This window comes from Elephas maximus, chromosome 18 (assembly GCF_024166365.1).
Source record: "Elephas maximus indicus isolate mEleMax1 chromosome 18, mEleMax1 primary haplotype, whole genome shotgun sequence".
In the NCBI taxonomy this organism is placed as follows: Eukaryota; Metazoa; Chordata; class Mammalia; order Proboscidea; family Elephantidae; genus Elephas; species Elephas maximus.
Genome location: NC_064836.1, coordinates 15387679 through 15459767, shown reverse-complemented (window position 1 = coordinate 15459767; position 72089 = coordinate 15387679). Strand labels below are relative to the sequence as shown.

At 43.4% G+C, this 72089-nt stretch overlaps 2 protein-coding genes across 10 annotated transcripts in view; both read left to right on the top strand.

The window, feature by feature from the left end:
* The first annotated feature begins 26550 nt into the window (after positions 1-26550).
* Positions 26551-57299, top strand: PM20D1 (peptidase M20 domain containing 1). Of its 7 annotated transcripts, XR_007513838.1 has the most exons (14): positions 26552-26932; positions 29295-29381; positions 30859-31091; positions 31524-31610; positions 32130-32263; positions 32538-32657; positions 33461-33536; positions 33991-34052; positions 34305-34383; positions 38281-38352; positions 46211-46379; positions 49237-49336; positions 50989-54358; positions 56633-57299. XR_007513838.1 is itself a non-coding variant. In XM_049858181.1 (13 exons), exons 1-13 carry the CDS (start codon positions 26761-26763, stop codon positions 51110-51112), a joined length of 1503 nt encoding a protein of 500 aa, XP_049714138.1. In that variant the 5' UTR covers positions 26551-26760; the 3' UTR covers positions 51113-54735. The 7 variants fall into 7 exon arrangements, 6 of the variants coding, with proteins under 6 accessions (XP_049714138.1, XP_049714137.1, XP_049714139.1 ...); XM_049858181.1 differs by lacking the exon at positions 56633-57299 and having other exon boundaries at positions 26551-26932; positions 30871-31091; positions 50989-54735; XM_049858180.1 differs by lacking the exon at positions 56633-57299 and having other exon boundaries at positions 26551-26932; positions 30859-31085; positions 50989-54735.
* Positions 57300-69607: 12308 nt separating this feature from the next.
* SLC41A1 (solute carrier family 41 member 1) overlaps positions 69608-72089 on the top strand; it is a 24214-nt gene continuing 21732 nt past the window's right edge. For 2 of the 3 annotated variants that reach the window (XR_007513808.1, XM_049858034.1), the window contains exon 1: positions 70160-70569. The gene's annotated coding sequence lies outside the window, so the exon portion shown is untranslated. Of the gene's footprint in view, positions 69714-70159; positions 70570-72089 lie in introns of those variants that run through there. The other variant, XM_049858035.1, reaches the window with a different exon arrangement.

Below are 72089 nucleotides of genomic sequence, written 5' to 3'. Positions count from 1 at the left end.
ATTGAAGGATTCTATGGACAAAATACTGAACAACCCAGGAAGTGTTACAGGAGAAGGAAGGAATACACAGAGTCACTGTACCAAAGAGAATTGGTCATATTCAATCATTTCAAGAGGCAGCATGTGATCAAGAAATGATGGTCTTGAAGGAAGAAACCCAAGCTGCACTGAAGGTGTTGGCAAAAAACAAGGCTCCAGGAATTGATGGAATACCAACTGAGACATTTCAACAAATGGATGCAGTGCTGGAAGCACTCACTCATCTATGCCAAGAAATTTGGAAGATGGCTACCTGGCCAAATAACTGGAAAAGACGCATACATGTGCCCATTCCAAAGAAAGGTGATCCAAAGGAATGTGAAAATTATCAAACAGTATCATTAGTATCTGACGCCAAGTAAAATGTTGCTGAAGATAATTCAAAAGCAGTTGCGGCACTACATTAACAGGGAACTGCCAGAAATTCAGGCCGCCAGATTGAGGAGAGGATGTGCAACGAGAGATACCATTGCTGACGTCAGATGGACCCTGGCTGAAAGCAGAGAATACCAGAAAGATGTTTACCTGTGTTTTATTGACTGTGCAAAGGCATTCGACTGTGTGGATCATACCAAATTATGGATAACGTTGTGGAAAATGGGAATTCCAGAACACTTACCTTTGCTCATGTGGAACATAGACCAAGAGGCAGTTGTTTAAATTCAGGAAAGGTGTGTTTCCTTTCACTATAATTATTCAATCTGTATGCTGAGCAAATAATCCAAGAAGCTGAACTATATGAAGAAAAATTGGCATCAGGATTGGAGGAAGACTCATTAACAGTCTGCATTATGCAGATGACACAACCTTGCTTGCTGAAAGCAAAGAGGACTTGAAACACAGCCTTCGGCATGGATTGCACCTCAACATAATGAAAACAAAAATCCTCACAACTGGACCAGTAAGCAACATCACAATAAACGGAGAAAAGATTGAAATTGTCAAGGATTTCAGTTTACTTGGATCCACAATCAATGCCCGTGAAAGCAGCAGTCAAGAAATCAAACAATGTATTGCATTGGGCAAATCTGCTGCAAAAGACCTCTTTAAAGTGTTCAAAAGCAAAGATGTCACTTTACAGACTCAGGTGCGCCTGACCCAAGCCATAGTATTTTCAATCGCCTCATGTGCATATGAAAGCTGGGCAATGAATAAGGAAGACTGAAGAAGAATTGATGCCTTAAAACTATGGTGTTGGCAAAGAATGTTGAATATACCACAGACTGTCAGAGAAACAAATAAATGTCTTGGAAGAAGTACAGCCAGGATGGCCCTTAAAAGCGAGGCTGGCGAGACCTCGTCTCATGTACCTTGGACAGGTTATCAGGAGGGATCAGTCCCTGGAGAACATCACGCTTGGTAAAGTAGAGGGTCAGTGAGAAAGAGGAAGCCCCTCAATGACATGGATTGACACAATGGCTGCAACGATGGGCTCAAACATAGCAACAATTGTAAGGATGGCTCAGGACCTGGCAGTGTTTCGTTCTGTTGTATACAGGGTCTCTACGAGTCGGAAATGACTCAATGGCACCTCACAACAACAATCTAGAACATTTCCACAACCTGTCTGTCTTTTATAAAACTGACATTTTCAGAGACTATGGTTCACTTCCTCTTTTTAATATTCCTCATTTTGTATTTGTCTGATGTTTCCTCATGATTAGATGGGAGTTTTACATTCTCTGCCAGAACACTGCATAGGTAATGCTCTGTCCTTTTCTGGATATCATATCTGGAAGCACATGATGTCCATCCGTCCCTCATAGGCCATGATGTCCGTCTGTCCCTCATAGGTGAATTCGTTTTGATTGCTTAGTCAGGGTATCGCCCAATGTCTCCACTGTATAATTATTGAGATATTTTCTCCCTTGCCATTAATAAGCAGCCTCTGAGAAGATACTTTAAGACCATGCAAATATTCAGCTCCTCATTAACATTTCTCCCTAGATTAAGCATCCATTGATGATTTTTGTCTGACCCTGTCATTACTATAATGACAGCAAGATGATGATTTTTCGGACTTTAACACACCCTCCATATTCATCAGTCTTTGGTATTCTGCTGTATACAAGAGTCCTGCCTACTCCTCCACTCACCTTACAATCTCTCAGGTATGTATATGTTTATGTGCCTGTTTATGTGACATATATATGTATGTGCGTGTATATTTGTATGTGCGGATAATAAGTGTGTATGTGTGCATACATGCGTGTATTTCCTAACTCAGACTACTGAAGGTTCCACGAATTCCTCAGCAGCAACAAGTACACTTAGCACCCAAACTTTGGCCTCTTATATTATTTTCCACTAGAATAAACCAGAAAGGGCTGATTCCAGGGCTGGGTCAGAGTAGGTACAAGATGAGCCTGGAACAACTTGTGCTAGAAAGCAAAGAATTGCTTAAATAAATAAATAATAAGGACATGTCACATGTCAAAGGAATCAGATTGAAGGGACTTCTACTAGACAAACCTAGGAAGTAAGTACAATAATTAATTTTAAACCATTAAAAACAAGAATTGAATCCATACCAATGATAGATAATTGTAGAGGTTTTACCTTATTTTTTAATATCTGATAGGATTAGTCCTCACCGTTCTTGTCGTTACTAGGAGCTGTTGAGTTGATTTGGACTCATAGCAACTCCATGTGACAGGGTAGAACTTCTCCATAGGGTTTTCTAGGCTGTAATCTTTATGGGATCAGATCAGCAGGTCTTTCTCCCGCCGAGCCACTGGGTGAGTTCAAACTGCCAACCTTCTGGTTAGCAGCTGAGCGCTTACCCATTGCACCACCAGGGCTCCTAGTCCTTACCTAGAGCACCTTTACGATACAGTCTTCTTACTCAAGGGCATGGTATTCCAACACGGTTTTCCTTTCTAGTTAAGTCTTTTTTCCTGAGAATCTCAGTATTTTCTTTTAGACATCTTACACATTACTCAAATTTATTCCTAGTTTTTTGTTGTTGTTGTTATCTTGTTTATTGCCATTCTATATGGAATTTTTTCTTCTATTCTATTTTCTAACTGATTCTTGTTTGTATATATAAAGGTCATTAATTTCTATATATTAATTTTGTATCAAGTTTACTTACTAAATTCTTTTATAATACTAATGGTTTTATAATAGTTTTTCAGTTGATTATTTTAGATCATCAGATATACATCTTAATATACAAATAATTATAATTATACCTTGTTTTAAATGTTTATGCCTTGAATTGCTTTCTCTTGTCTAATTGCACCGACTGGTACCTGCAAAACAATGTTGAATAGTGATAATAGTGGACTTCCTTATCTTGTTCCTGACTTTAATGAAAATGTTTCTAGTTTTTTCCCGTTCAGTATGATTCTGGTTTGGGCACTGAAAAAATGTATTTTATCAGTTTAAGAGTTTTATCAAGAGTGGATGTAGAACTACTCAACAATAAAGAGAAATGAAGCCCTGGTACATGTCACAACACGGATGAACCTTGAAAACATCATGCTGAGTGAAATAAGTCAGTTACAAAAGGATAAATATTGTAAAATCTCACTTATGTGAAATAAGAAAATACACAGAAACCAAAGATTATTAGTGGTTTGTTTTTTTTTTTTAGCAGGGGTGGGAGGAAGGGGAAAGGGGGAAGTTTTTGCTTAGGAGGCCTTGAGGTTATGTTCGTGGTGGTGGGATGATTTGGAAAAGGATAGCAAGAATGGTTATACAACTTGAAGAATGAAAATAATGTTACTGAATTGCATATGAAGAAATTGTTGAGATGGCATATGTTTTATTATATGTATTTTCACCACAATGAAATTTAAAAAATAATAATAATAATGGATATAGAAAGATCGACTTCTACCATCACAGTTTGAAGAGCTCCACTGATAACACTCCCTGGTGAAATTAGTGGTTTTTTTTTTTTTTTTTAATGTAAAGCCTCCGGAAATGTTTCTAAGGGCAAACAGCAATAAAGAAATATCTATTGAAGAAAATCTATGAAAATTCAAATAGAAAGGAGAAAATTTGTGGTATTAAGCCAGGACTGCTCTGTCTTCTCCCTTTCCCAGCTCAGTGAAGTGTAGACTCTACTCCAGATTGGTGCAGCCAAGAACACAGGAGCCCCCTCATCCCCAATTCTCAGTCAGAAGGCTTTCTTCGAAGGAGGAGCAGGACTTCAGTGTTTCCCATCCTGCCCCCAGCTATTACTGAGGTTAAGTCTTGGGCAAGTGCACTTGATAGGTGGAAGCTCCCTTCTACCCAACCCCCACTGATAAAACAGGGGCTCTACTTTCAGCACTGCATACGGACAATACTGGGGCCCTGACTGCCCTTGTCCTGGCTTGTGAGGTGGTGGTTTCACATCAGAAGAGACAAGCTGAAAGGACCTCAGGTTGCTGCACCTTACCCTCTACCAAGGACTCAGCTTCCAGAGTGGAAGTGGCACTCAGAGAAACTTACCATTGTCTCCACCCCCACATCCAGAGCCCTGGCTCAGAGATTTTACCAGGGGGCAGAAGCAGGCCATGAAACAGATATCTCCTAATCTCTTCCAAAAAAAAAAAAAATTTTTTTTTTTTTTTCTTCCCAAAGGAGCTGACTTCACTTGCAACAGAGCATGGAGGAGCCTAAGGGCACTCTTAAGAACAGTGGAGGCTATGGTGAAAGAAAGTCGGGAGGAGATTTGTGGATTTAATGAAGATACAGCCAAGACTTAGGCCTTCTAGTTTGCAGGAGAGAACTAGGCCATAAGATACCTGGGAGGAGCCCTTCTGGGGTCAGAACAAAGATCAAACACTGACTGACCTTAGAAATTATTATTTTAAAGGAGTTACAATTTGACTGGATTAGTTTGTAGAACAATTTATAACCCAGGACATTGCTGAGAATAATAGAACAATCAGTGGACCAATTAGCAACTAGTGGAGTTTAACCGCTGGATGTGGTTAGGGAAAGAGAGGACAACAGCCCTATCAAAACCCCTGTCATCCCAGGATGACTGTGGCATTCACAGAACTGCACCTCCCTGAGGAGCAACACCAGAGTCTCAACACTGAGCACTTCACTAAAATAATCCATCCAGTCACTAAAAAATGAACAAATGAGTAATAATAAGCCATATGGGCAGAGAGGAGAGGGTGGTGGGGAACCAGTACCCACAGTTGCCACAATATAGTATCTAAAACGTCCAATTTCCAACAAAAAAGTTATGAGGCATGCAAAGAAATAGGAAAGTATGACTCATACACTGGCGGGGGGTGGGGGGGGAGGAAGCAACGGAAGCTTCTGTGAGAGAGACCAGAAGTCAGATTTAACAGAAAAATAATTCAAAATAACCATTATAAATATGTTCACAGAACTACAGGAAAGCATGATTAAAGGAGTAAAGGAAGGTATAATGATAATGTCACATCAAATAGAGAATAGTGAGTTCCTTGGTTTAGGAGTTTGGGGTCATGGTTTCATAGGACATCCCAGTTAATTGGCCTAGTAACATGCTGAGTGCTTTGTTCTACCTCCTGGTTTGTTGCATAGTGGCTGGGGTCTTAAAAACTTGCAAGCAGTCATCCAGAGCACAACAGTTGGTCTTTGTTCACCTGGAGTGGCAGAGGAGGAGGGAGAGTCAGGAATGGGAGGAGAAAGTGGAGTGTGTAATAAGTTGCCTCCCTGAAAGACTGCCTCCTTTGCCATGGGACAAGAGGAGGTGGACGGTGCCTGGCTACCATAACTGAGCATTTTGATGAGGGATTCTGTGGAGGAGTCCTGATTTGGGGGGGCGGGGTTTAAATACAGAACAGAACTTCAAGCTCTCATGGAGCTCAGACTTTCTGGATTCATGGAGGCTGGATGAACCCCCAAAATTATTGCCCTGGGATAATCTTTAAACCTTGAGCCAAAAATATCCCCTGAAGTCTTCTTAAAATCAAACAATAGTTTAGCAAAACTAGTGAAAGGAGTCTGCTTTCAGTATTATGCTCTTTTGGGATCTATCTATAAGGGATCAAATTGACAACAGCAACTTGAGGGGTTAGATGGAAACGTGGGGGGGCAGTGAGTTTATGTTAATGGGAAAGGGACAACTCAGAGAAGGAGACCGAGAATGGTTGCACAACTCATGAAATGTGATGATGTCACTGAATTGTACGCGTAGAAACTTGATCCAGTGTATGTTTTTGCTGTGTATATTCTCAACAACAAACAAATTATTTTTAAAAGATCATAATAGCCAATAAAAATAACGGTTGTTAAAAAAAAATAGACAATAGTAATAGTTATTCAAAACTCAATGTAATACAACATATCAGTAAAATAAAAAACAAAAGTCTCACGATCATCTCAGTAGGCACAGAAGAAGCATTTGACAGAATCCAACACCGTTTTATGATTAAAAAATATATATATACAGCCAGGTAAACTAAGGATAAAAAGAAACTTTCTTAACCTGATAAAGGGCATCCATGAAAAACTTAATGGTAAAAGACGGGATGTTTTCCCCTAAGATCAAGAACGAGACAAGAATGCCTGCACTTGACCCTTCTATTAACATTTTATTGGAGATTCTAGCCAGGACAATTAGTCCAGAAAAAGAAAATAAAGACAACTAGATTGGAAAGAAAGAAGCAAAATTATTTCTATTCACAGATAGCATGATCTTGTATATAGAAAATCCTAATGAATTCACTAAAAAACTATTAGAACTAAAAAACAAGTTCAGCAAAGTTGCAGGGTACAAAATCAATACACAAAAATCTACTGTATTTCCATATAATTGCAACAAAAAATCTAAAAATGAAATTTTAAAAAGTTACATTTACAATAGCATCAAAAAGAATAAAACACTTAGGAATAATTTAACAGTAGAAGTATAAATCTTATAGTCTGAAAACTACAAAACACTGTTGAAAAATTAAAGAAGATCTAAATAAATGAGAAAATATGTATAAACAAAATGTGGCATATCCACACAATGTCCTCCTCTGTTTCCCTTTCTTCTCCTCCTCTGCCATAGAAACAAAAACATAATTCACTATGTCCAAGCCCTTCACTCTACAGATGGGAAGATGGAGGCTAACAGAGAAAGGATTTGGCCAACAGTATACAGAGGGTCCCAAGAGCAACATTCATTTTCAGAATCCCTTGAGGACTGAAGTTAAAAATAAAAAACAAAAAAAGATCATTGGTTGCCACAGGCTCAGTAGGGCAGGGAAGGATGAATAGGTGGAACACAGGGCATTTTTAGGGCAGTGAAACTACTCTGTATCATGCTGTAATAGTGGACACATGGCATCATGCATTTGTCAAAACCCATAGAATGGCACAACATAAAGAGTAACCCTTATGTTAACGATGAACTTTAGTTAATAATAATGTGTCAGCATTGGTTCATTAATGACACCAAATGCATTCATGCTAATGCCGGGTGTTAATAACAGGAGAAAGAGTGTGCAGGGGACAGAAGGGGTATTTGTGAACTGTATACTTTCTGCACACTTTTTCTGTAAACCCAAAAGTGCTCCAAAAAAAAATAAAGTCCAGGCTTCCAGCCAACATGGTGCAATAGATGGAAGTACCAAGCTGTCCCTTCACAGCAAACACCCAAAAAACTAAGTAAAGAGAGATAAACATTAATCTTTGAATCCTAAGTGTCAAACGAAGAGATAAAGAACTCAGCCAAGCACCAAATGGAATAAGAAACTGACAGAGAAAAGGTAGTGAGGAGAGATATGTTTGGAAGACCCCTATCAGCCAACACAGCACAGATTTGCCATCTTGGACTCCTGTCAGAGATCAACAGAGAGTACAGGAAAGCAGCTTCATGGAGCTCCCAGCAGGAGATGGAACACCCAGTAACCAGCAATATATGCTTCCCCACCCCCCATCCTTCTCTCCCTGCTGCTCAACCTCCCCTGACTCATAGCTGGCTGCACACACTCTGCCAGCCAAGAAATGCAGGGTCTGTGCCAATTGGATTCGCCCTGCCAACATCAAAGATCAGCAGACAGGGTGTACGGAAAAGCAGCTTACAGGAGCTCCCAGCAGGAGACAGAGCACCCAGTAACCGCCCCCCATCTTGTTCCCCCTGCTGCTTAGCCTTCTCTGCTTTCTGTGGCCACAGTCTCTCGGCCGAAAGGCACTGGCTTCAGCCCCTTGCCACTTGGAGTTGCCCCGCCCACACTGGACAACTCCCCGAGTGCCATTTGTTTGTTGCTGGTATTACTTTTTTTTGCTTCTTTTGGTTTCTTCCATGCCTCTGCTCAACTGGGGAACAGTTTCCCTGGCCAATCCCCACGCTGGTAGGATCCCTCGGTTTTTGTTTTGTTTTTTCACTTTTGCTTTGTTTCATTTGCTTGTTTGTTTTCTCCTTCTTTTTGAGGCTTGGGAGCTCCTTATAGTCAGGTTGTACTGGGTGGCTTAGGAGACACTTCCCTGTTCTGCACAGCCACACCAGTGGGATCCCTGGGGGCCTCTCTCTCTCTCTTTTTTTTTTTCTTTTTGTCTTTCTTCATTTCTCAGTTTCTTGTCTCTCTATACGTACCTTCTTTTCCTGTCTCCTGAATACCTGGCACTGTGTGGCATCTCTGCCCCTTCTAGCCAGGCTGTACTACCCAGCCTGGGAACCACTTCCCCCATCTTCATAGCCACACGAGTGGGATCCCTGGAGGTTTTTCTTTTATTTTTTCTAATTTTTATTTACTTTTTTCTTTTTATCTCTCTCTCTCTCTTCTTTTTCCTTTTGTTTTTCTCCATTTCTCAGATTCCCATCTTTCCACTGTAATGGCAAGCTCCCTTAGCACTTTTTTGTTTGTTTGTTTTTAGCTCCTGTTTCTCTCTCCTCTCTCTCCTCTTTCCCATGCCCATATTAGCTCCACACATCATAACCTCCCCCCTCCTACCTACCTATCTGCACTGCGAGCCGAACATCACACCCCCAAGTAGCACAGGCACAGCCTGCCAGAACCTACCCTGCACTGATTCCCAGTCCACCCTGTTGGTCTTAGTACATGCCACGAACAATGTATCCTTGCCCCTCCCCTTCAGCTGGACCTGCCCTGCTGCACCATAGCTGAGCAACCGGACCTGCCCATTGAACAAGGAGGTGAAAAGCATCATGCCAACAGATGAGCAAATGCCAAAGAACGTACAGACCACCTGCTACGAGATAACCAAATAAAACAAAAAAAGTAGGGCGAAACACACATAGCTACAATCAATAAATGAAGAAAATAACTACTGAATGCCCTGAAGACAGCAGACAATATCAAAACACATGAAAAAAATAATAAAAGGACAGATGGTTCCAGTAGGCGTCCAAAATAAGACACCAGATAACTTTCCAGTAGAAGAAAAGGCACTAGCATTACCTGATAGGAAGTTCAAATCTCTGATATTCAGAGCTATCCAAGAGATGAGCCAAAAAGCAGACAAAAATGAGGAAAAAATAGACAAATTCAAGGAAAATACAGACAAAACAATGGAAGAATTCAGGAAAATAATACAGGAACAAATGCCAAAATAAATTCACAACTAGAAATCATACAAAAACAATTAGAAATCCAAAAGACAAACAAAAGGAGGCGGAGCCAAGATAGTGGAATAGACAGATGCTTCCAGCGAGCCCTCTTACAACAAAGGCCCCCCCAAAAAGTGGAACAGGTATATTTATGACAAGATAGGAGCCTTGAACATCAAAGGCAAGGTTATAAAATGGGCTGAGGGGCAGGGGGAGGAAGAGACGGTACAGAAGCAGAGAGGAGTTACCGGACCTGAGTCTCCGGGAACCCTCAGGCATCATTCCCAGAAGTGGCTGCTGCGGGCTGCTACTAGCGTTTGGCCACAGTTTCCTCAGGGAGAAACAGCCAGACACACAGCCTACTCACACCTTCGAAATCAGAGAAAAATGGTGCTTTTGACAAAAGCTAAGTATTTGTGTATGTTTTACCATGCTCCCCACACCCAAGCCAGCTTCAGGGGCTCTTGATTTCCCTGGGCCTGAGATAGGCCCTGTTGAGCACCTAGAGCCATCCTCCAGGCCCTGAAGAAGGAATAAATTTGCAACTGGGGAGAAAGATAATTTCCCAGCTCCACTAACTGGGGGAGCTCAGGACAGAAGCGGATCCTGTCCAGGCATAAACGGTCCATGGACTTTGGGTGCCTTTCCACTCTGCATTGGACCTGTGTGGGCCTATTTCAGGAGAATAGGCCCTTGTTGGCAGACCACAACTGTTTCAGCTGTGCGGTGGAGAGGCGGGTGTTTAATGTTTGACACCGCTTTGCCTATTAAACAGTGTCCTAACCTCCCCACGTGAGGGTGGTAAGGACTGGTGGCTCTATTCAGGTCACCCAGCTGCCCACAACAGGGGTCCAAGGATAACTGCTACATCCCAGTCTTTATAACCAAAAATATTAGGTGCCCATGGTCAAAATGCAGAACACACCCACCTGCATGCTTTAGGGAAGAGGGACACACTTTCGTCAGAGACACTTCGGGGATGATTCTCAGCCCTCTGCTTTGTTCAGAGCATGAACCCCTGCTGCAACCAGATACTGGTACCTACATCAATCACCCCTAACCCTCTAAAACTGTAGGACAGAGCCTCTACCACACACTTGATGATCAGCTACCTGGACACCTGAGGTGAATTCATACAAGAAAAGTGAATGGACTCCTAGACTGAAATACCTGATAACAGCTCTAGCCATCTGGGGACAAGACGTCAGAGCTCCAAAGTCTAAAATAATCAAGTTAAATCATAAGCAACCCATTTGGGCATATCAAAAAAACAAGAAGCTAGGATACAGTAAAACCCAACAAGAGCAAACATAAACTAATACAATAACTTATAGATGGCTCGGAGACAACAGTCAAAATAAAATCACATAAAGAAACAGACCATGATCGCCTTAACAAGCTCTCAAAGCAAAGAATGAAGGGATCTTAGAGACGAAAGTGCCTTCCTGGAATTACCAGAGGCAGAATTCAAAAGATTAATATACAGAACCTTTCAAGACATCAGGAAGGAAATGAGACAATATGCAGAAAAAGCCAAGGAACACACAGATAAAACAATTGAAGAAATTAAAATTCAGGAACATGATGAAAAATAGAATGAACTGGAAAAATCCATAGACAGACAGCAATCAGAAATTCAGAAGATTAACAATAAAATTACAGAAGCAGACAACTCAATAGAAAGTCAGAGGAGCAGAATTGAGCAAGTGGAAGGCAGAATTTCTGAACTTGAAGATAAATCACTTGGCACTAATATATTTGAAGAAAAATCAGATAAAAGAATTTTAAAAACTTAAGAATCATGTGGGACGCTATCAACAGAAATAACCTACGAGTGATTGGAGTACCAGAACAGGGAGGGATAACAGAAAATACAGAGAAAATTGTTAAAGATTTGTTGGCAGAAAACTTCCCTGATATTGTGAAAGATGAGAAGATATCTATCCAAGATGCTCATCGAACTCCACATAAGGTAGATATTAAAAGAAAGTCACCAAGACATACTATAATCAAGCTTGCCAAAACCAAAGATAAAGAGAGAATTATAAGAGCAGCGAGGGATAAACGAAAAGTCACCTACAAAGGAGCACCAATATGAATAAGCATGGACTACTCGGCAGAAACCATGCAGGTAAGAAGGCAATAGGATGACATATTTAAAAAATTGAAGGAAAAAAATTGCCCGCCAAGAATCATATATCCAGCAAAACTGTCTCTTAAATATGAAGGTGCAATTAAGACATTTCCAGATAAACACAAGTTTAGGAAATTCATAAAAACCAAACCAAAACTACAAGAAATACTAAAGAGAGTTCTTTGGTTGGAAAATCAATAACATCAGGTATCAACCCAAGACTAGATCACTGGGCAGAGCAATCAGATGTCAAACCAGACAGGGAAATCACAAAAACAAATCAAGATAAGAAAAAACTCTCAAAACAGGGAAACCGCAATGTTATTATGTAAAAGAAGACATTAAAACAATAAAGAAGGACTAGGAATGCAGTCATCGATCTTTCATATGGAAAGGAAGACAAGATGATACAAAGAAACAAAAGATAAGTTTAAATTTAGAAAAATAGGACTAAATATTAAGGTAACCACAAAGGAGACAAACTATCTTACACATCCAAATAAAACACAAGAAAAAAATAGAGACTCAGCAGAAGTAAAATCAACAACAACAAATATGAGGAAAGGACAATATATAATCTACTCAGCACAAAAATTTAAGTAAGAAAAAGAAGCTGTCAACAACACACAAAAAAAAGACATCAAAATGATAGCACTAAATTCATACCTATCCATAATTACACTGACTGTAAATGGACTAAATGCACCAATAAAGAGACAGAGAGTGGCAGAATGCATTAAAAAACAAGATCCGTCTATATGCTAGCTAGAAGAGACACACCATAGACTTAGAGACACAAACAAACTAAAAATCAAAAGGATGGGAAAAAATATAGCAAGCAAAGAACAATCAAAAAAGAGCAGGAACGGCAATATTAATTTCTGACAAAATACACTTTAAAGTTAAATCCATCATAAAGGATAAGGAAGGATACTATACAATGATTAAAGGGACAATACACCAAGAAGATATAGCCGTATTAAATATTTATGCACTCAATGACAGGGCTGCAAGATACACAAAACAAACTCTGTCAGCATTGAAAAGTGAGATAGACAGCTCCACAATAAGAGTAGGAGACTTCAACACACCACTTTTGATGAAGAACAGGACATCCAGAAAGAAGCTCAATAAAGACACGCAAGATCTAAATGCCACAAACAACCAATTTGACATCATAGACGTATACAGAACACTCCACCCAACAGCAACCAAGTATACTTTCTTTTCTAGTGCACATGGAACATTCTCTAGAATAGACCACATATTAGGTCATAAAGCAAGCCTTAGCAGAATCCAAGACACTGAAATATTACAAAGCATGTTCTCTGATCATAAGGCCATAAAAGTAAAAATCAATAACAGAAAAAGCAGGGAAGAGAAATCAAACAACTTGGAAACCGAACAATACCCTGCTCAAAAAAGACTGGATTATAGAAGACATTAAGGATGGAATAAAGAAACTCACAGAATCCAATGAGAATGAAAATACTTCCTATCAGAACCTTTGGGACACAACGAAAGCAGTGATCAGAGGTCAATTTATATCAAAAAATGCACACGTCCAAAAAGAAGAAAGGGCCAAAATCAAAGAACTACCCCTACAACTTGAACAAATGGAAAGAGAGCAACAAAAGAAACCCTCAGGCATCAGAAGAAAACGAATAATAAAAATTAGAGCTGAACTAAATGAAATAGAAAACAGAAAAACAATTGAAAGAATTAACAAGACCAAAAGCTGGTTCTTTGAAAAAATCAACAAAATTGATAAACCACTGGCAAAATAACAAAAGAAAAACAGGAGAGGAAGCAGATAACCTGAATAACAAATGAGATGGGCGATATTACAACAGACCCAACTGAAATTAAAAGAATTTTATCAGATTACTGTGAAAAATTGTACTCTAACAAATTTGAAAACCTAGAAGAAATGGATGAATTCCTAGAAACACGCTACCTACCTAAACTAACACAAACAGAGGTAGAACAACTAAATAGATCCATAACAAAAGAAGAGATTGAAAAGGTAATCAAAAAACACCCAACCAAAGGAAAAAAAAAAAAAAGCCCTGGCCCAGACAGCTTCACTGCAGAGTTCCACCAAACTTCCAGAGAAAACTTAACACCACTACTACCAAAAAGGTATTTCAGAGCATAGAAAAGGAAGGAATACTCCCAAACGCATTCTATGAAGCCACCACATCCCTGATACCAAAACCAGGTAAAGACACCACACACACAAAAAAATTACAAACCTATGTCCCTCATGAACTTAGATGGAAAAATCCTCAACAAAATTCTAGCCAATAGAATTCAACGACATAACAACAACAACAAAAAAAATTCACCATGACCAAGTGGGATTCATACCAGGTATGCAGGGATGGTTCAACATTAGAAAAACAATTAATGTAATCCACCACGTAAATAAAACAAAAGATAAGAATCACGTGATTTTTTCAATGGATGCAGAAAAGGAATTTGACAAAGTTCAATGCCCATTCGTGATAAAAACTCTCAGCAAATAGGAATAGAAGGAAAATTCCTCAACATAATAAAGGGCATTTACACAAAGCCAACAGCCAACATCACCTTAAATGGAGAGAGCCTGAAAACATTCCCATTGAGATCGGGATCCAGACAAGGATGCCCTTCATCACTGCTCTTATTCAACATTGTGCTGGAGGTCCTAGCCAGAGCAATTAGGCTAGATAAAGAAATAAAGGGCATCCAGATTGGCAAGGAAGAAGTAAAAGTATCTCTATTTGCAGATGACATGATCTTATATACAGAAAACCCTAAAGAATCCTCAAGAAAACTACTGAAACTAATAGAAGAGTTCAGCAGAGTATCGGAATACAAGATAAACATACAAAACTCAGTTGGATTCCTCTACACCAACAAAAAGAACATCGAAGAGGAAATCACCAAGTCATTGCCATTTATAGTAGCCCCCAAGAAGATAAAATACTTAGGAATAAATCTTACCGGAGACGTAAAAGACTTACACAAAGAAAACTACAATACGCTTCTGCAAGAAACCAAGAGAGACTTACATAAGTGGAAAAACGTACCTTGCCCATGGATAGGAAGACTTAACATTATAAAAATGTCTCTTCTGCCAAAAGCGACCTATACATTTAATGCAATTTCGATCCAAACCCAAACGACATTCTTTAATGAGATGGAGAAAAAAATCACCAACTTCATATGGAAGGGAAAGAGGCTCCGGATAAGTAAAGCATTATCAAAAAAGAACAAAGTGCGAGGCCTCACTCTACCTAATTTTAGAAACTATTATACCACCACAGTAGTCAAAACACCCTGGTACTGGTACAACAACAGATACATAGACCAGTGGAACAGAATTGACAAGCCACACATAAATTCATCCACATACGACCAGTTGATATTTGTCGAAGGCCCCAAATCAGTTAAATGGGGAAAAGACAGCCTTTTTAAGGAATGGTGCTGGCATAACTGGATATCCCCCTGCAAAAAAATGAAACAAGATCCATACCATACACACAAAAACGAGCTCAAAATGGATCAAAGACCTAAATATAAAATCTAAAACGATAAAGATCTTGGAAGAAAAAATAGGAGCCCTAATACATGGCATAAACAGTATACAAAACATTATAAAGAATGTAGAAGAAAAACTAGATAACTGGGAGCTCCTAAAAATCAAACACCTATGCTCATCCAAAGACTTCACCAAAAGAGTAAAAAGGCTACCTATAGACTGGGAAAAAGTTTTTGGCTATGATATTTCTGATCAGCGTCTGATCTCTAAAAACTGCATGATACTCTAAAAGCTCAACTACAGAAAGACAAATAACCCAATTAAAAAATGGGCAAAAGATATGAATAGACACTTCACTAAAGAAGACATTCAGGTAACTAACAGATACATGAGGAAATGTTCACAATCATTAGCCATTAGAGAAATGCAGATCAAAACTACAATGAGATTTCATCTCACTCCAACAAGGCTGGCATTAATCCAAAAAAGACAAAATAATAAATGTTGGAGAGGCTGTGGAGCACAATGTTAAATAGAGATGGTGATAAAGAGCATCCTTGTCTTGTTCCTATTATCAGGCGCAATGTTTTCAGCTTCTCTCTGTTAAGAATGATGTCGGCTGTTGGTTTTGTATAGATACCCTTTATCATGTTGAGTAATTTTCTTTCTACACCTATTTTATTGAGAGTTTTGGTTTTTTTTTTAACCAGAAATGGGTGTTGGACTTTATTGAATGCTTTTTCTGCATCAATTGAGATGATCATGTGATTTTGTTCTTTGTTTTATTTATGCGGTGGATTACGCTGATTGATTTTCTAATCTTGAACCATGCTTGCATACATGGTATGAATCCCACTTGCTTTGGGTGTGTTATTTTTTTTTTAATGATGCTGAATTCTATTGGCTAGAATTTTGTTGAGAATTTTGCATCTATATTCGTTAGAGATATTAGCCTGTAATTTTCTCTTTTTTTTTTTTTTTGTGGTGTCTTTGCCTTGTTTTGGTATCAGGGTTATGCTGGCTTCATTGAACGAATTTGGAAGTATCCTTTTCTCTTCTTTTCTATGTCCAAATAGTTTGAATAGTACTGATCTCTGAATATTTGGCAGAATTCTTCAGTGAAGCCATCTGTGCCAGGGCTTTTTTGGGGAGTTTTTTGTTTTTGTTTTTTTACCTTTTCACCTCTTCTCTTGTTATGGGTCTGAATGGTTTGTTGATTTTGTTGATCCTTTCAAAGAACCAACTTCTGGTGTTATTAGTACTTTCTATTGTTTTTCTATTCTCTATTTCTTTTATTTCTGCTCTGATCTTTATTATTTCCTTTCTTCTGGTGGCCATGTGCTCCTTTTGCTTTTCTCTTTCTATTTGTTCAAGTTGTATAGCTAATATTTTGATTTTGTCCCTTTTTTCTTTTTTGATTTGTGTGTCTATTGCTATAAATTGACCTCTAAGCACTGCCTTTGCTTTGCCTCAAAGGTTTTGGTATGATGTATTTTCATTCTCATTTGATTCTGGGAATTTTTTTTATTCCATCTTCAGCTTCTTCTATTTACCCAGTGGTTTTTAAGCAAGGTGTTATTCAGTTTCCATGTATCTGATTTTTTTTTTTTTTTACTCTTCATGTTATTAATTTCTAGTTTTATGATGTTGTGATCAGAGAAGATGCTTCGTATTATCTCAGAGTTTTGGATTTTGTTGAGAATTGCTTCGTGGCCTAAGATTTGGTCTATTCTGGAGAACAATCCATGTACGTTGGAAAAGAATGTGTACTTTGTTGTTGTTGGATGGAGTGTTCTGTATATGGCTGTGAGGTCAAGTTAGTTGATTGTGGCCTTTAAATCTTCTGTATTTTTGTTGAGTTTCTTTCTAGATGTTCTATCGTTTACCGAGAGTGGTGTGTTGAAGTCTCCTACTATTATCATGGAACTGTCAATTTCCCTTTTCAGTGCTGTTAGAGTTTGTTTTATGTATTTTGGAGCCCTGTCATTGAGTGTGAAGATATTTATTATGGGTATGTCCTCATGGTGGATTATCCCTTTAATCATTATATAATGTCCTTCCTTGACTTTTATGGTTGGTTTTATTTTAAAGTTTATTTTATCTGAGATTAGTATTGCTACTCCTGCTTCTTTTTTTTTTTTTTTTTTGGTTCCTGTTTGCTATATATTTTTTTCATCCTTTGATTTTTAATATATTTATCTCTTTATTTCTAAGGTGTGTCTCTTGTAGACAGCATATTGATGGGTCCTGTTTTTTTATCCATTCTGTCACTCTCTGTCTCTTTATGGGTGCATTTAAACTATTTACGTTCAATGTGATTATTGATAGGTGTGAGTTTATTGCTGTCATTTTGTAGTGCTTTTTTTTTGTGGTGCTGACGTTTTCTTTGTTCCTCATACTCTGCTGGGCTGATTTCCTTTTGTTGGTGGACTTTTGTTAATTTGTTTCATTTTTATAGATTTTGTGTTTACTGAGACTTTATGTTTTTATTCTCTATTTTGATGAGTAGGTTTGTTAACTTTCTTTGTGGTTACCTTGAAATTTACCCCATCTTCCTAAGTTTAAACCAGTCTTTTATTACTTGATATTGCCTTGACTTCCTTTCCATTTGGAAGTTTAATACCTACACTCTTTTATTGTTCTGATGTTGTTGGCATTATAGATTGTGCTCTCTGGTTCCCTGTTGTAAATCTTTTAGTTTTATTTTGTCCTTGAGAGTTCATCACCTAGGTTGGTGTCTGACTGATGCTGTCCTGTGTCCCAGATTCAGGTTGTTGTCTGATGTTGTTCTCTAACCAAAGGACTCCCTTTAATAATTCTTGTAAATTTGGTTTGGTTTTTACATATTCCCTTAATTTCTGTTTATCTGGAAATGTCCTAATTTTGTGGTCATATTTAAGTGAGAGTTTTGCAGGATATATTATTCCTGGTTGGCAAATTAATGCCAATTTTTATCAAACTCTTCAAAAACATTGACGAGTCAGAAACAATTCTGTCTTAGTTATCTAGAGCTGCTATAACAGAAATATCACAAGTGGATAGCTTTAACAAACAGCAATTTATTTTGTCACAGTTTAGGAGGCTTGAAGTCTGAATTCAGAGCACCAGCTTTAGGGGAAGGCATTCTCTCTGTGTTGGCTCTGGGAGAAGGCCCTTCTCTCTTCAGCTTCTATTCCTTGGCTCCTTGGTAATCTTCATGTGGCATGGCATCTACCTTCCCCCATCTCTGCTTGCTTGCTTCATCCTTTGCTCAATCTGCTCTTTTTATATCTCAAAAGAGATTGGTTTAAGACACACTCTACGCTAATACTGCCTCATTAACATAACAAAGCCAACCTATTTCCAAATGGGATTGTAACCACTAGTAGAGGGGTTAGGATTTACAATACATATTTTGGGGGACACAATTCAATCCATGACATTCCAGCCTTTGGCCCTCAAAAATGTATGTTCTTCCCACATCCAAAACACATTCACCCCGTCACTTTATCCCAAAAGTCTTAAAGCAACCCTAAATCCAAAATGTCATCTTCTGAATGACGTATATCAAATATGGGTAAGACTTTAGCCATATTCTATCCTGGGGCAAAATTCATCTTCACCTGTGAACCTGTGAAATCTAGAACACAAATTATCTGCTTCCAAAGCACAATCATGGAACAGGTACAAGGTAGACATTTCCACTATAAATGGGACAAGTTGGAGGGCAAGAAGGGATGACAGGCACTAAGCAAGTTCAAAACTGAGCAGAACGAACTACATTAACTCTCAAAACTTGAAAATAATCCTTGTTCTCTGAAAGCATCTGAGCAATGGCCCCGCCCTCCAGACTCTGGGTGTTGGCCACACTGGATTCTGGGTGGAGGCCCCTCCGCCCTGGGCTCCAGGCCTACTGGGATGGCAACTGTGCTTTGGGCAGCTCCATTCTCCTTGTCCATCTGAGTGGCATCCTCATACCCTTGGCTTCCACCCTCCACCCCAGGCTCTGTTATTTTGCCCCTTAGGCATGGCAGCCCCACCCCCGGAGGTTTGGGTGGTGGCCCCATCCTCTTGGCCAAACCAAATGGCAGCCCCACACTCTGGAATGAGTTGGTACAGATCTGACTTTTTGAAACCTAGGATACTATGGCTCCACTCTTTGAGACCTAGGAGACCAAGGCTCCACTTTTTGAAACCGAGTCAGCCCTGCTTCCCATGCTCCTGTCCGACAGTTCTGCTGATCTACAAACTTCTCTGGGGATGGTCCTTTCCTGTTCTTGGAGGACAACAGATATAGGCCCTCTGGCTTGTTTCCTACCTGCAGAATTCCAAGAGGCAGACAGCTTTCTTTCCTTTTGTCCCTTCTCTGTCCCCTTCAGTCTAAGCTGATGGGTTTTCTGCCGTGGTAGTTGGTTAGATCCATCAGTCTCAGGCCTAATCTCTTTAACAAAAGATGGTGTAGCCATGTCCTTGGTGAAAATTCTAGAACACACATCCTCAGTTTGTACAACAGAATTATCCAAATCTTTAAGTTTTGTTTTCATTTTACACAGTTCATTTTTGAGTCCATTTCTTTCCTCTCGCATTTTACTATAAGCAGCAAGGAGAACCTACACTGCCCCTTTAAGATCTTGCTTAGAAATCTCCTCAGCCAAATATCCAAGTTCATTACTTAAAAGGTCTACCTTCCACCAAATGTTTGAACATAATTTAGACAAGTTCTTTACTACTGAAATAAAAGCATCACCCTTCCTCCATTGTAGGAAACCCTGGTGGTGTAGTGGTTAAGTGCTACAGCTGCTAACCAAAGGGTCAGCGGTTCAAATTCGCCAGGCACTCCTCGGAAACTCTATGGGGCAGTTCTACTCTGTCCTATAGGGTCGCTATGAGTCGGAATCGACTTGATGGCACTGGCTTTGGTTTTTGGGTTTTCCTCCATTGTTTAATCACATGTTCATTGTTTTCTTCTAAACCCCACCAGAATCACATTTAACATCCACAGGTCTAGCAACATTCTGTTGATGGTGCCATATGTGTTCTCTAAGACGATAGACACTTTCTCTATGGCTCTCCTCACTTCCCCTTCTGAGCCCTCACCAGAATTGCTTTGATGTCCATAATACTACCAACAGTCTCTTCAAGGCAATATAGGCTTTTACTGTTAGGCAGCTTAAAACTCTTCCAGCCTCCACCCAATACACAATTTCAAAACCACTTCCACATTGTAGGTAATTCGTTAGAGCAGCACTCCCACTTCTGCAGTACTAAATTCTGTCTTAGTTATCAAGTGTCCCTATTATAGAAATACCACAAGTGAGTGGCTTTAACAGAGGGCAATTTATTTTCTCTCAGTTTAGGAGACTAGAATTCTGAATTCAGGTTGTCAGCTTTAGTGGGAGGCTTTCTCTCTCTCGGCTCTGGGGGAGGTCCTTGTCTCTTCAGCTTCTATTCCTTGACTCTTGGTCATCTTCATGTGGCATGGCATCTATCTTCCCCCATCTCTGCTTGCTTGGCTTCATCCCTTGCTCAATCTGCTCTTTTTATATCTCAAACGAGTTTGGGCAAAAGATATGAATAGACACTCCACTAAAGAAGACATTCAGGTAGCTAGCAGATATATGAGGAAATGTTCACAATCATTAGCCATTAGAGAAATGCAGATCAAAACTACAATGAGATTTCATCTCACTCCAACAAGGCTGGCATTAATCCAAAACACACAAAATAATAAATGTTGGAGAGGCTCTAGAGAGATTGGAACACTTATACACTGCTGGTGGGAATGTCAAATGGTACAACAACTTTGGAAATCGGTTTGGCGCTTCCTTAAAAAGTTAGAAATAGAACTACCATACGATCCAGCAATCCCACTCCTTGGAATATATCCTAAAGAAATAAGAGCCTTTACACAAACAGATATATGCACACCCATGTTTGCTACAGCACTGTTTACAATAGCAAAGAGATGGACACAACCAAGGTGCCCATCAACGGATGAATGGATAAATAAATTATGGTATATTCACACAATGGAATACTATGCATCGATAAAGAACAGTGAGCAATCTGTGAAACATTTCATAACATGGAGGAACCTGGAAGGCATTATGCTGAGTGAAATTAATCAGTTGCAAAAGGACAAATATTGTATAAGACCACTATTATAAGAACTTGAGAAATAGTTTAAACTGAGAAGAAAACATTCTTTTGTGGTTACGAGGCGGGGAGAGAGGGTGGGATTGGGGTATTCACTAATTAGATAGCAGATAAGAACTACTTTAGGTGAAGGGAAAGACAAGACACAATACAGGGGAGGTCAGCACAATCAGACTAAACCAAAAGCAAAGAAGTTTCCTCAATAAACTGAATGCTTTGAAGGCCAGCGTTGCAGGGGCAGGGGTCTGGGGACCATGGTTTCAGGGGACATCTAAGTCAACTGGCATAATAAAATCTATTAACAAAACATCCTGCATCCCACTTTGAAGAGTGGCGTCTGGGGTCTTAAACACTACCAAGCAGCCATCTAAAATGCATCAATTGGTCTCAACCCACCTGAATCAAAGGAGAATGAAGAACACCAAGGACACAAGGTGATTACGAGCCCAAGAGACACAAAGGGCCACATGAACCAGCGACTACATCATCCTGAGACCAGAAGAACTAGATGGTGCCTGGCTACAACTGATGACTGCCCTGACAGGGAACACAACAGAGAACCCCTGAGGGGGCAGGAGAGCAGTGGGATGCAGACCCCAAATTCTTATAAGACCAGGCTTAATAGTCTGACTGAGACTGGAAGGACCCCGGTGGTCATGGCCCCCAGACCTTCTGTTGGCCCAGGACAGGAACCATTCCTGAAGCCAACTCTCCAGACATGGATTGGACTGGACAATGGGTTGGAGAGGGATGCTGGTGAGGAGTGAGCTTCTTGGATCAGGTGGACACTTGAGACTATGCTGGTATCTCCTGCCTGGAGGGGAATGAGAGGGTGGAGGGGGTTAGAAGCTGCCGAAAAGGACACAGAAAGAGAGAGTGGAGGGAGAGAGCAGGGTGTCTCATTAGGGGGAGAGTAATTTGGAGTGTGTAGCAAGGTGTATATGGGTTTTTGTGTGAGAGACTGATTTGATTTGTAAACTTTCATTTAAAGCACAATAAAAATTATTTTAAAAAAAAGGATAAAATACTTAGGAATAAATTTAACTAAGGAAGTGCAAGTTTTGTACACTGGAAACTAAAAAAATAGCTGAGAGAAATAAAAAAAGACCCAAATAAATGGAAAGACATCCCATATTCATGGATGGATTGTAAGAGTTAATATTGCTAAGGTAGCAATATTATACAAAGGCAGCTACAGACTCAATACAATCCCTACTAAAATCCCAGTGGGCTGTGTTTGTTTTGTTTTCCCAAGAAATAGAAAAAACTCATGTCATTTCAAGGGACTCTGAATAGTCAAACAATATTGAAAAAGAACAAAGTTGGGTTACTCACAGTTCCCAATTTCAAAAACTTACTACAAAACAGTGTGGTAGTAGCATAAGTATATAGACGAATGGAACAGAACTGAGAACCTAGAATTAAACCCTCACATGTATTATCAACTGATTTTCAATAAGGGTGCCAAGACCATGCACGAGAAAGAACAGTCTCTTCAACAAATGATGGCGAGAAAACTGGATATCCACTTACAAAAGAAAGAAGTTGAGCTCTTACTTGCAACATACACAAAAATTAACTCAAGATGGATTAAAGACCTAAATTTAAGAGCTAAAATTATAAAACTCTTAAAAGAAAACAAAGGGACAACTGTACATATCCCTGGATTTGGTAATGCTTTCTTAGATATGACACCAAAAGCATAAGCAACAAAAGAAAAAAATAGATAAATTGGACTTAATGAAAATTAAAAATTTTGTGCATCATAGAACACTATCAAGAGAGTGAAATGACAGCCCACATACTGGAAGACAATATTTGTAAATCACATGTCGATATGTATTTAATACCCAGACTATATCAAGAACTCCTTTCACTCAACAACAAAAAGACAAACCATCCAATTAAAAAATGGGCACGCACTTGAATAGATACTTCTCTAAGGAAGATATACGAATAGCTAAGAAGTACATGAAAAGATCCTTAACATCATTAGTCATCAGGGAAATGCAAATCAAAACCCAAGATACCACTTCATACCTACTAGGATGACTATAATTTTTTAAAAAATGGAAATTAACAAATGTTGGAGAGAATGTGGAGAAATTGGAACCCAATGGAATATTATTCAGCCATAAAAAGGAATGAAGTTCTAATATATGCTATAACATGGATGAACCTTTAAAACGTAATGCTAAATGAAATAAGCCAGACATAAAAGGGCAAATATTCTATGATTCACTTATATGAAATACAGGTAATCCCTGCCTCATGATGTATTTGAGTTAAAAAGAACCACATGTAAAGTCATCTTTTTTTTTTTTTTTTTTGGCACATCTTATCGTTAGTAATATGTACTGTACTACATACAATGTTGTAGCACATAAAAGGACCACACAGACAACTCTCACTAATTTTCAGACTAGAAACACAGTCTCCATTCCCAGGGATAATTGGGATGATCCAGAACCTTCCACAGGAGAGCTATTACCACAACTGACAAAATGCCAAATTCATCCATTTTTTTATGAGCATGTATTTTTTTATATGTGCATTAAAATATATCTGTAAGTTGATACGTAATGTTTCCAACCCCCAAAGACAAATAAAGATTGGATTTATAGATACTGATAATAAAAGACAATAATAATGAAAATTTAAGAATAAAAACGAGGTATTTGACTTATGTCAGAACCGACTTAAGACAGTGTCATCTGAACAGAGCTTCGTTGTAAGTCAGGGACTACCTGTGTCTAGAACTGGCAAATTCATAGCAACAGAAAGTAGATTAGAGGTTACCAGTTGCTGGGGGAGGAGGGAACAAGGAGCTATTGCTTAATGGGTATACAGAGCTTCTACGGGGGATAATGAAGAAATTTTGGGAATACCTAGTGGTGATGGCTGCACAACATTGTGAATGTAATTAACTACACTAAAGTGTACATTAAAAACAGCTAAAATGGTAAATTTTATGTTATGTGTATTTTATCACAATAAAAAAAATTTTAAGGCAAGTTGCAGAAGACTACAGATGGCATGATATTTTTACAAAGGCAAGCAAAACCAAGCTCTCTCTTTCCCTCTCTATCTCTCCCTCCCTCTTTCTATATATAGATATATGTATATATATATACATATATATGTATATATTCAAGCATATGTGATCTATGTGAACTATTTAAAACACGCACATAGGCACACACCACACGATTTCAGATAGTGGCTACCTCGGGCAGGGAGTCTCCACATATAGGAACTTTACTGATAATGTGGAGAGGGGTGTTCACAGGTGTTTGTTTTATTATTTGCTTTACATATACACAGCACATATCCTTTTGTATGTATCCAATATTACATGATAAGAGAATTTAAAGAATTGTAAGGCTAGGGAAATGGTTTTTGATATATGTTAAAGCAGAATATAGAACTTTGCATACAGCATGCATCTGTCTCATTTTAAAATAGACAAACACTTCAGATGTGAATATTTGTGTGCATAGAAAAAAGACTGAATGACACATCAAATACTATGAATGAAAATCTCTGGATATTGGTGTGGTGGTTAAGGTTCTGTGTCACCTTGACTGGGCCATGATTCTCAGTGGTTTGGCAGGTTTGGCAGTTATGCAATGATGTAATGATGTAGTTTGGCAGTTATTTAATGATGAAATTTGGCAGTTATGTAATGATGTAGTCATCCTCAGTGATGTGATCTAAGATAATCAGCCAATCGGTTGCAAGGGGAGTTTCCACAGGGGTGTGGCCTGCATCCAATATATATGGACATTCTGACAAAGCTCACTTGCTTATTCTGGATCCTAAATCCAGCTTGTTACCATCTGACCTCTGGTTCTAGGGACCTGAGCCAGCAGCCTGCCATCTTACCTGACAATGTGGATTCATCAGCCTCTGCAACCTGTGAGCCAGTAGCCTGTCATCCTACCTGCTAATACTGGGTTTGTCACCTTCTGAGCTACGTGAGTCAGGAGAAGCCTCTAGCCTGATGCCTGACCCACAGTCTTGGGACTTGCCAGCCTCTACAACAATGTGAGCCATTTCCTTGAGATAAATAAATATATATAAATATACATATATTCACACTTTACTGGCTTTTCTTCTCTAGAGAACCCAGCCTAAGATAATTGGGATGACATAAATTATTGTTTTCTTCATACTTTCCTGTTATTTTCAAATGACTCGCAGTGCACAAATGTTTATTAATTTTATACTCATAAAAATTCTTATTTTATACTCTTATTAAAAATTCTGTCAATATTTGCAATTTTAAAAATTCGTTTCAACTCTATTAAACTGGCTAGTAAATACAAGGATGCCCATTATATTATTCTTTACACATTTCTATATGTGTGAAGTAATTTATAATGGTTTTTTTTTTTTTTTTTAGTAAATATTGAAAAGTAACTACATGATTGTAGGTTTTGGGTTTTATTTTTTGTTTTTAAGAAGGATTAGTGAAAAGGCTAGAGCAAACCGCTCCCTCTCTGAACCTTGACAAACACTGGGATTGTGTCTGCAGCTTTGGTCACAAGTAGCTGTCTGGTACTACTGACCGTATAACACTTGCTGAACTTTCTGGAAAATCCTAAAATGTGATAGTACTGCCAGATGAAATTGCCTCAAAGGATCTGGAAGAAACAGTTTCTTCTGGCTCCAAGAAATCTAATTTTATATTTGCTTTGTAAGAGAGATTTTTTTTCCCCAAAAAATAAACCTCTACTCTGAATGGTTATGAAATTTCAGTTTGTTGAATGTTTATTAATGCATCAAAATTCTCTTTATTTTACAGTAATTCTTCTACACGTTCTTAAGTCACTGTATTTGGCTAGAGTTGCAAAAATACAATGTTAACCTTAATATCAAAAACATTTACAGGAAAATTCCAAAACAGGAGCAAACCCTCTGAGGTGGTGCTTCAAAGCAGTATCTACAGACAGAACGCTATTGTTTCAATTTCAGATGAAATCAAGCCAGGGGCCAGGAAAGCCCAACGGAATCTAGGGAATGGTGGTCAACTTCTAAGCTTCCGAAAAAGCAATAAGTAGAATGAGCTCTAATAAGCTTCACTCATTTCATTTTTCTTTAACTTGATTTATTGTTTTTTATATATATACATAGCAAGCGATTTACCAGGATCTCAAAGCAGATCGCGTGCGGACGAGACCTGCACCTCGGCTGGGGATCTGCTTGACCTTTGCTCTGACAGCGTTCCGCTCCAGGGGAAAAATGCCCACAACACCCCAAAGGTCTTTCGGGGACAGGACCCCAGCCAAGCAGAGGCTGGCCAGTCTGGCGATGGGGTGGGCCTAACGCAGAACGCCGGACTTGGAGCGGTGACCGGACCCGGAAGGCGGAGTGGTCTGGGCTTTAGTACCAACCTCCAGCCGCAGGCTAGCGCGGGCGCGGGAGGGAAGCATGGCGCGGAGGTGCGTGTACCTGCTGGCCCTGGGAGGTGTGCTGTTGCTAGGCATCGCCACCTTCTCCAGATCCAAGGGCCTGCGGGGCAAGGAGCCTCAGGGGGCGGCGTCGCGAATCTCTTCTCAGTTCAGCGAAGAGGAGCGCGTGGACATGAAAGAGGCGCTGAAAGGTGAACGTGGGTCCCCTTCGCCCACCATTGCGCAGATGCGTGTTCCTGCCTCCCCGGGTCAACCCGTGATTCCTCCCTCCCTCCGCAGAGGGTCCACTACTCAGGCTCGAGCTCAGCAAACCACCCCAGGCCAGCCGTGGCCCCGGTTCCAAAACCTCGTGCTTGGCTGGGGGACGCCACTCTCCCCCGGACCTGGCTCCGGGGGACTCTGGGCGCTCCCTGCGTAGCCCCTCTCGGTATGGCTGTCGCCCACCCTACCCCCTGCTTACCTGCCTCGATTATTACGGTTGGTTTTATCTGTAGGGCACTTGTAACTTTGGAAAATGTTCAAGTCTGTTAAATCTCTGTAGTATTTTAAGGCTAAATGATCTTAGTCTTGTCTAAGGGAAATTGAGAGAGGGAAGTGGAGTCTCAGATCAGTTAAATGATCTTCCCCCCCAGGCCCCCACAGCAAAAAAGTGAGCACCGGGTGACAGTATCTACTGCCTGTAGGAGCCATTGCTGACCTTTTGGAAACTCTACAGGGCAGTTGTACTCTGTCTTATAGGGTGGCTATGAGTCGGAATCGACTGGAGGGCAGTGGGTTTTTAGTGGGTAGGAGCCACTGTGCTCCATCTGGCTCTAAGAAGGGTGTGTTGGGTAGGGAGAGAGGGGTGATCCTAGGGTGTAGGGTATTCCTAATTCCTCCTGGTTGGACAGCTCTCCACTAGACCTCTAAACAAGACTAAAAACTCATTCACCTTCTGAATCTGCGTTTAACCGGAGGAAAGAGGGAAGTTTCTGTTGAGTTCTAGAGCCTGTGAGATAATAGGATCCTTCCTCAACACTGGGAGTAGCTTCAGTATTTTTCCTCTGTTTTCCTAATGGATAAGAGAAACTGCCAGGTAAACATGCGCAGACAAATGCCAGGACCCAAAGCTAACTCCTGTGATTGAATATAAAGTGTGCATGAGCTGTCCCAGAGGCAGGCGGGGCTCTCCCAAAAGCATAGGATAAATATTCCTCTGAAAGGTGTTGGGCTGCAGCTCACCAGAACGTCTTGGCATGGAAGAAAACAAAAACAAGACCAGAATCTAGAGTAGGGGCGTTATAGCAACATGGCTTGGAACTCTTGAGTTGCGATCTTGGGTCTGCCTCTAGAACTTCAGCTTCCCCATCTATATGGTGGGCTGTGATGTAGAGTTGATCTTAGCAAATCTGAGTATAGAATTAAGTTTGCCTTTAAGAGCCTCTCCTTCAACGTCAAGCTGTCCAGGTGCATTTTGTCCCACTGTGTTGTTGGAGGAACCCTGAAGGCACTGTGGTCAAGAGCTTGGCTGCCAATATTGGGTTTGTCAGCCTGTGAGCTACACAAGTCAAGAGAAGCCTCCAGCCTGATGCCTGACCCATGGCATCAGCAGTTCAAATCCACCAGCTGCTCCTTGGAGACCCTATGGGGTGGTTCGATTCTGTCCTATAGGGCCGCTGTGAGTTGGAATCGACTCGACAGCAGTGGATTTGGTTTGGTTTTGGTGTTCTCGGATGGCTATCATCTTAGTCATCTAGTGCTGCTATAACAGAAATACCACAAGTGGATGGCTTTAACAAAGAGAAGTTTATTCTCTCACAGTCCGGTAGGCTAGAAGTCCGCATTCAGGACACCATCTCCAGGGGAAGGCTTTCTCTCTCTGTTGGCTCTGGACGAAGGTCCTTGTCATCAGTCTTCCCTCGGTCTGGGATCATCTCAGCGCAGGAACCTCAGATCCAAAGAACGCACTCATTGATGAAGGTACCCAAGACAGCGGATTCCTGGAGAATGATGGAATTGGAAATCAGCGAAGGGAACGGTGGTTTCAGAGGCAAAGAGTGAAACCTTAGGAGGATATTTCATCTTTGCTCTGACTACCCAGGGCCAAGGTCCAAGTCTACTTCCTCCAAGTCTTGGACATTATTTTTCTTTAAGAATCATATTAGCCTGAGCCAAACCAGGAGAAACCAAAACCAAACCCATTGCCGTCGAGTCAATTCCAACTGATAGAGACCCTATAGGACAAAGTAGAGCTGCCCCATAGGGTTTCCAAGAAGCAGCTGGTGGATTCAAACTGCTGACCTTTTGGTTAGCAGCCGAAATGCCTAACCACAACAGTTTAAATCCCAGCACTGCTGCTTGTTGTTGAACAATCTCGAGCAGCTTATTTAACTTCTCTAAGCTTGTTTCCTCATCAAATTAGGAAAAACAACAATGCCTACCTTTCAGGAATGCTATGCCCTCTGCAGTGAGATAATGAATGTGAAGGAGCTCTTTACACAGCAGAACACTGCAGAAAAACCAGTGGCTGTTACCATCTTTAATTTTCCATCTCTGACTGTCTGACTCTGACAGGTGCCATCCAGATCCCAACAGTGTCATTCACCTCCGAGGACTACAATACGACAGCCCTGGCTGAGTTTGGAGAATACATTTATAAAGGTAATATATGGTCCACCACAAACTGGGAGCAAGAGGTGGTAGGCGCAGCACTGGAAACATGGTTCTTTTAAAGAAGTTTATTTTGTGACTGAGCCAGAGAACCACCTAATTCCCGTGGGCCTCTTTGAGTTTTGTACGTCATGGAGAAGTACAGGAGGGAGAACCTAGGCGTTAGCATGGAGACAGAGTGAACCCTAGAGATGCCCCCTTTGAAGAATTGAGGTGCATAGCTATTGGGTCAGAGTTTGAACACTCCCAATCTTTGCCCTGTATATGCGTCAGTCAATAAATGTATGATCACAAAGGTAGAAGGGACTCCTTCTACGTGTACAAGGTTCCAGAACTCTGCCCCATGCTTCTCCCATCCTTACCTCTGTATACACACGCTCCACCCACCTAGGCCCTACTCCAGATTCATCAGTAACAGCCAACGTTCTGAGCTGTCACATCAGTCTTCTCCCCTCGCCCCCAGCACCCATAGAGTACAGAGCTGAGGAAAGCTGGGTCAGGGGTAAAAGGCGTCTTGGAACCGCTCACCACTCCTTGAAGAGTAGTGAAGCCATCTTCCTAAATCAAATAAAAACCAGCCTCTCCAAAGTGGGAGAAGCTGGCTTAGAGGCAATAAAAGGCCCCCTTCTTTAATGCTCTGGGACAGAGCGGATCTGGGGTTAATTCCCAGTAACCAAGCTGAAGCCAGGCTGGGAGTCTTTACTAAGCAATAGGAGATAAGAATAGGAAATAAATATACAGTGATAATTAACTAGATAACCTGGCTGACAAGATAAAAGCGTATTCTTCGGTTTTTTGTCTTCAGCTATCCATGGAGGTATATGTGGATTCTTTCAGCAAAGCCCAGTGAGAGATCAGAGTTCTTTCTTCCATGTATCTGAGGCCATATGTGTTAGGACTTGCCTGTTACCTAATAATTAACCCTGGAAACATTCACACCTCTGCATAAAAGTATGGCCTTCTGCTAGATGGAATAATCTTTATCTCCATATAGCATGCAGTAAGAGTCTTGTTTTGTTAAAAGAGCCCTGAAAAATATCTCTGATTATATATATATATATATATATATATATATATATATATATATATATATATGAGTCATGTTTGATTCTGAGTAATTCAGATACTGGAGCCAACTGTATTCAAAATTGGCCACACCCCTCATCTGCATAGCTCTGTACACTGTACTTGTGATAACGTGTTATAGATCAGACCAAGCTAGATCTTGAGATATTGACTATCTTAATGGTGGAGTCTTGATATGCATATTATTACATATATTATTACATAGTAAGAGTGCATGAAAATATGGGGAAGAGGAATTTCAGAGATGGTCCAGGAAACTCAGGAATTAGAACTTGTTTAAAAAAGGGGGGGTCGGGGGGACAGGGGAGCAGCAAATGGTAGCTAAACTGGAAGAAACTTAAACCTGGCTTTCTCTCCCTGATTTTCATCCCCCTGCCTCTAGTTTTTCCTACAGTGTTCAGCACCAGCTTTATCCAGCATGAAGTTGTGGGAGGGTACAGCCACCTATTCACTGTCCAAGGCTCGGACCCCAGCTTGCAGCCTTACTTGCTGTTGGCTCACATTGACGTGGTCCCTGCTCCTGCAGAAGGCTGGAAGGTGCCCCCGTTCTCTGGGCTGGAACATGATGGCTTCATCTGGGGTCGGGGCACGCTGGACAACAAGAACTCTGTAATGGTCTGAAGCCATATGTTCCCTCTGCCTTGGGGCCCTGAAGATCAACCCAGGGTGGCTGACCCCTGGGAGGCGGGAGGTTGCGGTAGAAAGAACCTTGGCTCCAGGAGACCTAGGTTCCAGCCATTTGTCACTTCCCTTTTCTAGGCCTCAGTTTCTCAACTGTGCAGTAGGGGTTAAAGTAGATGATCTCCAGGGACCCTTTCAGCTTTGACATTGATAAGTTTATACTTTTCTCCAGGGGTAGAATTTTATGCAGAGCTCTGCTTCCCCTCAGCCAGCCCCCTGGGGCCATTTGAATTTGTCCTCTTTAAAGAGAGTCTCTGATACTAGTCTCACCCGCCCTGCTGTAGGCAGCTGCAGGTCTCTCAGTCCCTGGTACTCCTACTTAGAAAATAAGCCTTTCTCCTCTTCCATTGTGCTTCTGTCCCCCAGGCAATCCTGCAGGCCTTGGAGCTCCTCCTGATCAGGGACTACATCCCCCAAAGACCTTTCTTCATTGCTCTGGGCCATGATGAGGAGGTAGAGTCTCCTCACCGTATACCCACCTCTTGGGCCCTCATGGGGTGGGGGTACTTCACCCTAGTCCAGTTTGCTCTCCAGCTTCGGGGTCTCCATGATGTGCTGTGGTGGTTTGCAAACTTCTCTGCATGTCTGTATGCCAGGACTACCTGAGGATCTTGCCCAAAGTGCAGATCTCCAGGCCCTGTGCAGTAGATGTGAATTTTTAACGAACTCCCTGATGAGTTCTGAGAATGGTGATCCATCGCCTACACCTTGAGAAACATTGGTGTGACGGGAAGGGGGCCGAACAGGGGTTAAATGACTGTCGTATTTACAGTGATGCCACTTACTTTTACACCAGGCAAGTCACTTCAGCTTCTATGTCCCTGTTTCTTCATTTGTGAAATGAGGGGGTGGACCCTTCCAGCTCCGACGTTCCAAGATCCTGTGAGGCAGGGTTGTCTAGGGCCCTGCCCCGTAGACAGGGGCTGGAGAACAGGCTGAGAAGGACTGTGGGCCTGGGTTCAATGTCTGCAGGTATCGGGGAAGAACGGGGCTCAGAAGATCTCAACCCTGCTACAGGCAAGGGGCGTCCAGCTAGCCTTCGTTGTGGATGAAGGTGGCTTCATCCTCGATGGTTTCATTCCCAACGTCAAGAAGCCCTTTGCCCAGTGAGTAACACCTCACCTTAGCAGGGATTCTCACACCGTGTAAGAGATGACCCCAGCTGGTATCTGTAAGTCATGCTGACACAACCACCCCTGCCTTCTTCACCCCAATCTTCGGCTGGATCTGAGCTCCCCCTTCCTGTTCTCCTCTAGTGTAAATTTTTTTAGCAACATGTAGCCAACCTCCCAGACCCTGACCACGAGACCAGTAGGCCCCTGGGCCTATGGGATAAGCCTGGCTGGGAGGAAGTCAGGAGGGCTGTCTCGGATCCGACAGGATTGCAGTCGCAGAGAAAGGCAGCATTAACCTCATGCTGCAAGTCAATGTGACTCCAGGCCACTCTTCAGCTCCTCAGAAGGAGACGAGCATTGGCATCCTCGCAGCCGCCGTCAGCCGGTAAGCAGCTCCTGGGCACTTTCCCACTTCTTTGAGTTTGGGGAGCTAAGCCTCCTGCCCTGCAGCTGGGCTAGGTAGCTATAGTGGGGGTTACAGACGGGACAGAGACACCAGTACCCAGGCAAGGGCTAGGGGCCAGAAGATGATCTCTCAATACATTCATATGGTAGCTGAAGTCATCCAGAGTCCAGAAAAGCAGTTAGAGTTGACAATGGCAATGACTAGTAGAACTGTCCAGATCCTCCACCTGCCCTAGCAGGAAGGCAAAGGTAAATAAGGGCTGCTGGTGTGGGTGAACTGTAGGGTGAGGAGCAGCAGAGCTCACCTCTGGCTCTGTTTTCTTGTCACAAAGTGGAAAGGAGAGGCACGTTCAGTCAGCACCTGTTGAGCTGAGTATTTAGCATGACCAAGGCTTTGTGCCAGGTGATAGGCATACAGTGGTGAGCAAAACAGATACAATCCCCGTCCTCAAGGAACTCACCATTAGCAGAGGAGGCTGATAGTTCTGCTGCAGTGTGGAAGGGCTGTGAGTGTGGACACACAGGAAGCCAGAGAAGGGGGAGACAGGGCATCCTAACTCACACTTGGTGGACAGGGTACCCTCCTGCTGGTGGAGTAAAGGTGGTTCTGCTGGTGCTTTGAGATATTCAGAATGGTTGGGTTGGTGGAGGTGATAGGATTAGAATAGGAGACCTCCCGGCCAGTCTTGTCGAATCTTCCTCCTTTCGCCTTCCTTCTCTCCTTTGGGCTGCTGGTCTTTGGCTGGGATTGGGTTAGTCTTGAGAATACCATTTCTCTTCCAGACTGGAGCAGACACCACTGCCTAACATGTTTGGAGACGGGCCACTGAAGACAACATTAGAGCTTCTGGCAAATGAGGTGTGGGATGGAGTATCACATACTCCTGGTCAGCTGTGAAAAAGGGGGCAAGAGTGGCAGAGAACTAACCTCCAGCGTTATATAAGGCCTCTACTGCTGACTAGTACACTCTCCATTCCCACCCATTCCCAGCTGGTGGCTGTCAAGAGGCGGGATCTGGCTTGTTCTCTGGGCCGTGATGTTGATGCTTATCTGAGCCCTTAAGGTCTGACCCACCCAGGCATTCTTGGGAGCTGTTTCCCAAGCTGCTAAACAATTGTTCTAACCAGCTGCATAAGCCCAGCCAGGTGGTGATTGGCTCCTCACCCCAAAGACTGCTAGCTGAACCCAGCTGCCCTCTGACTACCGAGGGCCCCCAAGGCAGATATATAGAGAGAGGCCTAGGCCATAGGTAGAGTGACCCTGTCATGCTGACCCCTCCATAATTCTGCTGACCTGGTACTTTCTCTTTCAGTTTTCCTTCCCCACCAATATTATCCTGAGCAACCTGTGGCTATTTTGGCCCTTCGTAAGAAGGTAAATCGTGGTCTTTCTTTCCCATGCATTCTCAACCCCAAACCTACCTACTCCCTAGTCCCCTCTTCTTGGCTTAACTGGGCCTGACCACTTGTCTCTCAACCACCAGATACTACATCTAACTCATATACAGACATCCCTCCTAGTCTTGAAGATGTCCAAGGTTCAGGAAAGCGAGTGATCTTTCAACCCTCTTCTTTCTCCCCACTGGACCACTCTTTCTAACATCTGACCTTAATCCTTTTGCTTTAGGTTCCTGGAGAGAAATCACATAACCAATGCACTGGTTAGGACCACCACGGCACTCACCATGTTCAATGCAGGGATCAAGGTAACATTGCCCGGTTCCTGTCATGTACCTTTTCCTCGCTCCCCACGCACACCTGTCTCCCTGTGCTTTATCTTCTGCCTCCTCCTTCCTTCTCTGGTTACAGGTTTTAATAAGGATCAGTGCTGGATTGTCCTGGGTCGTCAGCTGGCTAAGCCTCCAGAGCAAAGTTCTAGCCTAGGTTTACAAGCCCTCTGAAATTGCTGGCCAAATCTTGTGTGTGTGCGTAAAGGCAGTCCCCGGATCACGAACAAGTTCCGTTCCTAAATCTGCCTTTAAGTTGAATTTGTAGTTAATTAGAACAGTTAGGTACAGTTCATAGCTACCATCAGGTAGTCAAATGTGTGGCTTAGTGTATAGTGTACCTTTCTATGCGTAAAAAATGTTAACGAAACACTTCCAGATACACTAAGACATCTTTAACATAATAATACAGTAATAATAATAATAACGATGTTTTGATGCATATCACAAAGTAGCACCTGATTGTTATTACAAACTCTTTTACAGGGTTTGGTTCATAACTACGGGTTGTAGATAAGTCAGACAAGTCAGATGTTCGTAACCCAGGGACTGCCTGTATTTCATTGGGAGGTGTCCATGCCCCCCTCTGGTTCTTTAGGTCTGTACCCCCACAAAAAAACCATTACACTAGTGTGAAGAGAGGTTCTCTGGGGGTAAGTCTCGGGATCTGTGCTCAGGATGTAATTCAACATGTCTTACATTTACCTGGCATTTTGGCTGCATGGACTAATCTTTCTACCACCAAGGATCTTTTTATTATTTCTCCCTGTATTTTGAAAGATTTATCCACCTAACAAGATTAATGAATGATTAGTACATCTTCCCCTTAACATAACTGGTGTTACCCTCAGTTGAAAGAGAAAAATTCATCTACTATTTATAAAATCTAACATTTTTAATATGTACGACACTTAAAATATACACATCGTCCTCTTCCAAAATATACTAAATATTGGGTGGCTTTAGCAAACATAAATTCTGTAAACTCTATACGAGGTTTACTTTTATAGAAGTAAGTTTTGAGTGGATTAATACTTTGATAAATTTTTATCCAAAAATCACTTTTCAACAAATTGGTCTACTTCCAGTTGGATTGGCCGCTACGTGGCAGCTCTGTTAAAAGGACCAAGCCACCAGCACACTAGTTAGCCTGGGTATAAGCCTTTCTGAAATCTTCGAGGGAGTTAGACCATCCCTGTTACCATCAGTATCACCAGCACAACTTCAGAGAGCACCATTTGCATAGACTACAGTGTGACCTAGTGGAGCTCCGGTAATCTGGAGTCTAGATTGGGTATAAGTGAATGTACCTTGGACTAAATTCCTGGCATAACTGACTGGAGTGTCCAGTGTATTAGCTGGAACTGAGCTGTCTTCACCAGCTGACTGTAGTAGGCACCAAAATCATTGTGTTGTATCCTTGCATTTGAATAGTGCTTCCCAAAATACTTTTCACATTTGTTTCTCCATTTGATCCTCCTAACAGCTCTATGGAGTCCCTGGGTGGTACAGATGGTTAACATGCTAAGCTACTAACTGAAAGGTTGGTAGTTCAAATCCACCCAGAGGCACCTTGAATGGAAAGCCCTAGCAATCTACTTCTGAGAGATCATAGCCATTAAAAACCTTATGAAGCACAGTTCTACTCTGACACATATGGGATTGCCATGAGTCAGAATTAACTAGATAGCAATGGGGAAAAAACAGTCCTGTGAGTATTATTGTCCCCATTTGACAGTTGAGAAAAGAGACTCAAAGAAAATAATTATTCAGAATCACAAATCTGGAGATTGGAACTCTTAGGCACTGCTCATGGGTATATAAAATGGTATAACCACTATAGAAAGTCATACGGTGCAAAGTTCTAGCCTAGGTTTACACAAATCACAAAATCTGAATCACAAATCTGGAGATTGGAACTCTTAGGCACTGCTCATGGGTATATAAAATGGTATAACCACTATAGAAAGTCATACGGTGCCTCCTTAAAAAGCTAGAAATAGAAATACCATATGATCCAGCAATCCCACTCCTAGGAACATATCCTAGGGGAATAAGAGCTGTCACACGAATAGACATGTACACACCAGTGTTCATTACAGCCTTATTCACAATAGCAAAAAGGTGGAAACAACCTAAGTGCCCACCAACAGATGAATCGATGAACAAATTCTGGTACATACACACAAAGGAATACTACGTGACAATAAAGAACGATGATGAAATATCTCACAACATGCATGAATCTGGAGAGCATTATGCTGAGTGAAATAAGTCAATATCAAAAGGACAAATATTATATGAGACCACTGTTACAAAAACTCAAGAACAGGTTTACACACAGAAAAAAAGCAGTCTTTGGTGGTTACGAGGGAGGAGAGGGATGGGGTGGGGAAATAACTATAACTAGATAGTAGACAAGTGTTAACTTTGGTGAAGGGAAATACAACACACAACATAGAGGAAGTCAGCACATCTTGACAAAGGCAAAGTCATAGAAGCCTCCTAGACACATCCAGACACCTTGAGGGACCAAGTTACTGGGGCTGAGGGCTGGGACCGTGGTCTCAGGGGATGTCTAGGTCAATTGGCATAACATAGTTGATAAAGAAAATGTTCTACACCCTACTTTGGCGAGTAGCATCTGGGGTCTTAAAAGCAGCCCTCTAAAAAGGTACAGCTATTGTTCCCTTCCCATCTGGAGCAGAAGAGAATGAAGAAACCCAAAGACACAAGGAAAATATCTGTCCAAAGGAACAAAATTCATATTCACAAAAAAAAAGTCAGACTTACTGGTCTGGCAGAGGCTGGAGGAACCCCTGAGACTATCGCCTCCAGACCCCCTGCTAACTCAGAACTGAAGCCACTCCCAAAGCCCACTTTTCAGACAAATATTAGACAGGCCTATAAAATAAACAATAACACACTTGAGGGATGTGCTGCTTAGTTCAGTCAAATATACAAGACCAAATGGGCAACTCCCAAAAACAAGACAAGAAGGCAAGAAGGGACAGGAAAACTGGACAAATGGCCACAAAGAGCCTGAGGTGGAAAGGGGGAAGTGCTGACGCATTGCAGGGATTGCAACCAATGTCCCAAAACAATTCGTGTATAGATTTTTGAATGAAAAACTAAATTTTGCTATTAACTTTCACCTAAAACATGCACACACAAAAGTTTTTTAATCACATAGCTAATTCCTAACAGTGCAGTTCACCTGCCCCTGGTCTAGTGCTTTTTTGCACCGTAGCAGTTCAAAGAAAGATACACAGTTGAGAGTCTGCTTTGTCATGGCCTCTGAGGAAAAACCCCTCCATAGCCTAAGTCCCTTCTCCAACTGGGCCTGGGTCTTCCTGGCCAGGCAAAGAACAGTCAGATTTCACAACTGGTTGTGAGAAATCATCACCACCACCAGCATCATCCCCCTCTGGGATCAGACACCGTGATGGGGCCTGCAGAGGCTTGTGGTGCCCTGTCCTGAGTAAACACTAATGCCAAAGGCTGCAGAAATGTCCTGGTGCCTTCAGAAAGGGAGGGCAAACAGAAGAATTACAATGGCACAGCACAGGACCTAAACAGAGACGTCTGGACAGTCACAGAGAAAGCAGTCTTGCTCTGAGCAGTTCTCTGTGACTCCGTCCAGAACCAAGAATTATGATGGTCTGGCCTAAAACCAACATACCCCTCTAGCTCTGAACATAACCACATGCCAAAGGCCAGAAAAGACAGGAGGCAGACTAAAGAAAATTAGACCCTGGACCCTGGTCAAATCAGCTTCCTCTGTCCCTCCTGGGGGTGGTTGGCTCTTCCTGGCCTGGAATCTGATACAGCGGTCTTGAGGTTGGCTCAGATCAAAGACTGTAGTTCTCTCTTTAGGTGAATGTCATCCCCCCAGTGGCCCAGGCCGTAGTCAACTTCCGGATTCACCCTGCACAGACGGTCCAGGAGGTAGGTACCGTATGTTTCCAATGACTGGTTCGGCGTCAGGGAGGTACGGCCCTCGGCACTGGGGCTTAGCTACAATGCCAGGGCTTGCTATGTGTTTGGCACTGTTCTAATATACTTATTTAGTTCTCACAACCACCCTACAAGGTAGGAACTGTAATTATCTTCACTTAGCAGGTGAGGAAACTGAGGCACAGAGCAACATAGCAGTTAAATACCATGCCCAACATTACGTATCTAGCAGTCTGGTTCCAGAGTCTGTGGTTTTAGCCACAATGCTGTCTGTGATTAGAACAACTAAGGATGAGTACATTACCTAGAACCACCACAAAGAAGGGTCTGATACCACCTCCGAGAGTTAAGACAGTCTTTCTTCTGAGCACTAGACATTTTAGCTGGGACTTAAAGGACAGATAGGAGTTTGCTAGAAGTAAGACATTCATTGTGGTGAAAGAGTAGAATAAATTGGGAGAAGCAATGGGAGATGAAAATGGCCTTATAGGTTGGGGCACAAGGCTGTGTGCTGTACCAAGCAGGCTGGGCTCTAGGCTGTCGACAAGAGAGAGCTGTCAAAGGTCGTCAAGTGGGAGAGCAATATCTCAGATTTGCTTTTAGGAGGACAATGCTAATGACCAGGAGCGGGTTATCCAATAGGCCAGGTAAGCACAGTGCTCACCTTGCTTACTGGATCATCTGTGGTGAACAATTCATTGTTTTCACCACATCAAAGATTCTTCTTCTAAATATGACTGGCATCTGTCTCTCTCCAAACCCCACAGCACCTTCCTACAGAATCAAAGCCTCTTTTCAAATTTCAAATAGTCCCTGACAGGGGTGGATGACCCAGTAAGCAAAGTAGGCACGGGGTGACTTATGCTGATTGTACCAATCACATGGGTCAAACTGTTCACTACAGATTAGTAAATCAGCACAAGCCAGCCCGTGCTGACCTGGCCTGTTGTGTCATCTGCCCCTGCTTATGACAATGCAGAGGAAGTGCTGGAGTAGGAAGAGACAGGAAGCTGCTGCAACATCTCAGGCAGTGGGCATGAAGTTCGGGACTGAGGTCATGCATATGGGGTGGAGAAGAGGGCACCGACCAGAGGTGAGAGAGATGGGTTCAGCAGGATATGGCAGATAAGTGGATGTGGGGTAAAAGGAAGGGTGGGTTCAAGATTTTGAACCTGAGTAGTTGGCCAGGCGCAGATGTCCTTAATCAAGATTGGGAATTCAGAAAGGAGACTAAGTTTGAAGAGAGAGAGAATGGTTCAAAAGTTTGAGAAGTCTATAATTAATGTTATTGTGTGCTGTTCAATCAATTTTCCAACATAACGACCCCATGTAACAGAGTAGAGCTGCCCCACAGGGTTTTCTAGGCTGTAATCTTTACAGGAGCAGATTGCCAGGTCTTTCTCCCATGAATCTGCTGGGTGGGTCCAAACTGCCAACCTTTTGGTTAGCAGCTGAGCACTTAACCATTGTGCCACCAGGGCTCCTAATAGGCAGTTATAAATACCCCAGGTCTGGAGATTATAAATACCCCAGGTCTGGAGAGAGAAATGAACTAGAGGTACAGAAAACCAAAAACCCGTTGCCGTTGCATCAAATCCGACTCATAGCAACCCTTAGGACAGAGTAGAACTGCCCCATAGGCTCTCCAAGGAGTGGCTGGTGGATTTGAACTCCCGAGCTTTTGATTAGTAGCCTGGGCTCTTAACCACTGTGCCACCAGGTCTCAAAGAATACAGGTTGGTGTGTTATCAACATAGTTGGAACTCTAGCCATTGCCATTGAGTCAATTTCTACTCATAGCAACCCTATAGGACAGAGTCAAACTGCCCAATAGGGTTTCCAGGGCTATAATCATCACAGGAGCAGACTGCCACGTCTTTCTTCCTTGGAGCAGCTGGTAGGTTGAAACTGCTGACCTTTCGGTTAACCCCTGCACAACCAGGGCTCCTTAATTGGAACTCTAGAATCACTAAGATCCCAGGGGAAGGACATGCAAAGTACAAGAGGGTTCAGGACAGAGCCCTGCAGCAGTCTGCTATGAACATCAATTTTTAAATTACAAAAATGAATGTCTAATCCCAAACTGTGCCAAGTGCTGTGACGCAAAGGAACTTGGTGCTATTTGAGAATATGAACAAGGAACCAGGCTTCGTTTGCAGGTCAGGCCAGGCTGTCGAGGAAGTGATGTTGGAGCTGAGATCTAAAGGGCTGGTGGAAGTCCCACAGCTTACTCAGCAAGTGTAGGAAATGACAGCTTACTTAAGCATCATGTTGAGCTAAAAAGAATTCCAAATGTAAATCTTATCCTTCAAAAAGTTATCAAAAGCAGGCAAACCAACAACTGTCAGATGAACAATACATTCCAAAAGTAAGCAGGGTGCGGGCAAGTGGTGTTTCCTGAGTCTGTGGCACAGGTAAATGAGAATCAGCCATACTTAGATTTCTGAGGTCCTTTCTCCCTAAGGGAACCCTGATGGTGTAGTGGTTAAGTGCTAGGGCTGCTAACTAAAGGGCCGGCAGTTCAAATCCACCAGACGCTCCTTGGAAACTCTATGGGGCAGTTCTACTCTGTCCCGTAGGGTCGCTGTGAGTTGGAATCGACACGACGGCACTGGGTTTGGTTTTTGGTTTGGTTTCTCCCTAAGTTCTCCCCCATGGATGGTTTCATTTGTCCTCACACAGGAAGGGAGGCATGCCCCTCATTGCAGGGTGGGTAGGGCAGGATGATGGCCTGCCCTGAGTCACCCACCCAGCATTCGGGGGAGCTGGGACAGATGGGAGCCTGGACTTTGCTGCTTTTCATCAGGTGCCAACCTTTGTCCTCCCTCTGGGGGCTCATGGGACCAGCAAATCACTTAATTCCTCTCATTGAGCTTCTTCCCACCAGTTTTTTTCCAGCCTCATTCCAACTCCATTCCCTTTCCAAGGCTGTTTTCCACCCAGCTGGGGCTTTCATCTCCCCAGCTTCTGGCACTCTTCCCTCCCCTGCATTCCCTTGCTACAATGGCTTTCCTTTCTGGTCCACCTGATGAAACCCCTGAAATCCCTAGGCCCATCCTGCCCCGCTAGGCCAGGGAGGAATGGAAAAAGCTCACAGGGCCCATTCTTCTAGGGCAGTCCTCTCCCTCAGTGTCCCAGGCCTGTGCTTCAGGGGCACTCCCTGCAGGTCTGAGGATCAAGTGTGCAGGCCCTTAAGCTGGACCTGACAGAAACACTGGTAGCTCCCAAAGTCCTCCTTCTCCTCCTTTAACTGGTCTCTCTGGTATTCCAGGCATAAATAGGTCTCTAGCACCTATCTCTGAGGACCAAGAGTCTTGAGAAATTTAGTAGGCCGCCATATGGAAAGGAAAGTTTGTTCTGTCATCATTCCCTTTATTTCTGTGGGACCTGTTGTACTGTCCCCTGTTTCGTCTTTTATTTTGGTTATTTGCATCTTTTCTCTTCTTTATCTGTCTAGCTAAAGGTTTGTCCATTTCACTGATCTTTTCAAAGATCCAACTTCTGGTTTTATTGATTATCTCTCTCTTTTTTTTTTTTTCCGTTTTCAATTTTTTTTATTTCTGCTCTGATCTTTGTTATTCCTTTCTTTTGGTAGGTTTAGGCTTAGTTTGCTCCTCTCTTTCAAGTTCTTGAAGTTTCCAAGTTAGGCTGTTGATTTGAGGTCTTTCTTCGTTTTTCATGTAAGCATTTATTGCTCTAAGTTTCCCTCTGAGTACAGCCTTCACTGTATCCTATGCATATTTGGTATGTTGTGCTTTCATTTTCATTTGACTCTAGGAAATCTGTGATTTCTCTCTTGACCTATCGGTAGTTTAATAGTGTGTTGTTTTATTTCCATATGTTTGTGTATTTTCCAGTTTTTTTTTTTCCTTCTTCTTCTTGTGTTATTGATTTCTAGCTTACTCCATTGTGGTCAGAGAAAATGCTTCGTATGATTTCAGTCTTCTTAAATTTATGGAGACTTGCTTTGTGACCTGACATGTGGTCTCTCCTGGAGGATGATCCATGTGCACTGGAGTAGAATGGACATTGTGCTTTTGGTTCTGAATGAGGTTCAAGGAGTAGAAAGAAAGCCAAGGGGAGATGTCTCAGGGAGCCTCCACTTATGGGAAAATTTTGGAACATACTACCTTGGAAGATAATGAGTTCTCATCATTAAAACAGCTCAATCAGAGGCTGAATGCCTACCTATCCAAAATGTTGGGGAGAAGATTTAGTTTTTCCTTCATTCATTCACTCACCAAGTGTATAATGAGTGACTTCTATGAGCTCAAACACACCAACCATTGTGAGGAAGGTGCAGGTCATGGCAGTGTTTTGTTCTGTTATACATGAGGTTGCCATGAGTTGGAGCCGACTCGATGGCGACTAGCTGTGAGCTAGTCATTCACTTGGGACAAGGGTGAATAAGACAGGGCACTTACATTCTTGTGCAGAAAAGACAGCAATAGCAAGTAATCAAATGAACAAGGTGGTTTTGTTTTTGTTTTAATGAACAGAAATTTATTTCATCACAGTTTAGAGGGCTAGAAGCCCAAATTCAGGGTACCAGCTCTAAGGCTTTCTCTCTGTGTTGGCTCTGGGAGAAGGTCCTTGAACAAGGTGATTTTTTAAGTGGCAAGTAACACAAAGAAAATAATAGGATGATATATCACAGAGTGATTGTGGGTAGGGGTGGAAGCAGCAGGCTGCTATAGCTATAGTGGTTGGTGAAGGTCTCTCAGAGGAGACGTTTACACTGAGGACTGAGAAGGAGCCAGCCTGCACAGACCTGGGGAATGGGGTTCCAGGCAGTGAGAGCACCAGCCCAAAGGGGGGAACAGTGCTAGATGTGCTCAAATTCCCACAGAAATGAGACTCTGTTGAGTGTTCTGACTTATCTAGTGCTCTATTGTGTCCTATGAAGTATATATACCAGTATCAAAAATTAAAAAGGAGAGACGTTATAGGAAGCTAAAGCTCAGCTCAGTATAAGGAGACATGCGTAACCAAGATGCTCAAAAATGGTACGTGACGTGTGATGGTAAGTGTCCTGCCTCTGGAGTTGTTCGGACGGAGGCCGGATGACAGCCTACCATGATGTTTTAATAAGTAGTCCTGCGGCAGAATGAAAGCGTCAACAAATTGCCCATTCACTTGAGAGGAAGATATATCTACACACAAAACAATTAGAGAGCAACATGATGGTTTACAGTCAAGTATAAATTGTGGGAATGTGCTATAAGGACTGTGGGAGATCAGAGAAATGAGATCAGTGTGCTCTAAAGTAAACTTTGATGCCCCTCCTACCATTGGCACGTCCCTCCTCCTAGTCCTAGTCCCAGCTGTGTGTCTGATTCTTGCCCAGTCAGCTAATGGTTATTGAGTGCCTACTCAGTGTGCCAGGCACTGGCCTAAGCATGTTAAATATATTATTAACTCAGATAGTAGTATCAACAACCTCCTAAGGTAGGTGTTACTATAATCTACATTAAACAGTTGAGCAAGCTGAGGCGCAGAGAAGTTAAAGAACTTGCCCAAGGCCACATAGCTGTAATTAGCTGTCGGAGGCACAAAGTTAGGTGTCACTGCTCAGTTTTTGTACATGCCACTCTCCATGCTCAGGATTGTCTCCTGCCTCTTCTCCATCAGTTTCCTTCAAACTCTGGCTCAAAGTTCCTGCCACCAGGAATCTATCTTAGGTGAATCCCACCCTGGTTCTGCCTCTACCCCATGCCAACTGAACCTTTATGTACTTAGGGAGCAGTAATGCATAGCCATTGTGAGGCCAGACAGACCTTGTGAGACCCAAAACTGTACATTAATGTTTGTATTTGAATATTTGGGTCATATGTGCTAGAGAGAAAATGAGCTCTGGTAGTGAATTGATGCCTCTGCCATCCAATGGCAGGGAGTTTGGTTTGGCTCAAATGGTGGCTTCTAAGCCAAAAACAGGAGTCTCTTGGTTGTGTAAATGGTTAACACACTCAGATGCTAACCAAAAGGTTAGAGGTTCGAGTCTACCCAGAGATGCCTCAGAAAAAAAGCCTGGTAATCTACCTCTAAAAAATCAGTCATTGAATACCCTATGGAAAAAAAAAAAAAAAAACCCTATGGAGCACATTTATATTCTGATACACGTAAGATCACCATGAGTCAGAGTCGACTTGATGGCAATTGGTTAAGACGGAAGTAGAAACCCACATTTCCTTTCCAGACTCAGCTCCTAGCATGTGTCTAGGGGACCCTGACCTGAAAGGGGCACTGTTGAGGTAATGCCCCCATTCAGGTGATCCCAGCTATGGGACAACCTCCTTCCTGGGCAGTCAGTGTTAAAGCAACTACTGATCAATTGGGTTGGGACTAGTGCTGGAGCTTTCCCTGAATGGCTTGGTAGGTTTTGGGGGCCACCCTAAACCAGCCTCCTGGTCCATTCCCACGTGGCTCCATGTGACCTGATCCTCAGGACCTGGTCTGTATCCTGCCTGGGACCAAGAACTTTGCTGGATTCAGCTCTAGTCATTTCAGACTAAATTTTCTAGGAGCTTCCTTGGGTTCCTTCCTGAGGAAAGGAGGCAGAGAGAACACTTGAATACGAGTCCCTCAACTCATGACTTTTTGTCTGCGTTGAGCTCATCTTCCTGGCTCCAGGACAGGTCGTCACAAACAGGAAGCAGGGATGCCCAGAGAGGGGAAGGAAAAGCATGTGACCCTTTCATCACCTGTTTGAGACCCCCCCAGCTTGAAATGAAATCATCACATCCATCCCCTCACCTCAAGATCATGGAGATTCATATTCTCCTGTCTCTTCTACGCCGCTTTCACCCCTTCCTCCTATGCTCAGTTCTCTGACCCATGGCTCATAGTCCAAGGCAAAGGACACTTAATTCCCTACTTTTCTAATTCCCCATCGTGCTCATGGCTAGAAGACAAGCCTTCCAAACATCTGACCTAAATCTATCATGCTTTGGTCTTGGGGAACATCTAGCTCAATTGGCATAGCATAGTTCTACATTCTACTTTGGTGAGTAGTGTCTGGGGTCTTAAAAGCCTGTGAGAAGCCATCTAGGATACTCCCCTGGTCTCACCCCTTCGAGGGCAAGGAAGAATGAAGAAAACGAAAGGCACGAGGGAAAGATTAGTCCAAAGGACTAATGGACCACATCTACCACGGCCTTCACCAGACTGAGTCCAGTACAACTACATGGTGCCCGGCTACCACCACTGACTGCTCTGACAGGGATCATAATAGAGGGTCCCAGACAGAGCTGGAGAAAAACGTAGAACAAAATTCTAACTCAAAAAAATAAAAAGACCAAACTTACTGGTCTGACAGAGACTGGAGAAACCCTTAGAGAATGCCCCTCGGGCACCCTTTCAGCTCAGTAATGAGGTCGCTCCTGAGGTTCACCTTTCAGGCAAAGATTAAACAGACCCATTGAACAAAACAAGGCTAAAGGGCCACACCAGCCCTGAGGCAGGGGCAGGAAGGCAGGAGGGAACAAGAAAGCTGGTAATAGGGTTGAGAAGGGAGAGTGTTGACATGTCATGGGGTTGTTAACCAATGTCATAGAATAGTGTGTGTTCTAACTGTTTGATGAGAAACTGGTTTGTTCTATAGATCTTCATCTAAAGTAGAGTGAATAAATAAATCTATCGTGCTATATAGATTATTTTTCAAGAACACCCAGCTCTTAGATCTCCTGTAGTCAGTCAGCTGAAATTGAGGTCCCAGTGCCAAAATGATGAGTTCCCTCTGTACCCTCCAGGGCTTTGCCTTGCTGAAGAGCAATCAGGACTATTTGAATTCGTATGGTAGTTGGATAGCAGATCAGTAAGAAATCAAACTCCCTTTGTTTCCACCCTGGAGGTCTTAGAACTGGTCAAGAACATCGTGGCTGATGACCGAGTCCAGTTACACGTGTTAAGTGCTTTTGACCCCGAGCCCGTCAGCCCCTCTGACAACCAGGCCTTGGGCTACCAGCTGCTTCGCCATACCATACACTCTGTCTTCCCAGAAGTCAGTATTGTCGCCCCAGGTATGACTTCATCAGCTGTGGTTGCGGGGAGGTGGGGGGGAGGGTTGGAATTGTTTCCTATCTCGTGTCTGCTGCTCTACCCCCATGCCAGCTGTTTAGCCTGGAAACAGCTGGCTACTTCCCCTGCTGATGGGACTGGAATGGTATTTTCCCCTCAGAGTGGAAGTGAGAAAGCAAACAGGAAAGAGCAGAAACAATAAATTAGGTCAGTCAAGCCTGGGTCCTTGCTTAACTTAGGCCGGCCACTCTGACTTGGAGGTGAGGATAGGCCTAGACTCCCCCCTCCTCTGTAGGAGCCACAGAGGGAACCAAGTTCCTCCCAGATTCTGGGTCTGATCCATTCTAGGGTAACAGCTCAACAGCAGGGTTCAGAATTCTCAGCCCGTAAAAGTCTGAAGGGCCCATACCATTGGCATTAACCCCATCCACCGTTCCCAACCAAAACCAAAGCCAGCAGCTCTGCTTCTAAGCACTTTCCCAAGTCTTCTAGCATACCATCCAAATCTAGGTGGTGTAAACAGTAGTTCATGAATTTAAGAGTGGAAAAGGGTCACCTAGGGAGCTTGCTAAAATGTAGATTTTCTGGACCCACTCCCAAAGATTTTAGTTAACCAGATCTGGGAGGGGGCCCTGGAATCTGCTCTTTTAACATATGCCCAGGGGATTCTTGAGGAAATAATGGCTGACCACAGCTTGAGAATCTCTGATCCGCAGTGTGAGGATGACATGCTCTAATGTTAAGGTCTATCGTCCTTAATCTAGGTTCAATCACAGATTTCCCCAAACATTTGCTGAGCTCACACTTAGGACCTGTTCTGGCCAGGCATGGGCCCCTAAGGCACTTACAGTGAAAATTTTCATCCACAGATTCAGGTGTATAAAAAGTAGCTTTTTTTTTTTTTTTTAATCAATTTAAATCTAACTATAAGCCCCCACTCCTTCGGAAATTCCATCTGAAACATTATTGAGGCCTCCAAGCACACCTTGAATTAGGTCCTCAGAGTCTGATCAGCTACATAGTATCAGAGTCTCTCAGTCAGTGGTCACCAGTCCTCGTGGTTATCTCTGAGACATCCATGTCCTAGCCAAAGGTCGCTTCAGGTTAGAGGTTTCCCAACCCCCTGGTCTGGTTGAGGAATGGGTCTTTCACTCTAGACCTAAGAGTCACACATTCCCTCTAAGGTCCTCTCCTTGAGGTCCTCCTTCAGAGCAGGGCCTGAGTCTCCACCATCCAAAGACCCTGCCCGTCACTGTCCCCAGATTTTCGTCTCTTGGCCCTCAAAGGTTCCCTATCCCATCCCCTCCCTTCTGGGACACTTTCCATAATCCCACCAACAGGGTTAGGCTTTTACATAAAAAAGTTAGGCAGAAATTGACAGGCAGAAATCCCCCAAAGCAAGGAATTGTGAAAGCCTGTCTACCTATTTGAAACCAGGAAAGGGAAGTAGAAAGAAACACAAATTCCCATCTCAAACCATCCACCACACTTGAGCTGATGTTCCAGGATACCTTTTCCCACAGAACACTGCTATTAGGGACAAGTCCCAACCCTAGCTGGGGTGAGGTCACCTGCTACCACGTTTGAGAGCAAAAAACTGGAGAGAGTATCCTGGAATTTCCAAACCTGAGGTTTGACTCTAGGAAGAGAAGGTCATCCTTCAAAGGAAGAGATTAACAGGAAATTATGTTCTACTTCAAAAGGATTGCATTTTACAGCAGTAAAGTTCCCCCCAAGGCGCTCTGGTGGCGCAATCATTAAGTACTTGCCTGCTAACTGAGAGGTCAGCAGTTTGAATCCACCAGTTGGTTCGTGGGAGAAAAGACCTAATGATCTGCTCCCATAAAGATTGCAGCCTAGGAAACTGTATGGGGCAGCTCTACTCTGTCCTGTAGAGTCATCTATTGAGTCTGTGAATCTGAATGACTCAAGGCACACAATGACAACAAAGTTCCCCCAGAGAGTATTTACCTCTGACCCAGGGTTATAGAGACTAAGGATCAAGCAATAAAGAAGTGATATCTGCTTAAAACCAAACAGTAGTTTGGCTTAACCGGTAAAAAAATGCGTGCCATAAGCATTATGCTCTTTTAAGAATTATCTACGTGGGCTCAAGGAGTCCTGGTTGCACAGTGGTTAAGTGCCTGGCTGCTACCAAGCCACTCCTCGGGAGAAGGATGTGGCAGTCTACCTCTATAAACACAGCCTTGGAAACTCTCTGGGCCAGCTCTGCTGTGTCCTAGAGGTTCTCTGTTGGCTTTGGTTTTTGTTTGTTTGATTGGTTTTTTTGGTGGTATCGAATTGACAACAGCAACTCAAAAGATTAGACAGAAACCTTTGGAGGCAACGAGTGTATATTAATTAAGGAGGGACAACTCAGAAAAGGAGGATGAGAATGGTTGTACAACTCCAAGAATGTAATCAATGTCGCTGAATTGTATAGGTAGAAACTATTGAATTGCTGTGTTTTGCTGTGTATGTCCTCAATAACAACAAAATAATTAAACTATATATAAAAAAAAAAAAAAAAGAAGTGATAGCTAGACCTTCGTTTCTAAAATAGCAAATGCCCCTGGCTATGGGTGTGAAAATGAAGATAACCACCCTGGTCATCATGGAGAGAAAGAATCGAGTTTTGAACCATTCAAAGGATAATCTCACTGATGCCCTAGAGGGGCAATTCCATGTTCCTGGTGCTGTACTAAGGTTTTGAGAGTCAGTAGCCACAGACCTCCCAAGGGACCAGGCACTGCTGTGTAGTACCCAGGCACACTAATTTTCCAGCCAGCCCACCTCTGGCCACTTCCTTGGCTTGGTTGCTCACATAAAGCCCCATTCTTCTTAATCGTCCCTTTCTAGGTACTTGTATTGGCAACACAGACAGTAGACACTATAAGAACCTTTCCAATGGCATCTACCGATTCAACCCATTCTACCTCCGACCTCAGGACTTCACTGGGTGAGTGAAACAGATTTAAGCAGCAGGAGGGAAGAGAGAAGACACAAGTGACCTGTCTATTTCTCACCCCATTCTCCTGACAGTCCACAGAATGGGAAAGACTGTGGTTTGCACAGACTGAAATGGAGTCATTGTAGAACCTGGCTGGCCAACTGTCCTCATTGCCATAGTCTTGACATTTCCTCGAACTTGTGGTAATTGGCCCCTACTTTTCAGGGGTGAGAACCTGGTGGAATTATGGCCCTTGGGTGCTAATCCCAGCTCATGCTCCCTTTGGGAGCACCTTAACCCCTTGGACCTCATCTACAGAATGGGGAGACTCAGAGCTCTTACGACTCAGTGAAATGTAGGCACCCATGAAGTCAGAGGTGGGCATATGCTTTAAATTTTCAGGAAGAAGCACACTATGGAAATCCAAAGCATAACCTCTGTGTGTGAATTACTGTTTTGTTTTGTGGGTTCTTTGGAGTTCAGTTCTGGGGTGGTGCAAACAGTTAAAGGTGTCCTGGTGGTGCAGTGGTTAAGCATTTGGCTGCTAACCAAAAGGCTGGCAGCTCAAAACCACCAGCTGTTCCATGGGAGAAAGAAATGGCGGTGTGTTTCCATAAAGATTACAAAACCCTATGGGGCAATTCTGCTCTGTCCTGTAGGGTCACTATGAGTCGGAATCAGCTTGACAGCAGTGGGTTTGTTTTTTTGTTTTTTGGTTGCAAACAGTTAACTTATTTGGCTACTAACCAAAAGGTTGGAGGTTTGAGTCTAGCCAGAGATGCCCCAGAAGAAAGGCCTGGCAATCTACCTTTGAAGAATCAGCCCTTGAAAATCCTATGGAGCACAGTTCTACTGTGGCACACATGTGGCAGCCCTGAGTTGGAATCGACTCCACGATAACTGGGTTTTTTTTCCATTGAATTTTTAATTCCAAGGTGGGGAGTGACTTCCATTTCCCTCTCTGCTTCTTATCACATCCAGACCTATTTTCCTCACGCTGAATCAGTTGCCAACAGAAGGAAAAATCTAAATATGAGCTTAAGAACAGCTATCGTGTTTTGTTTTTTAAGGAGGGCAGGTGATTACTCTTAATTTCCTTTCATCTTTGAGATTACATGTATGGTTTGGTAGTTGTTTGTTTTGTTTTCTTAAGTTGTGGGAAGGCCAGTTGGTGGGCATGAGATCTGACAGTAATGTTCCTAAGTGAAGCAGAGCATCAGATGGGTACTCTGGGCAGTTGCCCTCCCAACCCTCTCATACCCCAGTAAGTTGGGGGGATGGGAGGCTGGCTGAGAGTTAAGTCTAGCTAGGGACCCTGGCCTAAGAGAAGGAGAATTAGGAAGATCGACCTCCCAGAGGAGAAATTACCAAATGGGTTCTAGCATGGGAGATGATTTTGAACTCCCTGGAGGTTATCCATTATCTACCCTGCTTTTTTTTGGCCACGAGCATGGATCCTTGAGGGAAGACCAACATGTCTTACAAGTAGCCTCCCCCACCTGTCACCTTCCTACACCTGGAGGGTCAGAGGTCTGTGGCTTTGGGGGGTTACCGGAGAGGGGGTGGGGAGGTGAAGAGGGAGTGTTCTTTAACAACACTTGTACTATAGCAATTGGTTCTCTCCTCTCCTCCCTAAAATGCATCATCTCTCATTCCTTTAGCATCCATGGACTCAACGAGAAAATCTCAGTCCAAGCCTATGAGACCCATGTGAAATTCATCTTTGAGTTGATCCAGAATGCGGACACAGTCCGGGTTTCTGTTCCTCACGTGCACGAACTGTGAGGTTGGGGTGCAGCTAAGTTGGAGTGCCCAGGACTAGGCCAAGGGAAAAAGCCAATCTTGATGAGATTTCTGGCCAAAACTACATTATAATGCATTGCTCACCTGCCTTGCTCACTCCTAGACTCACCCAGTAACGTGGCTGGGGGTAAGGGCTGGCCAGCAGAAATCTGGCCTCTCCCTTCCTCCTGGAATGTCCATCCTTCAACTGCCTGGCTTTTTACTGTCTTGCCTGTCTTAGAACTCTCTGGCTCGTCTCTTTAATGCTGGTTATGTAGCTGCTCCGCCCTCCAGGCCTGATTTAGCAAATGAAGATTTGAAAAATCTCAACCAGAGTTTACCTGTGAAAGTGTTTAATTTAAGGTACTCTTGCTGGGCTGCCTCCTCCAGGGCTTATATATTTCTCTGTGCTGTAACTTCCTTTCTACCTTTTTCCTCCTGTCCTTTAAAGTTCCTGGGTGGCACAAGCAGTTATAAACCTAAAGGTTAGTGGTTTGAACCCACCCAGTAGTGCCACAGAAGAAAGGCCTGGTGATATGTTTCCATAAAGGTTATAGTTAAATATATGCAAAACCAACAGCCAACATTATAGTCAACAGAGGAAGGCTAAGAGCCTTCCCTTTGAGAACAGGAATGAGACAAGGTTGCCCATTATCACCACTCGTATTCAATATTTTACTGGAACTCCTACCCAGAGCAATAAGACAAGAAAGACAAATAAAAGGTATCCAAATCGGAAAAGAAGTAGAACTTTCTCTATTTGCAGGTGACATGATCCTATACGTCGTAGAAGACCCTAAAGATTCCATTAGAAAACTGCTGGAACTAATGGAAGAATATAGCAATGTTGCTAGATCAACAAAGCTCAGTTGGGTTCCTCTACACTAACAAAGACTAGTCTGAAGAAGAAATTAAAGAAACAATGTCGTTAGGTGCCATCGAGTTCATTCCAACTCATTGCAACCCTGTGTACAACAAAACAAAACACTGCATGGTCCTGTGTCATCCTCACAGTTATTGCTATAATTTGAGCCCATTTTTGCAGCCACTGTGTCAATCCATCTCGTTGAGGGTCTTCCTCTTTTTTGCTGTCCCTCTACTTTACCAAGCATGATGTCCTTCTGCAGGGACTGGTCCCTCCTGATAACATGTCCAAAGTATGTAAGTTGAGGTCTCGCCATCCTTGCTTCCAAGGAGCACTCTGGCTGTACTTCTCATTCTTCTGGCAGTCCATGGTATATTCGATATTCTTCACCAACACCATAAGTCAAAGGCATCAATTCTATGGTCTTCCTTATTCATTCATTCCAGCTTTTGCACGCATATGAGCCAATTTAAAATACCATGACTTTGGTCAGGCAAACCTTAGTCCTCAAAGTGACATCTTGAAATAACTAGGAATAAACCTAACCAGGGACATAAAAGACTTATACAGTGAGAATTATATAACACTACTACACAAGAGGAAAAGAGACTTACAGAACTAGAAAGACACCCTGTACTCATGGATCAGAAGGCTTAATATAATGAAAATGTCAACGTTACCTAAAGTGATCTACAGATACAATGGAATCCTGATACAAATCCCAAAAACATTATTTACTGAAATGGAAAAACTAATGACCAACTTCATGTGGCAAGGAAAAAACCCAGAATAGCCAAAGCAATATTGAAGAAAAAGAACAAAGCAGGAGGCGTCATACTCCCTAATATGAAAATAAACTATATGGCCACTGTTGGAAACCCTGGTGGCATAGTGGTTAAGTGCTATGGCTGCTAACCAAAGGGTCGGCAGTTTGAATCCACCAGGCGCTCCTTGGAAACTCTATGGGGCAGTTCTACTCTGTCCTATAGGGTCGCTATGAGTCGGAATCGACTGAACGGCACTGGGTTTGGTTTTCGGTTTTATACGGCCACTGTAATCAAAACAGCCTGATACTGGTTCAGTGACAGACACGTAGACCAGTGAACTAGAATTGAGAACTCAGAGCTAAACCCAAATATCTGTGGACAACTGATTTTCAAAAAGGGGTCAGATCCATTCAATGGGGAACAAACAGTCTCTTTAATAAATGGTCCTGGCAAAACTGGATATCCGTCTGCAGAAAAGTGAAACAGGACCCATACCTCACAGCATACACAAAAACTAATCTAAAATGGATCAAAGATCTAAGCATTAAACCTAAAACCATAAAATTCCTGGGAGAAAACTATGGGATCTAATCTTTTGTAAAAATAGGTTAACAAACATTGCAACAAAGGCACAAATAGAAAGCAAAATAGATAAATGAGACCTCATAAAAATTAATAACCTATGCTCATGAAAAGACTTTATTAAAAGAGTAAATAGGCAACCTACAGACTGGGAAAAAATCCTCAGAAACGATATACCCAATGAGGGTCCAATCTCTAAAATCTGTGGAAAACTGCAACAACTCAACAACAAAAAGACAAACAGCCCAGTCACAGAATAGGCAAGGACATGAACAGAACCTTCACCAAAGAGCACATCCAAGCAGCCAACAAACATATGAAAAGATGTTCGCGATCATTATCCATTAATCCATTAGAGAGATTCAAATCAAAACTACAATGAGATACAATCTTACCTCAGCTAAAATGGCACTGATTAAAAAAAAAATAATAATAATAACAAATGTTGGCGAGGATGTGGGGAGATTGGAACCCTTATCCATTACTGATGGGGCTATAAAGTGGTACAACCACTCTGGAAAATGGCATGGCTCTTTCTCAAAATACTGGAAATAACTACTTTATGATCCAGCAATCCCATTCCTAGGCATATACCTTAACACACTGCCATTAAGTCAATTCTGACTTGTAATGACCCTATAGGACAGAGTAGAACTGCCCCATAGGGTTTCCAGGGCTGTAAATCTTTACAGAAGCAAACTGCCACATCTTTCTCCTGTAGAATGGCTGGTGGGTTCAAACCACAGACCTTTCGGTTAGCAGCTGAGCACTTTTATCCACTGCACCACCAGGGCTGTCTGGTATATACCCGAAAGACCTAAAAATAATGACACGAACAGACATATGCACACTTATGTTCATTGCTGCTTTATTCACAATAGCAAATAAATGGAAACAACCGAAGTGCCTACCAACGGGAACGGATAAATAGATTGTGGTACATACGTACAGTGGAATCCTGCGCAACCATAAAGAACAATGATGAGTCCCCGAAACAGAACATGGATGGACCTGGAGGGCATAATGCTCAGTGAAGTAAGTCAAGCATATAAGGACAAATATAGTGTGATCCCTCTTTTAGAAGAAGACAAGAACAGATGAATAGAGATGTTCACTGGTGGTTACCAGGGAAAGGAGCGGGGAGGGGAAAGTAGGCTTTAGACCATGAAGACTTTTTATTTATGGAGATGGGAGAAGTGGCCCGGGATGTGGATATAGTGAGCACAACACAACCAAAGTAATGACGAGTGTTTGAGCACATATGGATGGGTATAGACACAATTAAAGAGAACGTGGACAAATGTGATAAATGTAACTAATGTCAGTGACCAATTTGTGTGGAAAATGTCAGATGGGAACCTAACTTGCTGTGTGAACTTTCACCAAAAACTCAATAAAATAAAAAAAGTTACAGCCAAGAAAACCCTTTGGAGCAGTTCTGCTTCGTAATACATGGGGTCACCATGAGTCAGAATCATCTCAACAGCAGTGGGTTTTTTTTTTTTTTTTAATTCTATAGCTGTTTCTTTATTGCTTCTCTCCTGCCCCTGCATCCCTTTTCCTACCCTCCAATTTATTTATCCTACCTCTGGAGCAGGAATTAAATTGATTTTACTGTAATTGCCACAACAATTGGTCAAACAAAATGATCTCTGTAGCACCAACTGGTCACTAAGGGGTGAAACTGAGGCAAGGGGCTTTGAGGAACCCCAAACACCTGGTTCTGGAAGCCGAAGGCTGGAGAAGAGGGCCTCTGTCCTTGGGCTGCTCCCCAGGGCTCCCTGGGCTTTGACCCCTCCCCAGCCCTATTCCTGTCACCTGCTGCTGCTCTCTCACCCCAAGAGGCACTAATCTGTGGAAACATTTCCCTGGCACTTCCTATGGGCTGAGCTCCTGAGGGATGAACTCCTCTCGGTGGAGCCCAGGACCAGCAGGGCCCTGGCCCAGGCATCCGTGTCCTGGTTCAGACTGATCAAAGAGTGGGGGGGAGGGGAAGGAGGAAAGGGAAACTGGTTTGAGGGTCTCAGCCCTGGCTCTCGAGGGTGGGGGAGAGGCAAGCCGTCCTCCCTTACTTAGGGAACGCTGGAGCGCCTGTCTTTATCCTCTAGAATCTAACCTTGAGCACAGTTGAGTCTGCGCAGTAGCTGCCAGGTGGGGGACATGGGAAGACAGCATTTCTTGGCTGAAGGCTGGGAGCTGTGCTTTCTGGATCACGAGGGAGTTGGGTTACAGAGGGAGACACAGAGCGGGCTGGGACTTAAGAGACTCCCTCTTTATTTCCTCAGCAGACAAGGACCTTCCATGCCTTCCTCCTTTCCCCTCTCCTCACACTTCCCCTGCTCCCCAATTCCTCGCCTACCCCCTGTGGATGTGAGCTGCTCCCGGGAGCACAGGCTTAATGGAAAGAGTTAGAAACAGTGTGGAGATTATTCAAGCTTTTTTTGCTACCGCCCCAAGATTCTCATTCCTTCCCTCACCCTCTCTCTTTTGGCTCCTTCAGTACTTACTCAGCCTTTGTTAGAGGGTGAGCAAAAGAACAAAAATAATCCCTCACACTTGTACAGAGCTGGACAAAGTGCTTTTATACACCTTACCTTACCAGAGCCCCGCAAGGACACCTTGAGGAGGGCATCTTAAAGCTGAAGAATTGGGCCTCAAAGAGGTTACACAGTGGGCTGAGGGCAGTCACCTGGCCCCAAACTCACTGTTATTCTATGATCCTAAGTTACCAGGAGGATCTACTTCGCATCAATTATCATATTTAATCCTCACCAAAATTCTTAAGTATTATTGCCCCTGTTTTACAGATAAGGCAGCTGAGACTCAGATGTTAAGTGACTTGTCTAAAGTCATGCAGCTGTAAAGAGCACAGTCTGTCTAACTCTAAAGACTGTGCTAGTAATACTCAGGAAGAAACGGAGGCTGGAGGAAGTCACTTACAGTCAAATGCAGGTCAAAAATCCCCACGTCCAGCACTTTTTCAATTGCACCATGCTGCCTGCCACAAGAGCCTGTGGTATGTGGCTTGTTCATCCTGACCCAGGGGATCTCAAGGACAGAGTTGCTCTGCTGGTGGATCTCATTCTTAGCATGGGCTCTCTGTGTTCCCCTGGGTGTCCTCTCCCTATTCACACCTCTCCATCTGCCAGCATTTCTCACCACCTCCATCCCCAGTCCGTGGGTTCAGCTCCTCTCCTTTCTTCTCTGAGTTTGGGACAGCCAGGTCTCTAATGGCCCGTGGAGTGACAGGAAGAAGGATAAGCTGGGGACTCTTCCGCATCCCATCTCACCACCCTCCTCCTGCCCCAGACAGGACAGTCTGCCAAGCCCACCGAGTGGGAACTGTTGCAAAGCCTGGCTCTGAGAACACAGACATTCCAGCCCTGCAGTCCCTGAGGGCTTCTGGAGAGAGTGGCTCAAACTACCAGCCTGGCCAGGACAACGCGAGCCCCAGGGATCTGGGCAGGATGGGGTAATGAATCCAGGACTTTCCTCACCCCACCCTTTTCCATGTAAACCAGTTGCCATCATTATCGATTCTGACTCATGATGACCCCATGTAAGAGTAAAACTATGCTCCATAGGGTTTTCAATGGCTGATTTTTCAGATCACCAGCCCTTTCTTCTGAAGCACCTGTGGGTAGACTCAAATCTCCACCTTTAGGTTGCAGCCCAGCGTGTTAACCCCCCTTGAACTCCACCTTCATCCATCTACCACTCCCTAAACCCACCTTGCGGGAACTGGGGCAGGTAATCACAAGTACATGCTACACCCCCACTCCCAATCAGGGACTTATCTCAAACTTGTTACTTACACCTCACTCATTCAAAAGCAAAGAGAATGGGAAAGAAAAGGGATAAAGTTTGGCCGGAGTCCCTTGTGATTTTGACCTGGGTTGCTAAGCGTCTGTCCCGTTCTGGACCTAATACTCTTTTCTTTGGGAGGAGGTCATAGGAGGAGACAAAGTTCCTACTCAAGAGCAGAACATTTTATTAAAATGTTTTGAAAGTTTAAATTTAATTAAATATTTTTATAAAAATGAAACTATGCGATTGTAGTATTCAACACCCATCTGGTTGTCGATGAAAAGAATCAGTATCATGTTTCATGTATGTTACATCTAGACCTACAAACATAAAAATTTGAGATCAATATAAATGATTTGATACTACAAAATGTTCCTCAGCCACCATGTTCAGCTGTTACAAATTCTACACTAATATGTGACCAGAAATTGGAACTCAAAGAGAAGCAAGAAAATGGGACATTCAGCACTACTGGGGAATCATCTGTCATGCAAGAACCTAATACAGCAATGCTATCTGCGAGGAAGGATTTGACAAGTTCATTTTCTTTTCTCATACCTAAGTGCTGCCACGGCTGGATTCTTCTCTGCCCTCCAAAGCCATATCTGTCTCCAAAGTTCACAGTGATACAATCCACAAACCTTCAGGGTATTCAGTCACAATTTAGTTTATTTCCTCTGAGGACATAGGGCAAGAGATAAAGAGAAGTGTTCCCCTGGGACCTGAACTTTATTAGTTTCAGGAATGTGTGTTTAGGGTTACTGGTTGCTCTGTGCCAGCACTGAGCTCTGCATCCCAAGTACCAGTGTGTTTAATAGATTTGGTTATTTTGTGGTGGTAATATATAGTGCCTTCTAAAGTATGGAGCCCAGGGCAGGCATCTCTGTGGCCCAAGTCTAAGAAATGAGGTCTTATTTTATATACCCTATGGTGGATGATCTGGGATTCAAGAAGGCCTCTGTGGTGAAAAGGTCATGATTAAGCTAAGACTTCAAGGTTAAATAAGAGTTAGCCACCCAAGAGTTGGGGGAAAGTTGTGCTGGACAGAGAGAAGAGTGTGTGCGAAGACTCTGAGGCAAAAGAAAGCATTATACCTTCAGGACTGGGAGAGGAGACTGACTTAGGCCTTGTTAGCCAGGATAGAGATTTTGAACTTTGACTTAAGGACAAAGGGAAAGAGAATAATTAAGAGATGGGTTTTTCTTTTCTTCCTTTCTTCCTTCCTTCCTTCTTTCTTTCCTTTTGTGAGAGTTCCAAAATTCAGACACTTGACTCATATCAGAATAAGCTGCCCAGGTCTGAGCCCCAATTCCATCTTAGCTTTTGCTTATTTTTCCTGCAACTGTCAAACCCTTAGACAGACTTAAGTACATAACAATGGAAACATTTTTTCTCTGTGGTTAAACTAAAGATATGGAAAGAATGTTCCTATGGGAGGGTCTTGACACAAGACCCTTATCGAAAATTCCCTCTGCAGCCCAGTCCAAATAGCCCACATTCCTGTTTCCAGCCAATCGCTCTAAAGCCCCCACTTTGACTTGTCCCACCTCCTGCTTCTCTGATCTTATAACTTCCAATCAGAATGTTGTACCTTTAGTTCTTGATTTTACCCCATAAATATGCCTCTGTGATTCCACCTCTGTAGCTTTGGTGTGTTTTGTTTCTGTTTAGGAGATAAGATGTTTCCCTGGTTCGAACCTTCATCTCTTTACCTTCAACAGTGCTCTTACTCACTGACACCTTCCTTCCTTCTTCCTTTCCTGTTTCCTTCTCCCCTCCTTCTTTCTTTCCATCCTTCCTCCCTTCCTTCCTTTCTTTCCTTCTTTCTGATATGGAGACCCTAAAAATTAGTTTGAGGTATCTGATCTGAGTAAGAAAAGCTAAAGCAGGGTCCAGTTTTGGAATTCACCCTGTGTAGAAAATTTGTAGAGCCAGAGAGCTAAACTGGTTAGGGCAATGCTGTCTGTTAATCGAATATCTAAGAGAATGTGGCTTTTTTCTTGTAACAAAACCAAGGAGCTTTTATGTAACTGTGATGACTCTGCGAACTCTTTATGGTAACTAATCAACAATGCACCCATATCACGAAGTAGAAGCTATCTTATGTCACCAAGCACCAATCAGAATTCTATTAGTTTGTTTCCAAAGGAGCCTTAACCCAAATAGCTCATCTCTATGGTTTATTCCCAAGGAGTCTTAAAATAAAACGTAAATGCCACCAATCAATTTAATGTCACTAAGTGGGTAACTAGTCAACAAAGTTCTGTAAACCAATCATTATTAAGGTCCCGTTTTGTTATCCCACCTTTGACAATGGTGTATCTTCGCTTCCTTCTGTAACACTATATTTGAAACTCCCTGTGATTCAGTGGATTCTGCTAATCTCTTGTGCCTGGTGCAAACTAGCAGAACTCCTCATTGCAGTGATGGTCTTTGTCTTGGCTGAATAAAAATCTCTTTTAATTAAATTTGAGTCTGGGATCTTTTCCCCCTATGACATTTCTAACACTTCCAAAAAAAAAAAAAACCTATTACCTTCGAGGCGATTCCGACTCATGACGGCCCTATAGGACAGAATAGAACTGTTTCATAGGGTTTCCAATGAGTGGCTGATGGATTTGAACGGCCAACCTTTTGGTTAGTAGCCAAACTCTTAACTACTGTGCCACCAGGGCTCTGTCTAACACTTTTATGGTGTTTATGATATACCAGCCACATTGATTTATATATATTAACTTGTTTAATCCTAATAATTACCCTATAAAGTAGGCTGTTGCAATATTGTTAGGTGCCGTCGAGTCAGTTCCAACTCATAGCGACCCTGTGCACAACAGAACAAAACATTGCCCGGTCCTGCACCATCCTTACAATCGCTGTTATGCTTGAGCTCATTGTTCCAGCCACTGTGTCAATCCACCTCGTTGAGGGTCTTCCTCTTTTCTGCTGACCCTGTACTCTGCCAAGCCTGATGTCCTTCTCCAGGGACTGATCCCTCCTGACAACATGTCCAAAGTATGTAAGACGCAGTCTTGCCATCCTTGCCTCTAAGGAGCATTCTGGCCGCATTTCTTCCAAGACAGATTTATTCGTTCTTTTGGCAGTCCATGGTATATTCAATATTCTTTGTCAATATCACAATTCAAAGGTGTCAACTCTTCTTCGGTCTTTCTTATTCATTGTCCAGCTTTCACATGCATATGATGTGATTGGAAATACCATGGCTTGGGTCAGGCGCACCTTAGTCTTCAGGGTGACATCTTTGCTCTTCCACACTTTGAAGAGGTCCTTTGCAGCAGATTTACCCAATGCAATGTGTCTTTTTATTTCTTGACTGCTGCTTCCATGGCTGTTGATCGTGGATCCAACTAAAATGAAATCCTTGACAACTTCAGCCTTTTCTCTGTTTATCGTGATGTTGCTCATTGGTCCAGTTGTGAGGATTTTTGTTTTCTTTATGTTGAGGCATAATCCATACTGAAGGCTGTGGTCTTTGATCTTCATTAGTAAGTGCTTCAAGTCCTCTTCACTTTCAGCAAGCAAGGTTGTGTTATCTGCATAACGCAGGTTGTTAATGAGTCTTCCTCCAATCCTGATGCCCCATTCTTCTTCATATAGTCCAGCTTCTCAGATTATTTGCTCAGCATACAGATTAAATAGGTATAGTGAAAGAATACAACCCTGACACACACCTTTCCTGACTTTAAACCAATCAGTATCCCCTTGTTCCGTCCGAACAACTGCCTCTTGATCTATGTAAATGTTCCTCATGAGCACAATTAAGTGTTCTGGAATTCCCATTCTTTGCAATGTTATCCATAGTTTGTTATGATGCACACAGGCGAATGCCTTTGCATAGTCAATAAAACACAGGTAAACATCCTTCTGCTATTCTCTGCTTTCAGCCAGGATCCATCTGACATCAGCAATGATATCCTTGGTTCCACGTCCTCTTCGGAAACTGGCCTGAATTTCTGGCAGTTCCCTGTCAACATACTGCTGCAGCCGTTTTTGAATGATCTTCAGCAAAATTTTGCTTGCGTGTGATATTAATGATATTGTTCTATAATTTCCACATTCGGTTGGTTCACCTTTCTTGGGAATAGGCATAAATATGGATCTCTTCCAGTCAGTTGGCCAGGAAGTTGTCTTCCATATTTCTTGGCATAGGAAGAAGAACCTGGCGGTCTACTTCTGAAAAGCATTAGCCAGTGAAAACCTTATGAATAGCAGCGGAACATTGTTGCAACATAACAAGTGAAAAACAATGGGGTCAGTGGATTGAGAAAGGTAGGTGGATTAAAAGGTATTTAGGAGATGGTACTTGGTGACTGATGGGTGGTAAGGAGGTGGAGATGTAGAGGGAGGAGTCAAGGATGACTCTTATGTGGTTAACTTGATCAAATTGGAGGGTGACTCCATTTACCGAAATGGAAGAAGGAGCAGATGTCTAGGAGATGATGAACTCCATTTTGGATATAACATGTTGGAGGTGCTGAGACATCCAAGTCTGGGGCTCAGAAGAAAGGTCTAAGATTACGATATCTGGGAGTCATCAACACGGTACCATAATTGACACTATGAGAGACTATGAGACCTAATTTCTAAGAGTCTGATAGAGGGATAAGAATCAAATTTGTAAGTATGAATTAGAAAGTGTCAACCAACATCACGAAAATTTTAAAACACTTCAAATTTTTAAGTATAAAGTATCTGTGCTCAAGAACCTTGTAATCTAGGTGAGAAAACAAAACCAGCACAAAACAATAAGTCAATATAAAAGAAGTCTTAAATTCTGTAACATATCGTCAAAATCTTTTGTGATGTCAACACTGCCTACCATTCCGTCTTTCACCCTACACTTCTCTATCTACATCCAGCCACCTATTGAATAACCCGCAGTTCCCTCCTTTGCCTGCCTGCCATTTCACTCTGATCCCTGTAACTGCAATAATTTCTCTCCTGCAAAACCCACATTAAAAAAAAAAAAAAAACCCTGTTGCCGTCGGGTCGATTCCGACTCATACCCTATAGGACAGAGTAGAACTTCCCTATAGAGTTTCCAAGGAGCACCTGGTAGGTTTGAACTGCTGACCTTTTGGTCTTAACCACTACACCACCAGGGGTTCCTTAAAAAAACCCACATAGTAAGATTCAATTGAAGCATCTCCATGTCTTTGAAGACGTCTTGAACCTTCCCAAAGCTCAGTGTCTTCTCTTATGACAAAGGTATATTTTTTGTGTGCTTGTTTTTATAATTTATTTGTTGTTGTCGAGAATATACACAATAGAACATATACCAATTCAGCAGTTTCTACATGTACAATTACATTCTTCAAGTTGTGCAACCATTCTCACCAACTTTTTCCAAGTTGTTCCTCCTCCATTAACATAATCTCACTGCCCCCTAAATTTACTATCTTCTGAGTTGTTGTTATCAGTTAGATTGCATATAGATAGATCTAAAAAGAGCCCAATACTCAAGCCAGACGTACTTTACTAGTTAAGCTAAACTATTGTTGCTTTTAAGAAGAGTTCAGTGGATATTTTTGGTTTAATATTTAAAGATTATCTCACAGCAATATGGGGATCATTCAGCCTCCATAGCTCCCGGAAATCTGGATTCTATAAGAATTTGAAATTGTGTTCTGCATTTTACCTCTTTTGACCAGGATTCTTCTACAGAATTTTTTATTGAAATGTTCCGTAATGGTAGCTGAGCACCATCCAGTTCTTCTGGTCTCATGGTAAAGGAGGCAGTTGTTTATGGAGGCAATCAGCCATACCTAATATTTCCTTCTCCATCCAATTCCCGACTCCCTTCTTCCTGCATTGCTCCAGGTGAATACAGACCATTTGTTGTGCCTTAGGTGGCATGTTTGCAAGCTTTGTTGCAGGTATATTTTTGTTAAAGCCCTCCAGGAGGTTCTAATATGCAGCTGGGGTTGAAAACTACTAGGCTAGACCACTCTTCCCCAAACTGGTCAGATCATGGGAGTCACCTGGGCACTGATTAAAAGGGTGGACTTCCTGACCCCACACCAAAGCTTTGGAAACAGAATTTCCAGGAGAGATGCCTGGAAATCTATATTTTAAAAGAATGCCCACACGTGATTCCTATGATTAGGCCACTTTAGGAAACCCTGGACTAGGGGAATAATCAAAGGGCAATAAACACAGAGGGTAGTTTAAAACTAGATCATCTGGTTTGCAAGATACGATCTTGCATCCTGGCTCTCACAAGATAAAACTTGCTCATCTTTATCTTGTGACCTGTAGTGGGGATGCTGCCTTGCCTAGCTCCCCACCAGTATGCATGTGCCGGAGAGTGTCCATCTTTAACCCTTTCCACTTAGGAGTGCTGTCAAACTCTGTACTTTCCAGACCTCATCGTGAGGCCCAGAGAAAGCCAGAGATGTCGCCTAGCAAATGCCTAGTCCCTAGTTGTGCACTTTCTCTTTGGTGAGACTGAAATCTTAACGATCCTGCCATGTGCAGGAACATTCCAAGGGTTACAGTAGCACTAATCCTCCTAACATCTCTGAGAAAGGGGGTAGACGTGGCTCAGAGACATTAAGTAGCTTGCCCAAGATCACAGAGCTACCATGGATTCAAACCCAGGTCCTTATGATTACAAAGCTGTCACATATTTCCCTGTGCGTGCTGCATCTCAAAGATTACTTCTTTGTTTTATAGTTCACCGGACTATTTTGCTTGCAGCTATGGCTTCCCACCTGTACTCAGTAATTGCAGAACTACAGCTCCAAAATACTTTTTACCACCCTGCCTAGAGGAATTCCAGGGTGGGTATCCAGGGGTCTTTGGGAAAAGGGAGCTCAGTTGGAGAGAAGCAAAGAGGATGGTGAGTGCAGCTAGCACACAGATGGCCACACTTTCCCATTCCACCCCCATCACTACATCCTCCTAGGACTGAATGAAGCAGGAAGGGGATATCACCTCTGCTCTGGGCAGCAGGAAAGAAGTTGACCTCTGGGAGGGAGATAACAGGGGAGGGGTTATAACAAGGGGAAAAATGGGAGGGGGCACCCTCTCCCAGCAGAAACAAAAGGCAGAAAAGTTTCCAGCCATGTCAGGCCAGTCTTGTGACTATGCCATGCTTGTTTGGGGATCCAGGATCTACGGGGCTCTGGAATTTTGTTATTTCATGTTGGGTATCCAGATGGTCTAAGGTGGCGCCCTCCCCATCGTCCGAGACTGAGGTGCACCTGACCCAAGCCATAGTATTTTCAATTGCCTCATGTGCATGCAAAAGCTGAACAATGAATAAGGAAGACTGTGTTAGTCATCTAGTGCTGATATAACAGAAATACCATAAGTGGATGGCTTTAACAAAGCAAGTTTGTTCTCTCAAAATCCCGTAGGCTAAAAGTCTGAATTCACGGCCCTGGCTCCAGGGGAAGGCTTTCTCTCTCTGTTGGCTCTGGAGGAAGGTCCTTGTGATACATCAGCCTTCCCTTGGTCTGGGAGCATCTCAGCACATGAACCTCAGGTCCAAAGGACACACTACGCTCCCAGCATTGCTTTATTGATGGTATGAGGTCCCCTTGTCTCTCCGCTGGCTTCTCTCTTCTACATCTCAAAAGAGATTGGCTTAAGACACTGTCTAATCTTGTAGATCTCATCAATGTAACTGCTACTAATCCATCTGTGTGGATTTACAACACATAGGGAAATCACATCAGATGACAAAATGGTAGACAATCATAAAACACTGGGAATCATGACCTAGCCAAGTTGACAGATATTTTGGAGGGACACTATTCAAACCATGACAAAGACCAAAAAAAAAATTGATGAGTTTGAATTATGGTGTTGGTAAAGAATAGTGAATACACCATGGAGCCCTGGTAGTACAGTGGTTAAAAGCTCAGGCTGTTAACCAAAAGGCCAGCAGTTTGAATTCACCAGCTGATCCTTGGAAACCCTGTGGGGCAGTTCTACTCTGTCCTATAGGGTTGCTGTGAGTCCATATCAACTCAACGTTAATAAGTTTGGTTTTTTGATTGCCAGAAGAATGAACAAATCTGTCTTGGAAGAAGTAGAGCCAGAATGCTCCTTAGGAGCAAGGATGGTGAGACTTAATCTCACGTACTTTGGACATGTTATCAGGAGGGACCAGTCCCTGGAGAAGGACATCATACTTGGTAAAACAGAGGATCAGTGAAAAAGAGGAAGACCCTCAATGAGATGGATTGACTTAATGGCTGCAACAATGGGCTCAAACATAGACAGCAACAATTGTGAGGATGGTGCAGGACCAGGCAGTGTTTCATTCTATTGTACATAGGGTCTGTATGAGTCAGAACCAACTCAGCGACACCTAACAACAACAACAACATCCAGGTGGTCGAGAATCCCCAGATGGTGCAAATGGCTAAGCACTTTGCTAGTAACTGAAAGGTTGGTGGTTTTTATTCTACCCTCAGGAGAGATGCCTGGTGATCTACTTTCGAAAGATCACAGCCATTGAAAATTCTGTGGAGTGCGGTTCTACTCTGAAACACATAGGGTCGCCATAAGTCAGAATCAACTCAATGGCACAGAAAAGCCATTGCTAGACAGCAGCAGGCCTGGAGGACCTTAGGAAAGAGGCTAAATGAAAAGTACCAAGCAATACTTAAGAAGGCTACCCTACAGAGGTTCTCCCCTCACAGGCTCCTCCATGTACTCTTGGCAGTGATCAGGAATTCCCCCTTACCTACAAGCTCCTGCTTCCGAATAAACTTAAAGTCTAAGTGAAAACGCTGCTCTTGCTATACATAGTTTCTTGACAAGCCACCTAGCCCCTCTCCAACAAGATTGTTGCCCCTAAGCTCATCCTATATAGAAATTCTGGAGGTGCTACTGGCTTCTGGGTATGTGCCACATTTTCTTCTGGGGCAGCTGGGAGGGCATGCTGTGAGTTTGCTAGGGTGTTACATTACATAGGGGAGGGTCCCTTTCTACACAGTAATGGACTCCTGACCTGACCTAGTCTTGGCATTGTAGCTGAAGGAGGAGGAGAGGACACTGGGGAGAAATACAGTGATGGAAAATTGTAGAATGCAACAGCCCTGTGAAAAGACTTCCTGGTGAAGAAAGCTCTGAGAATTACATAATGGTCTTCCATCTTCAGGCCATGATTATGTCAAAGCCAGACCTGAAAAAGAGTTCCCAAAAAGGGAGGTAGGAACAAGACCCTGCAACACAAAATCTCAGGGGACCTCCTCTGAAGAGGGAAAAACATTGCAGAGTTCTCTTAGCTAACAATCATTAAGAGTGGGCATATCTTGAAGAGTGTGATCAATGTCATTGTCTGTATAGAAAGTGTTGGATTGGTTTAAAAAAAATTTATAGTATATTTGCAACACAATTAAAAAATAGTGAAATTAGTAAATAAATCTAGTACTCCTTAAAAAAAAATAGCATATCTTAAGACAGGAGGAGGGTCTTTGTGATCTTTAGAAGTTCTTGTCCACAAACATCCACAAAGATGCTCAGAGACCCTCACCGTCTCCTTGGCATTACTCACCCCATCCTATACCCCCAATGGAGTCTCTCCTTTGGAAGCATCTAGCTGGCTTGCTACCTGCTGCTAGTTCCTGTCTTTTCATCTGTGACCTCTAGCCCTACATCTGTGTTTCTCTCTTCACAGACGGGAGCTATTTCTGCTCTTTCAGTGGGGAAGGGCTGGGGTGTCTTCCTTTGCGGAGGTCACAGCTGTTGGGCTGGAAGGAAATCAGCTTCCCCCAGGTCCTCTTGGTGTTTGAGTGTAGGGATCAGCACAACATAGGGCAAACTACCTGGATGACTCTCATCCATCTCATCCATTCTTTCATTCATTTATTGAGTACCTAGTATGTGCCAGAGACTAGCGACCAAAAGAAACACAGAGTGTATGTATAGTCTTGAGGACTTTGAAGGACCTGAGGCTTTGAAGGACCTCAAAACCGAAGTCTTCTGTAGTCACAGAAATATTTACAATTATCTATAACTCATATCTGAAATATATGAAGAACTCCTATAAAGGAAGAAGACAGAAAGCCTGAAATAAAAATGGACAAAATACTTGAACAGATATCCAAATGGCAAATAAATATATGTACAGGTAATCAACCTCATTGGTTATCAGGGAAATATAAATTTAAATCTCAATGAGATACTACGACACAGCCACTGGAATGACTAAAATTAAAAAGATTGGCAATACGAAATGTTAACGAAGGCATGGAGCAACTGAAATTCTAAGACACTGCTGGTAGGAGTGTAAATTAATATGACCACTTTGGAAAACTATTTAGTAGCATTTACTAATGCTACCCTATGACCCAGTAATTCTGTTCCTAGGTACCCAACAGAAATATGAATATAAGTACACGAAAGGACATAAACAAGAATCTTCACAGCAACATTATTCATAATATCCTCCACCTGGGAACAACCCAAATGTCCACCAGCAGAATAATGGATACACAAATTGTGGTATACTCAGTTAATGCGTACTGTACTCAGTTAAAGCGTATTGTACTCAGTTAATGCGTACTGTACTCAGTTAACGCGTATTGTACTCAGTTAATGCGTACTGTACTCAGTTAACGCGTACTGTACTCAGTTAATGCGTACTGTACTCAGTTAACGCGTACTGTACTCAGTTAACGCGTATTGTACTCAGTTAATGCGTACTGCACAGCTATGAGAATGAATGTGCTTCTGCCACCACAACACGATGGATGAGCTTCACAAACATAATATTGGGTGAGAGAAGCCAGACACAAAATAACACCTACTGAACGACTTCTTTTATATAAAGTTTAAAAACAGGCAAAACTAACCCATGATGTTAGAGAGAGGGTACCTTTGGGAAGGAGGGTGGGTAGTGACTGGGAGGGAATCTGAGGGGGCCTCTTTTTTTCCTGGGGTGCTAGGGAGCCTGATGGCACAATGGTTAACATTTGACAGCTAACAGAAAGGTCAGCGCTTCAAACTCACTAGCTGCTTTGCGGGAGAAAAGACCTGGCTGTCTGCCTAGGAAACCCTACGGGGGAAGTTCTACTCTGTCCTATAGGGTCACCGTGAGTTGGGATTGACTCACCCACACACAACAATCTGGGGTGCTGGTAATGATCTAAATTCTTGATCTGGGTAGTGGTTTTATGGGTATCTTTACTATGGGTTGGAAACCCTGGTGGCACAGTGCTTAAGAGCTATATATCCTAACCAAAGGGTCAGCAGTTCAAATCCACCAGGCCTCCTTGGAAACTCTATGGGGCAGTTCTACTCTGTCCTACAGGGTTGCTATGAGTCAGAATCGACTCAAAGGCAACAGGTTTTTTTTTTATTATTATTTCACTATGGGATAATTTGTCAACCTGTACAATTAAGCTTTGTGCACTTTCCCTTATGCCTGGCATATTCAACTAAAAAAAAAAAAGTACCCCCAGGAGATCAAGATTTGACAAATAGGTGGCTGGGCTGTGGCAAGACTAAATGGCAGAGGGAAAGGGGATGGGGGGGTCTTGAGTGGATCAGGGCAGAAATTGCCTCCAGTCCCTCACTGAAATGTTTCTGGATACTTTAGCCTTAATTCACCATCCAACTCCCCCAGTCTCTACTTAAAAACCCGATTCCTTCTTGTGGGGCCCAGTGTTTCCTGGTCTAGCAACCACTCTGTCTACGGGCAGAAAGACCTGGCTTTTGAAGACAAAATTGGAGTTCTTTCTACTAAGGCACTGACATTCCCTCTACTGGGTCCTGTGAGGCTGCAGGCCTTGATGAAAATATCCCAGCAGCTGAGGTGGAACAATCCTAGGGGTACTGGATTAAGTGGGGTTGTTTGTGTGTTTGTCATCCACGTCTTTGTCCAAAATATGACCTGCTCAGGTTGCACTGTGTGCTCCCGTGTGTCTCAGAAGGAGGAAAGTGTGGCCGAAAACTTCCTATCTAGCAGTGTTTTCCCCTCTCCAGGCTCATTTCTGCTCCAAACCCCATCCGAGGTTCTGGAGTCAGGACCGAATGCCCCCTGAGCCACTTCCCTGGAGGAAAAGGGCAGGAAGGAACCATGGTCACAGGTTCCACTGACAAGAGGGGAAAACCTCGGGGTGGGGGTTCCTTTTGGGGGGAGGTCACACACCCTGCACAAAAACATCCCAAAGAGAACTGGTACTGAGTTTGCGTGGGAGAGGTGGAGATACCCCAGGGAGGAAGTGGCAAAGGCGACCATGGGAACACCCCTCTTTGATCCTACAGGTGCGTCAGGGAAATTTGGATTTCGGTTAGCCTGGGATGGAGACATCTCTCCCCAGGCTGCCACCAGGATCAGTGGATCAAAGGAAGCCAGGCTCCCCTCCGCCCCTACCTCAGGCGATGCGTATGGGACCCCCGCCGAGAGTCTGACCTCTTTTCCCTCCCGCCCGCCCATCTCCACCCCTTTTAAGGCCGGGGCTTTATTAGGGCCGGTTCCGTCCGGGATGAGCCATTTGCTTAGAGGAACGTAGAATCTGGCGGAAACGCGTAGTGGCGAGCCAGCAGAGGAGGCGCTCTGTCCAAGAACAAGATAGGGACAGTTCTCTCCGGGTACTGAGATCTGGTAAGGAGCACGGGTACGGCTGCGTGGGCCCGGGGGTTAGAGCTGGCCGGCTGGCTGGCTCTACAGGGATGTTTCTCGGTCTTCTCGAAGGCCAGAGGCTCAAATGAAACACTGAAGGTGCCAGAGAAGACGCGCACAGGCGCACAAGCCTTTGAAAGGCTAGAGAAGCTCCCAGCGCGACCGGGCAGCCCTGAGGGAGGGGACACTGCGCGGCGAGCGCTGGGCAGCGGGACCTCCGGCCGCCCGCCGATGGGCGCTGGGCCCCGCGAGCTGCCGGTACCAAGGCGGGTTCCCAGTTCCCGTCAGTCCGCGCACTGCGCTTCCCCCGCGCCCCGCCTCCGGGGCACAAAGCGAAGGAAAGGGGTCGGGCCAAGGCCGAGCCCGCCCTGTCCCCTGTCTCCGATTGGCTGCTGCCGTTGTCCATCTAGAATCTATTTTTGATCGGGGGGTGCCACCCAGTCTGCCCCAGATCACGTTTGCCACCGGCAGCCAACCAGTCGAGCCCAAGTCGCCGGGGAAGAAGCGATTGGGGGCGAGTGAGCTCAGCCCCAGAGTCCCCGGTCCGGGTACCCCCCCTACGGCCCGAAGCAGTATATCCTGCTCTCCCCGGCCACCTCCCCCTCGTGGAAGCGGAGCAGGGGCCTCGCGGTAACGCGGAGGCGAAATGTAGCGAGCCGGGTGTAGCGGATGGACGCTGGCCTTGGCTGGGGGTGTGGGGTGGGGGAGCGCGCCGGGAGCCGAGGAGGACTGGCGAGGAGGAGGAGTGATGAGAAGAGGTGGTACCCTGCACCCCCCGAGACCACGGGTCCCTGCTGCCACTCGCCGGGCGCCCCCCTCCCTCCCATGCGAGGCGCAGGTCAGTCCTGGGTCTGGTAGGGTGAGTGGCGGAGGGCGGACGCCCTGGCGCGCAGCGCATTTGCTGAGTCTGAGTCTTGGGGAGAGGCGGGGGAGGCCACCCAGTTACTTCTCCCCCTCCCTAGGTTGGGGGATACTAAAACGGGGCTTCTCTGTCCCCGCCTGGAAGGAAGGCGTAGGGCGTTCTGGTTCACTTTGCTTCTTTCATCCCAGCCTTAGGCCTCTCTGAGGTCTCTTTACCGGGAGGAAAGGGGTGAGGGACTGGCTTCCTTTCCTGCGAGCCCCTTTTCAGGTGGAGTCGCCTGCCAAGAAGACGGAAGGGGGAAGGAGAGGTTGGAGTATATAGGACTCAGAAACTTTTCTGCCCAAGGGCAGTGGCAGCTCCTCTGCTCAGAGGTCTCCTCCTGGATGTGTAGTGAGAGAGTCTTTGAAAGAACCACAGTGCTGTGTTTAAGGAGAGTTTTGAAAACGGACTGCTGGTGGGTGACTGAGTTGATAGAATGAGAAACCAATTCTTACAGGCCAGTTACTGGCGTTTGTTCCAGCCCTTGCCAAAGTGGAGTTGACTAACTGCCTGTGTTTAGAATACTTAAGGGCCTATTCATCCTACCTGGGGAAATCTGAGGAAATTCTCTTTTTTTTTTCCACTCTTAGGAGCTATTATGATGAATAGGATGGGACTCAGGCCCAGGATTCCTTCAAGCAAGAAAACTGGGGCGTTCCATCTAAAGAGACATGCATGGGTTTAGGAGCAAGTGCACCTCAGCTTATGTTTTGTTTTTGTTGTTTGGTTTGGTTTGGCTGGTGTTTTGTTTTAAGAGTTCCACTATATCTAACTCTCAGTAACCCTGGGGAACAGGAGAGCCTAGGGAACAGAAGCGTGTGGGTAATATCGATAGTTGTGTCCTCTTTCCCTTCAAACTGTGATAACTCCCTCATTCTATCTGACCAGCTCATAGGGCCAGGAGCAGAGGGAGAGAAGAGGAGACAGAGGCCTGGATCCCAATTAGCCTCTGAGCTTTTTGTAACACTGTTGACTCTCAAGGGCAGGAGTGGGTAGGCCTCTGGCTCTTGGCATTTGTCTGACAAGCCCCGTTGCCTTGGGAGTCAGTCCTTCTGGGTTTTTTCTTGGGCTGGGCGTTTGGCGACCTGGGGGTCTTCATTCAATAGATTCTGCCTGTTAAGCTGCCTTGCGCTGTTGTTATACTGTTGCTTATATCTTGTGATACAAACAACCACCTTCTACGGTGGCTCTGTGGCACCAAATTTGTGAGTGAACATGTAGCTGACCCCACTGGGAGACCACACTTAAAGGATCCTCGGTTTGTAATGAACATCAAGAAGGGATCTCCCTCAGAACATCGCTGCCCATTCCAGTTGCAGAAAAGGCAATGCCAAGATCTGCACAGCACTTCCCAATCGTGGGCTGGTCACGATCCTCACTGGTGACCACAGTGGTGATCCCTGTGGGCTAGTGGGTTGTTGGTTGGGAGGATGGCGAGGAGAGCACCTCCTGGGCCT

Bases quoted from the DNA above. Each gene is read 5' to 3' on its own strand.
- PM20D1 (XM_049858179.1), top strand. From the start codon at position 26,761: ATGGCGCGGAGGTGCGTGTACCTGCTGGCCCTGGGAGGTGTGCTGTTG. The intron at 32,658-33,460 runs GTAAGCAGCTCC...TTTCTCTTCCAG, and splicing joins CTCGCAGCCGCCGTCAGCCG to ACTGGAGCAGACACCACTGC. The intron at 46,380-49,236 runs GTATGACTTCAT...GTCCCTTTCTAG, and splicing joins AGTCAGTATTGTCGCCCCAG to GTACTTGTATTGGCAACACA.